The sequence below is a fragment of the Dendrobates tinctorius genome, unplaced genomic scaffold, assembly GCF_039654945.1.
Source record: "Dendrobates tinctorius isolate UK_male_01 unplaced genomic scaffold, ASM3965494v1 ptg000103l, whole genome shotgun sequence".
Classification (NCBI taxonomy): domain Eukaryota; kingdom Metazoa; phylum Chordata; class Amphibia; order Anura; family Dendrobatidae; genus Dendrobates; species Dendrobates tinctorius.
This window is the reverse complement of record NW_027361771.1, coordinates 15,238,812-15,310,900: the sequence shown is the minus strand read 5'-3', so window position 1 is coordinate 15,310,900 and position 72,089 is coordinate 15,238,812.

The following is a 72,089-nucleotide window of genomic DNA, read 5'->3' as shown; positions in this document are numbered from 1 at the left end:
ATAGAGCCAGTGCGCGTGTCCTGAGTACAGAAGCAGTGCTGAAAGTTACCTGTGGAGCAGGGCAGCAGAGGTGACAATGCGTGCTTCAGGCTAATAGTGTCAGGGTCCAGTCAGCGCTGGAAAGTAAAGAGGCATAGGACCTGCGGACACTGAAACTGAATAGTCTGCACGGGACCTATGGTCATGTGACTGCAAGGGGGCGGGGCTTAGCGTCCTGTATTCAGATAGGACAGGGCACCATACAACAACTCAGAGTCAGGCAAAACAGAGGTCACAGCAGTACGGGCAAACGAGGTACAGGAGGGACAAACAGACGGGTAGTCAGACAGAGCCAAAGGTCATACACAAGAGGGCGACGTGGTACCAAGGGGACGAGCAGAGAGAAATCGGGTCACAAGCAGAGAGTCATACACGAGAGGTAGCGCAGTACAAGAGGGTCAGGCAGAACTCGTAACAGGGACAGAACCAGATTACAACCGAACAAGCAAGCAAGATATCAGGCACAAGGCACACGTATACAAGAGGTCACTTAACTCAGCCGAGGGCAGGAGTATAACTGACACCGGACCCAGGTCCAGTTAGCACTAAATAGCCTCCTGCTGCCAGAGAGAGGCAGCACAATTAACCCATAGTCTAACCAGGACGGGTCAAAGCGAAATCCCGTCCTGGATCATGACACTGTCCCTACCTGGCAGCAGAGGTTGGCACCCTATGGATTTTTGAATTGGCAACCCTGCTCAAGGGTGACTTACCCTCGCTGCCCTAAATTTGTCCTCTAAGAAGGGATATTTTTCAATACTAGAATGATGTCTTCTGCCCAGATGAAAGGTCTATTAATAAAATGATGTCTTATGCCCAGTAAAAGGGATATTAATCAATATTGAGGTAGAATACTTGTCCTAGTTTGGGCAGAGTAAATTTATTGTCAGTTTTGAGATCCCCAAATTGTCCACCCTTATCCGAACAATCTCTGCCCAAAGCTACAGAATACTATTCACTTGGGCGAGTCACTCTAGGGGGCACAATGAATTTATGCTGGCTCTAATGAATTTTATATTAACACACAATTATTACATTCAATTATTATTTTCTCCATGGCTGGTGGGAGGAAACGGTTGTATTCAGGGATGACATATCTTGGTGGCAGGACAAAATAGCTCTCTGGGCAAGATTTATTGATGATATCCTTGACCTTTGGACAGGGTCACAGGAGGACTTTGAGACATTTGTAGTTGACCAAAATGTCAATGCACTTGACCTAAGATTTATATCTGAGATACAACTTCATAAACTTCCATTCATGGATGTGCCAAAACAAAAGACAAGTAGGGGATATCAGAAAACAGATATCTATAGAAAACCAACAGCCACAAATAAAAACTTACGGTGAGAGATCCACCACAGAATACCCCTGAAGACAGTAATTACCAAGGGGCAATTCCTAAGACTAAGAATAAATTGATCTGATAATGAACCTTTAGGACACAAGCTTATAACTTAGGGTGGTTTCACATTAGCGCTTTTTAAGCGCACGCACGGCCGGGGGTAGCTCCGCCCCCGAGCCGGCTCTCTGCCCGGCGTGCCCGCCCCTTGCTTGTAGCGCCGCCTCCTAGCGCACAGCGGCGCCTGCGATCGGCGCACCCTATCTTTAGCATAGGGTGCGCAGATCGTGCGCAGGCCGTGCGCTAGTTGCGCTTTGACCTGCGCTGCGCACTTTTGACGGTGCGCCGTGCGCGCCAAAATCCGAAAAGTTTGATTTTGGCGCGCACGGCGCACCGTCAAAAGTGCGCAGCGCAGGTCAAAGCGCAACTAGCGCACGGCCTGCCCACGATCTGCGCACCCTATGCTAAAGATAGGGTGCGCCGATCGCAGGCGCCGCTGTGCGCTAGGAGGCGGCGCTACAAGCAAAGGGCGGGCACGCCGGGCAGAGAGCCGGCTCGGGGGCGGAGCTACCCCCGGCCATGCGTGCGCTTAAAAAGCGCTAATGTGAAACCACCCTTACGGAGTAGATTTCGATAGAGGGGGTATCCGGATGAAACCCTTAATACAGCATATAGACACGCCCTAAGTACGGACAGACAGTCTTTGTTTTGCCCTAAGATAAAAGAAAATGATGAATAGGTAACAAGAATGATAGGGACATATGGCCAAACCAGGCATATGGAATCCTGAAAAGATCTTGGGGTATTTTAAGAATTGACCCGGAATTCCAAGGGATAATCCCCAGACAACCGAGAGTAACGTATAGAAAATAGGTAGTAATGGCAGACACTATAAAAACTTTTAAAAAAGGGCCGGACGATTTCCTCAATACACTTAACATTGCAGTTTATAGTTAATTTAGCAAAAAAAAAAACAATTGGAGGAGAAACATTGAACTTGATGGACCTAGGTCTTTTTTCAACCTATGTAACTATGTAACTATGGAAACGCCAGTCAATACGCAACCGACTAGCCCATAGTCATTATTCAGCTCCAAAAAAGGGGAAACCTGGTTAGAGAGGAAACACTAAGGTACCTTCAATTGAATGTACCTTCAACGTTTGCAAATGGGTGACATCAATGGGCAGCACGGTGGCTCACTGGTCAGCACTGCAGCCTTGCAGTACTGGGGTCCTGGGTTCAAATCCCCCCAAGGACGACATCTGCAAGGTGTTTGTATGTTCTCCCCGTGTTTGCGTGGGTTTCCTCTGGGTACTCCGGTTTCCTCCCACATTCCAAAGACATACTGATAGGGAATTTAGATTGTGAGCCCCATCGGGGACAGTGCCGATAATGTGTGCAAACTGTAAAGCGCTGTGGAATATGTTTGTTCTATATAAAAATAAAGATTATTATTATCAAGCAAAAGCTTTACAAGTGCCTTAACAGGGGCACCATACACAATGAGGGACTTTGTAAACTGCAAAACCATGGGAGTTGGCCACATGTGGCTGCCCCTTAAACCAAAAAAGGGAAAACCAGAAGGGAATTCAGGAGAAGAATCAATGAGAGCATAGGGGACATTAAAATTAAAAGGGACACCCTATCATAGAACACCATGGGGGTGACCCTAAAACTTTAACCTTCTGTGTACTGGAAGTGGTTAGGCAGCATGAGAAAAGGGGTCTGGGACAGGCTAATTCATCAAAAAGAAACCCAGTGGATCTTCAAGATGGAACCAGTGCCCCCAAAAGGAATAAACGGGAAATTAACATTTGGTTGCTTTATTTAAGGCATTCTTATGGTGTTTGGCCCTGCAAAAAGGAATTTATGTAAATATGGTTGTATGAGATTGACCATAGATTCTTTTTTCTCATTGATTAATAAGATGCGATATCTATACACATGATTTATATTTTTAGACTGGGTGTACCACACTGCCATTAAATCTCACATTAAGCATGCCTCTTCAGGGACATCGTTTCCTTCAACTTAAGAAGGTTCAATAAGAATCCATTGTTATAACATAACTGGGTATGTTTGCCAGCCCCCAAAGTAAAAACATCCCAAGGTATTAACATCTACACACTGTAAAAAGATTGTATTAAAAATGAGGGGTGAGGCTATGGGGCTGATATTGATCAGGCTGTGAAGTTTATATTCAAATATTTTTTACAGACACAGACGCCCATGTAGACATAGTCCTATACAATAATAAGAGTATCAGTACCAGGAGAAAAAGTAAATGGACCTTTATAACAAGCATTGTTTGCACCTATACAGTATATTTAAAAATGCGCTGCTAGGACCTGCGTAGCATGGTGAATGATAACGCGATGCTTGCATCACATGCATGTGCAACAGGGTCCCTTGTGAAGTGTCCACGCATGCGCACTGTAATATCTAGAGAGCGCCGATATGGTACACTTTTAAACATATGACAAGAACCTGTATAACAAACAATCATGTGATAGTGACGTTACAAGCATGCGCAATAGGGTCCTTTTCATGTCGCCAACATAGGAGGGAAGTGTGAGTTTCTAAGTAAATAGTAAATTTATCACACATATAAGCTAAGAGACCAGTAAGGTGGAGTCTGCATATTAACATCATGAGCATGCGCAACAGCACAATGTGGGATAGATGGAGCCCAGGCAAGAGGGGTCCTCTTTCTCTCTAGCAACATTTTGGTTTTGATAACATGAAATAAGAAGTACTATAAAAACGAGGCAAACTTAAGTGTTAGAGGAACATCATGGAAGAGTAATGGAGATCTGGGTACATCAGAGAGTGCAGACCTAATAACAGTAAAGCCTCCTGAGGAATCTCTGGAATGAGGGGAAACACATAGAGGAAGGAGTATACACCCTACTAACATTTGAGATAAGTAACATCATGGTGATAGAATTGTATACTCTATATATTTGGATGGTTGCTATTAGAAACTATATTACTTATTAATTATGCTAATAATGCATGTCATCACTTTTGCTATCTTTCTCCTAGTTTCCATACATGGTCTATTTCACTGGTCATCTCATTTAAACTTAGTTGGGATATTTATATCTTTCCTTTCATCAACATACCCCTACCGCATTTAGCCTTCCCCCTTCCATAAGGGCATATTAGGGAAAGTGAAGGGAGAGTGTTGTGAGTTCATTTTCCCCTTCACTACTGAGGCCCGGGGAACTCCCTCTTCTGGTGAGGAAAGGTAGTGAGCCTGATTATCAAACACCTGAGGCTGATGATGATGACTGGCTGAGTGGAGTTACTGACTGGATATAAGGCTGCCGACGCCCTTCTGCCCTGCGGGTGATTTCTCTGTGGGATCCTTGGAGACCAGTCTGAATTCCTGCTCCTCTAAAGTTAAGTTTGCTGCTCGGCTTTTTGCATTTGTGCTTTGACTTTGTGTTGCTTTGTTTTTCTTGATTTCTGCCATTCCCTGCTGGAGTGTGCTGAATTCCTTTAGCTCTGTCTTCTGAAAATACCTGAGTGCTGATTTAGTTTTTGAAGCCTAGCTGCTTCAGGGCATTTTTCATATCAGCTTGTTGGCTTATGTCTTTGATAGGGTTTTGACAGATTGCAGACAGCAGCCTTCCTGTCCTTTCCTATCTAGGTAGTTTTTGGGCCCCGTCTTTGCTCAGTCTGTCTTTCTGTCTGTGTTAGAGTTTTCATCTTGCTTCACCGTCATTATATGTTGGGGGCTGCCTATTGCTTTTGGGTCTGCTCTGTTTAGATTTCCCCTTTCTTTCTTTAGGCCTATTTAATTCTCCGGCTGTGATCGAGGGGTCTAGGGCATCGTAGGAACCCCTCACGGCTACTGCTAGTTGTGTTGATAGGTTCAGGGGTCTGCAATCTGATAGTTGCCAACTTCTCTGGTTTTCTGGGCTTAGCTTGTATTTCTGTTTTTGCCTCCTACGGTGACTCATTCATAACAGAATCACCCGCCATATCGCAGATCCTAGGGTACTCTATAGCAGGAAAGAATTGTTAAAAAAAAAAAAAGTGTGTATATTTTTTCCTCTATATCTCTGAGGCTGTAGGGGGAATTTTTTTTTCTCTCAATGGAGATAAAGCAATTGTCTGATCGTGTGGAGCAGCTCGCTGCGGAAGTGCGGGGAATTTCCGCCTATCTTGCTCATTCACATGCTGCTGAACCAAAGATTCCTACACCTGATGTATTTTTTGGTGATCGGTCTAAATTTTTGAATTTCAAAAATAATTGTAAATTATTTTTTGCCTTGAAGCCTAACTCGTCAGGGAGCTCCGCGCAGCAGGTTAAAATTGTCATCTCTTTGCTGCGTGGCGATCCCCAGGATTGGGTGTTATCTTTGAAACCAGATGATCCTATTCTGACTAATGTGAATGCATTTTTTCAGGCCTTGGGGTTGTTGTATGACGAACCTAATGCCATTGATCAGGCTGAAAAGACCCTGCTGGCATTGAACCAGGGTCGTGATTCTGCAGAATTGTACTGTCAAAAATTCCGAAAGTGGGCAGTACTTACTACCTGGAATGATAATGCCTTGGCTGCTCTCTTTCGGAAGGGGTTGTCAGAAGCCGTAAACGATACTATGGTGGGATTTCCTGTTCCCTCTGGTCTTGACGATTCTATGTCATTAGCCATTCAGGTTGATCGGCGTTTGCGCGAACGCAAAGCTGCACGAGAGGTGTTGCCACCTGTTGAACAAATGTCTGAACCTATGCAATGTGATAGAGTTTTTTCCAGAGAGCAGCATCAGGAGTTCAGAAGGCGTAATAAGTTGTGTTTTTTCTGTGGAGATGCCTCGCATATTATTTCTGTCTGTCCTAAACGAGAGAAACGCTTTGCACACACGTTTTCTGTTGGGGGTGTTCAACCTAAGTTTCTTCTGGCTATTACTCTGATCTGCTCCCTGTCCACATTTTCCACCAAGGCTTTTGTGGATTCGGGAGCAGCCCTAAACCTAATGGACTTGGATTTTGCTAAACGTTGTGGATTTCCGATGACACCCCTGCAGACGCCTATCCCTTTGAGGGGGATTGATGCTACTCCTTTGGCTAAAAATAAACCTCAGTTTTGGACCCAGGTGGTGATGCGGGTCGCCCCAGACCATCAAGAAAATTGCAGATTTTTGGTGTTGCATAATCTGCATGATACTATTGTTCTGGGGTTTCCCTGGTTACAAATTCATAATCCAGTTTTGGATTGGAAATCTGTGTCTGTGGTGAGTTGGGGTTGTCGGTGTGCCTTTAGTGAGGCTCCGGTGTTTTCCACCTCTCCTCAGTCGCATGATGTTCCTGATTATTTGGCGGACTTTTATGATGTATTTAGTGAGAATGAGTCTGCGTCTCTGCCTCCTCATAGGAGCTATGACTGTGCAATTGAACTTAGCCCGGGGTGTAAATTTCCCAAGGGTCGGCTTTTCAATTTATCTGTACCCGAGCACGAGGCTATGCAATCCTATATTAAGGAGGCGTTGGAGAAGGGTCATATTAGACCATCCTGATCACCCTTAGGTGCCGGGTTTTTTTTTGTAGCCAAAAAGGATGGATCATTAAGACCTTGTATTGATTATCGTGCCCTCAACAAAATTACTGTTAAATATCAGTATCCGTTACCCCTGATTTCTGATCTATTCTCCAGAGTTAAAGGTGCTTGCTGGTTTACCAAGCTTGACCTCAGGGGGGCGTATAATCTTATTCGCATTAAGCATGGGGATGAATGGAAGACGGCGTTTAATACTCCGGAGGGACATTTTGAGTACCTGGTGATGCCTTTTGGGCTCACTAATGCCCCTTCTGTCTTCCAGTGCTTCATAAACGATATTTTCCGAGATTTTGTCGATAAATTTCTGATTATCTATCTGGATGATATTTTGATCTTCTCCGAGGATTAGGATTCTCATGTGGAGCATATTCGGACTGTGTTCCGGATCTTGAGGGAGAATTCCCGGTATGTCAAAGGATCGAAATGCCTTTTTGGAGTACAGAGGATTTCTTTTTTGGGATTTATTTTGTCCCCGTCAACTATTGAAATGGACCCGGCCAAGGTACAGGCCATTTACGATTGGGTTCAGCCCACCTCTTTGAAGGCCCTCCAGAAGTTTTTGGGTTTTGCTAATTTTTATCGGAAATTTATAGCAAAATTTTCTAGTATTGCCAAGCCATTGACTGATTTGACTAAGAAGGGTGCTGATGTGTTAAATTGGTCTCCGGAGGCTGTTTCTTCCTTTCAGGAGCTGAAGCGAAGATTCACCTCCGCCCCGGTTTTGCGGCAACCTGATGTCTCACTTCCATTCCAGGTAGAGGTGGATGCTTCTGAGATTGGTGCAGGAGCTGTTTTGTCCCAAAAGGATCCTGTAACATCTAAAATGAATCCCTGTGCTTTCTTTTCCCGAAAGTTCTCTCCATCTGAACGTAACTATGATGTGGGGAATAGGGAACTGTTGGCCATGAAATGGGCATTTGAGGAGTGGAGACATTGGTTGGAGGGAGCTAAGCATCAAGTCGTGGTCCTCACTGACCACAAGAATTTGATTTACCTAGAGTCGGCTAAGCGCTTGAACCCTAGACAGGCTAGGTGGGCCTTGTTTTTTACACGTTTTGATTTTGTGGTTTCTTTTCTTCCTGGAACGAAGAATGTCAAGGCAGACACCCTCTCTAGGAGCTTCTTTGCTGATTCTCCTGTGGTGACCAAGCCTGCTACCATCTTAGGCGAAGGGGTAGTTCTTTCTGCCATCTCGCCCGATTTGAGACGTGCTCTGGAAAAGTTCCAGGAGGACAAACCTGAGCGTTGTCCCAGTGGAAAGTTGTATGTTCCTGACCAGTGGAAGAAGAGAGTGATGTCTGAAGTTCATTGCTCTGCTTTGGCTGGTCATCCAGGTATTTTTGGTACTAGAGATCTGGTGAGTCGGTTTTTTTGGTGGCCCTCCTTGTCCCGTGATGTCAGGAATTTTGTGCAGTCCTGTGGGATGTGCTCCCGGTCTAAATCGTGTTCTCGCTCTAGTGGGTTGTTGATGCCTTTGCCTGTCCCCAAGAGGCCATGGACCCATATTTCAATGGATTTCATCTCTGATATGCATGTCTCTCAAAGGATGACTGTTATTTGGGTGATTTGTGATAGGTTCTCTAAGATGGTTCATCTTGTACCACTCCCTAAGTTGCCGTCTTCCTCTGAGTTGGTGCCCCTGTTTTTACAACAGGTGGTTCGTTTGCACGGGATTCCTGAGAACATTGTATCTGACAGAGGAGTCCAGTTTGTGTCTAGATTTTGGAGAACTTTCTGTTCCAGGCTGGGAATTCAGTTGTCCTTCTCCTCTGCTTTTCACCCTCAGACCAATGGGCAGACAGAGAGAACAAACCAGACCTTGGAGTCATATTTGAGATGTTTTATTTCTGCTGATCAGGATGATTGGGTTTCATTTTTGCCCTTGGCCGAATTTGCTTTAAATAATAGAGCTAGTTCTGCCACTTTGATGTCACCTTTTTTTTTTGTAACTTTGGGTTTCATCCTCGTTTTTCTTCAGGGCAGGTGGAGCCCTCTGCCTGCCCAGGTGTTGACACTGTGGTGGAGAGAATGCACCAGATCTGGGACCAAGTGGTGGATAAGTTATCTCTCTCCCAGGAAAAGGCCCAGCGGTTTTCCAACCGAAATAGGACCATTGGTCCCCAGTTTAAGGTTGGTGATATGGTGTGGTTATCATCAAAAAATATTGCTATGAAGGTGGCTTCTCCTAAGTTTAAGCCTAGATTTATTGGACCTTACAAGATTGTGGAGATTATTAATCCTGTCTCTTTTCGTTTGGCTCTTCCTGTCACATTTAAAATCCATAATGTGTTCCATAAATCTTTGTTGAAGAGGTTTGTTGAACCTGTTGTTCCGGGGGTGGCACCTCCAGACCCTGTATTGGTTGAAGGTAACATGGAATATGAGGTAGAGAAAGTACTGGATTCCCGTCTAGCTAGACGGAGACTCCAGTATTTGGTTAAGTGGAAGGGTTATGGTCAGGAGGATAATTCCTGGGTCTCTGCCTCTGATATTCATGCCAAAAGATTGGTGCATGCCTTTCATCGGGCTCACCCTGATCGCCCTGGTGGCGTAGTTGAGGGTTCGGTGACCCCTCCTCAAGGGGGAGGCACTGTTGTGAGTTCATTTTCCCCTTCACTACTGAGGCCCGGGGAACTCCCTCTTCTGGTGAGGAAAGGTAGTGAGCCTGATTATCAAACACATGAGGCTGATGATGATGACTGGCTGAGTGGAGTTACTGACTGGATATAAGGCTGCCGACGCCCTTCTGCCCTGTGGGTGATTTCTCTGTGGGATCCTTGGAGACCAGTCTGAATTCCTGCTCCTCTAAAGTTAAGTTTGCTGCTCGGCTTTTTGCATTTGTGCTTTGACTTTGTGTTGCTTTGTTTTTCTGGATTTCTGCCATTCCCTGCTGGAGTGTGCTGAATTCCTTTAGCTCTGTCTTCTGAAAATACCTGAGTGCTTATTTAGTTTTTGAAGCCTAGCTGCTTCAGGGCCTTTTTCACATCAGCTTGTTGGCTTATGTCTTTGATAGGGTTTTGGCAGATTGCAGACAGCAGCCTTCCTGTCCTTTCCTATCTAGGTAGTTTTTGGGCCCCGTCTTTGCTCAGTCTGTCTTTCTGTCTGTGTTAGTGTTTTCATCTTGCTTCACCGTCATTATATGTTGGGGGCTGCCTATTGCTTTGGGGTCTGCTCTGGGGCAGTTTAGATTTCCCCTTTCTTTCTTTAGGCCTATTTAATTCTCTGGCTGTGATCGAGGGGTCTAGGGCATCGTAGGAACCCCCCATGGCTACTGCTAGTTGTGTTGATAGGTTCAGGGGTCTGCAATCTGATAGTTGCCAACTTCTCTGGTTTTCTGGGCTTAGCTTGTATTTCTGTTTTTGCCTCCTACAGTGACTCATTCATAACAGGAGAGCCACCGTAGAGCGGGGGCGCCATATCGTGTCCCCCTAGGGTGCAAACCTCCGCTGGCAGGTAGGTAAAGTATATGTTAGATGTTTATAGGGAAAATATCCCCTTATATTGATCTACTGTATTTAGGATGACCAGGAGTGATAATATTAAACAATCAATATAACCTCTGCTGACATGACTGTCCCATCTAGACTTATTTGTTCCTCTGGGCAGAGATTGGTCGGATAAGGGTGGACAATCTTGTGACCTCAAACTGGCAATTAATTTACTATGCCCAAACTAGGACAAATATTCTACATCCATATTGATTAATAACTAGAGTTGAGCGACTTTTGGTTTTTTAGGGTCGCGTTTCGTTTCGTGAAACCCGACTTTTCCAAAAGTCGGGTCGAGCAAGATCGTCCGATTATAGGGAAAAGTCGGGGTCGTCCCGAAACACGAAACCCAATGTAAGTCAATGGGGAATAAAAGTCGGCAGTGAGAGGAGGACAGGAAACACACCTACAGTGCCCATTTGAATGCCAAAAGCATCAATTCTTCTTACTTAAGCTTGTCAACCTTAATTAACTTCATAATACAAGTTACGCACTGAAAAATGGGGGTTATTTGGCTAAATTTGTGGGGGGGAGGGCTGGCTGCAGGTTTTCATGTGCCCTGGGCGAAAGAGCGCCCCTTTAACACATACCACAACTCATCATGCTCCGATACGGCAGAGAAATAGCGGTATAGTACAATGAAAAATACCTCACTTTTTACATCTCAAGACGAGGCCCATCTATTTCTCCATACAAAATCATTGGTCCCATATAATGTTTGAAACAGTATATGATGAGCTCCACATAATGCTACAGTATATGCTGGTCCCCATGGATGAAGCTCCACTGTCTTATGGGCCCAAATAATGCTCCAAACATAATGGGCCCCATTTCTAATGCTCTAGTGTATAATGGGCCCTGTAAATGCTGCTCCAGTGTCTGGTGTCCACCTTTGGAATGTTCCAGTGTATGGTGGGCCCCATCTATCATTCTACAGAGTATAGTGCTCCCCAAAAATTGCTGTCCCAACATTGAAAACAATCAAATAAGTCTCCTCGCTAGGGAATCCCTGTACTTGTCTGGACTCCTCGTCGTCCCCATCTTCCATCTCACTGCACAGTATTTCAACTTTGCAAGTGCTGTGATCCTGAGCAAGCAGGGGGGGCCCACTCGTTGGCGATGGCACTGGCACAGGGCCCCTGATAGTACGGTGGTGTGTCTGATGGCGGGTGGGCCGAACCTGCACTTTCATCTGCAGCTTCCTCATTGTCACCGTGTAAGATGGAACTGTATATGGGAAGGGTAACCTGAGTTTCATCAGGGTCAGATTCAGGTCGTGTAGCGTGCGAGGGGAATGTAGTGGTCTGGGTCAATGTACCAGCAGATTCATCGAGCAGTGGCTGGGCATCAGTGCACTTGTGTCGCCCCCAGGAGTACGGTCGCCACAGTGGCATTACCTTCTTCCTAGGGAGTGTGATGTCATGCTTGGGAGCAACGAACGATCTCTCTAGCAGGTTAACTGATTGGGCAGCGTTATTCTCACGAGTCATGACCCTCCAAACAGCGTTCATGAAGGCAAAGTGTTTGTTTTACGTGGGCAGTATGGTTGCAAAGCTGAACCTTAAAGGAATGTCCAGAAGGGCACCACCAGGAGTGGAGCCTACGGTTAAATTCGACTCCACCTGGGAAACCTCAACCATGCCAGCTACAGAACAGATGCACACATTGCAAGCTTAATTCCGTTAACGAACGAGACTCCGTCATGCCCCGCGGTCCGAGTCCGGCTTACTAGAGGGACACGTGAGGCTCTGGCACATGAGATTGGCCAATAACTGGTGTGTCATGCCCTTACATGTCCGTGGCTGCATGTGCGCTACACTGAAAAGGCCAGCATTTGTCGCTTACAGGTGCAGATAACCCGCTGAACAACGTTAGTGATGGGGATCACTGATTACAATTATTACCCGCGAACAATGATTTCCTAGTAAGTGCAGGTCAACCGCAGTTCCGGAATTAGGCCTAACTGTCATTCCTGAAAAAATGAAAAACTTACGTGTGCAAACCACAGGTGCTGCAGCTTGCTTAACAGCTCGCCAGCCGTTCTCACGCCCAGTATGGATTACACATGATTGCACAAAGGTGAGAAAGGGTACTGTATCCCCAGATAACATGTATGGATAGCGTACACATTCAAAATATGTCTATACATCAGGAGGCAGGCTCAGACGGTGTTAGGCCCAGTATGGATTGCACGTGATTGCACAAAGGTTAGAAAGGGTACCGTATCCCCGGATAACATGTATGGATAGCGTACACATTCAAAATATATGTCTATACATCAGGAGGCAGGCTCAGACGGTGTAAGGCCCAGTATGGCTTGCAAGTGATTGCACAAAGGTTAGAAAGGGTACCGTTTCCCCAGATAACATGTATGGATAGCGTACACATTCAAAATATATGTCTATACATCAGGAGGCAGGCTCAGATGGTGTTAGGCCCAGTATGGATTGCACGTGATTGCACAAAGGTTAGAAAGGGTACCGTTTCCCCGGATAACATGTATGGATAGCGTACACATTCAAAATATATATCATAAACCACGAAAATAAGTATAAATTGCCAAAATTACAAATTTTATTAAATACAAAGGCATGACAAATGAATGGACAAAAATTACAAAGGGTCACTGCTATCCAAGAAAGGAGGGAGCCATATTGCAAACGTGCCCAAATGAACATGTATAAGAAAATGCAAATCAAATATAGTAATTGATCATGGAATAACATACAATATGCTGCACTCAAAGTGGTAACTATTAACAAAATAAGAACAGCGCAAATACATCTGAACTCACAGTGCTTTCCACAGTGGGAATAAACATAGCCAATCCATGATTACATATCAATTACTGGGAGCGCCACAAAGCAAAAGGCGCTATAAAATATAAATGCATACGAACAGTCCAGTAAAGGGCACTTACAAGATGTGAGTAATGGCGCTGGCTTCCCCTTCGCCTCAACGCGCGTTTCGCTTCTTCGTCAGGAGGCGTGTCTAAGGGCCAGGTGGGTGGGTATTAAATATAGTGGACGGCCAATCAAAAGTTGAAAAAATGTGCACGTCACTAAATTATCATACGGCCCATCCCCACTACATATTACCGCTTCCTGCCTTCATGGCGCATGTGCCGCTGACGTCACACTCCCTGAAACAAGACCACAGGTTAACGGACTAGGAGCAGAAGCGGCGGCGCGTCGTCAAGACGACCGCGCAGGCGCACTGCTTACCAAATGTCCGTCTGCCAGAGGTCGGAGTTAGACCAAGCCGGACATGCGCACTAGACAAAGCGGTTTAAACAATACATTGTATCATCCGCTGGAGGAGATATAGGGAAAACTAAATCATAATAATGAGTGAAAGTGCAAAAAACGAAAAATAAAATGACAATGTGATGCATAAATGTAACAGAAAATAATAATGAATAAGAAAATAATATAATGTGATTATAAATAGCTTATAATAAACTTGTGATAATATCATTAGTGAACTAGTATACATTTAAATAGCATAACAAGCCTACTATGGATGAAAACCAATTAAGGGCAAAATAACTGGTATTCAAACACGCAACACTCTACATAATTAAAACACAATTCTTGTGTAATGCATAGAATTCTTCAAAAGATCCCTGTTCCACGTATCTCGTTTCAAAAGAATGATTCAATGGAAGAAAAATCAGTCAGACGGACAGCTGTTCAACTGAATCGAATCTAAAATAAATGAGTAAGTAAAATTAAAATCAATAATAACAAACAGAATAAAACAAAATCCCAACCACAAAAGGCCCACAAAACTATATTATAAAAACGAGCTGAACCCGAAACTTTCATTTAACCCAAAAGGAGTGATGGAATGTAATCTATATATCCACTTACTTTTTACCTGGGACAAAATTTTGAATAGATCACCACCCCTGGGACCCAAAGACACTTGATCAATAGCTTTAACAATCAGCTTACTTGAGTCAGACTTATGATGAACTTTAAAATGTTTCGCTAAAGTCTTCAACGTATCCATGGAATCCGTGTTATTTGCCTTTTCAATATCACGTACGTGTTCACGGACACGAATTTTAAGTTCTCGAGTGGTCATTCCTACATAAATCAATCCACAAGGACATTGAGCGTGGTAAATGACCCCTGAGGATGAATAGGTGAGACGATGCAAAATTTTAAATGTACGGGATCCATCAAAATTGGAAAACTCCTTGCATTTGACTAAATTCTTACAGGCTTTGCACAGTCCACAAGGGAAAAAGCCCTTGATAGACTGGCAAGTCATTTTATTCTTAGAGCCCTCATAGTGACTTCGCACAAGCAAATCACGCAGATTTTTAGATCTTTTAGCAGTGACTAAAGGTGACGCTGGAATGAAATTTTTAATAATGGGATCCATTTTCAATACATCCCAATGTTTTTGAAAAATTCCTTTAAGAGAGTCCCACTGATTGTTAAATGGGGTAATCAATCTAAGTGATGGATTAACATTGATCTCCCTATTGGTTGATTTGTACAATAATTCATTCCTTGTAACATTACATGCTCTATGATAACCCCGCCGAATGGTCCTATGGCTATACCCACGTTCACGGAACCTTGAGTATAAATCTTTAGCTTGATGATCAAAAGTTTCTTTCGTCGACCATATTCTCTTAATTCTAAGATGCTGCCCAATTGGGATACTGTTGATGGTTGAGCGCGGATGCGAAGAGCCAGCATGTAATAGAGCATTAGTTGACGTGGGTTTGCGGTATACATCAGTGGCCAAATGGCCATCTTCCATGCATTGAATATCTACATCCAGGAAATTAACTCTACGACCATGAGAATAGGTCAACCTAATATTTAAGCAATTGTCATTGAGTTCCAACATTAGGCAATCCAACTGTTCCACCGAGCCCTCCCAAATGAACCAAATGTCATCAATATAATGAATCCATTTATGGATTCTAACCATCTGGCTCACTGGGTTACTCTGAAATATGTCACGCTCCCATGCCCCAAGGAACAAGTTGGCATACGAGGGGGCACAGCAAGCCCCCATAGCTGTCCCCTGGAGCTGTAGGAAAACCTGACCATTGAAGGTGAAACAGTTGTGCTTCAATATGAACTCAAGAAGAAGAATTAGGATCTCAACCAGAGATTTCTCTAAATTACTGGAATGTAAATACCACGACACCGCACGTAAACCATCCTCATGACGTATCGAAGTGTAAAGGCTCTCCACATCCGCGGTCACCATCAGCATGTTATCCTGCAAATCTAACCCATCAAAGTGACCCAGGGCAGATGTTGTGTCTTTAATAAAGGAGGGCAAAGTAAAGACTAATGGTTTTAAATAATGGTCAATAAATTGACACACAATCTCACAGAGTCCTCCATTCCCAGAAACTATGGGTCTCCCTGGTGGGTCAATCGGATTTTTGTGTATTTTGGGAATTAAATAAAATGTTGGAAGGCGTGGTTTAATACCAACAATAGTATCCTTCATTTTTTTAGAAATTATGTTCATATCAAATGCCTTGATGATTATTTCACTGAGTTTCTCCTGAAAGGATGTTAATGGATTATGTGTTAATTTTTTGTAACACTTTTTGTCCGACAGCAATTTCATGGCCTGTTTCTCATAAAGTGTATTTGGCCAGATTACCAAATTGCCACCTTTGTCGGCAGATTTAAATGTAACATCTGACCAAGATTTTAACTCCTTAATAGCAGCTTCAACTGACTGCCTGTTCTTAATTGGAGAGGAAACAATCCTCAATTTCTCAATATCAGCTGAGAGCAATTTGACAAAAATATCAACTGCCGGGCAAATATTAAGACTAGGGAATTTTTTTGATTTATTAAAAAGGTAATGAGGGAAATCACTAACCTCAGAAACACCATTCTCATCCGCCAAAGATTCCAAGATCTCCAAAGCCTCCCTCTCTTCCCTAGTATCAAATCCTGTGTTCGTATTAGACTTTTCATGAAATCGTTTGAGAATCAATTTTCTGGCAAACAAGTGCACATCCTTTATTGCCGTAAATGGGTCTAAAGGAGTACCAGGAGAAAAAGTTAAACCCTTCTCAAGTAGATCAATCTGAGTATCAGAAAGACAATGTTCCGAAAGGTTTATTACCTTAGGATGATCATTGCATCTATAATTATCTTGTCTTGTTTTATAATCCCGATTCATCCTTTTTCCACCAAACCTTGTTCTACTATTGGCATACCCACCGGGTTCTGATTCCGAGTTCGAAGATATACTACTTGCATGTGATGATAAAGATACATTGGAGGAACTCCTAGTCAAGGACTTTTCCAATTTACGCATTTTAAATTGCCAACGATACACTTTTTTATTTTCATAGTCACCAACGTCTCTTTGATATTTCTTTGTTTTAATAGTACTAATATCCTGTTCCCATTTACTTAAATCACGCTCAAGGTCCCTGTAGAAAGAATTCAAATCCTCACTCTGAAACTTCTGACTCATCGAGTTCTGTGATTGCTCAATCTGCAAATCGATCTCTGCAAGCAATTTGACGTTCTTTTCATTAATGATTTGCATAAAAGACAAGGAACAATTAGTTGCACATTCCTCCCATTTCTTAAGCAGCAACTCATCATCCAATTCCAAAGACGGAAACAATTGGACACGTAAACCCCTTGGAATTATTTTCAACCTCAAATAGTTGTCCAATGAGATCTTGGTCCACCATAACCGGGTCTTTTTATGAACAAGATTCTTATGGTTCCGGGTCAGGTCCTTAAAATCACACAAAGTATCATTAAAATTGGAAGCAGTCCCTTGAACAAATATGTTAGACGCTTTTTGAAGCCAGGTCAATTCCCTAGCTTTTAGGTCCATAGTGACCAAATTTGGGTATAATCTGTTAAAAAACAGAAAAAATGATAACCAACACAAACCCAGTAAATGACTATAACGGCAAAAACTCAAATATAAATCATAAACCACGAAAATAAGTATAAATTGCCAAAATTACAAATTTTATTAAATACAAAGGCATGACAAATGAATGGATAAAAATTACAAAGGGTCACTGCTATCCAAGAAAGGAGGGAGCCATATTATTGACCCGGAACCATAAGAATCTTGTTCATAAAAAGACCCGGTTATGGTGGACCAAGATCTCATTGGACAACTATTTGAGGTTGAAAATAATTCCAAGGGGTTTACGTGTCCAATTGTTTCCGTCTTTTGAATTGGATGATGAGTTGCTGCTTAAGAAATGGGAGGAATGTGCAACTAATTGTTCCTTGTCTTTTATGCAAATCATTAATGAAAAGAACGTCAAATTGCTTGCAGAGATCGATTTGCAGATTGAGCAATCACAGAACTCGATGAGTCAGAAGTTTCAGAGTGAGGATTTGAATTCTTTCTACAGGGACCTTGAGTGTGATTTAAGTAAATGGGAACAGGATATTAGTACTATTTAAACAAAGAAATATCAAAGAGACGTTGGTGACTATGAAAATAAAAAAGTGTATCGTTGGCAATTTAAAATGCGTAAATTGGAAAAGTCCTTGACTAGGAGTTCCTCCAATGTATCTTTATCATCACATTCAAGTAGTATATCTTCGAACTCGGAATCAGAACCCGGTGGGTATGCCAATAGTAGAACAAGGTTTGGTGGAAAAAGGATGAATCGGGATTATAAAACAAGACAAGATAATTATTGACGCAATGATCATCCTAAGGTAATAAACCTTTCGGAACATTGTCTTTCTGATACTCAGATTGATCTACTTGAGAAGGGTTTAACTTTTTCTCCTGGTACTCCTTTAGACCCATTTACGGCAATAAAGGATGTGCACTTGTTTGCCAGAAAATTGATTCTCAAACGATTTCATGAAAAGTCTAATATGAACACAAGATTTGATACTAGGGAAGAGAGGGAGGCTTTGGAGATCTTGGAATCTTTGGCGGATGAGAATGGTGTTTCTAAGGTTAGTGATTTCCCTCATTACCTTTTTAATAAATCAAAAAAATTCCCTAGTATTAATATTTGCCCGGCAGTTGATATTTTTGTCAAATTGGTCTCAGCTGATATTGAGAAATTGAGGATTGTTTCCTCTCCAATTAAGAACAGGCAGTCAGTTGAAGCTGCTATTAAGGAGTTAAAATCTTGGTCAGATGTTACATTTAAATCTGCCGACAAAGGTGGCAATTTGGTAATCTGGCCAAATACACTTTATGAGAAACAGGCCATGAAATTGCTGTCGGACAAAAAGTGTTACAAAAAATTAACATATAATCCATTAACATCCTTTCAGGAGAAACTCAGTGAAATAATCATCAAGGCATTTGATATGAACATAATTTCTAAAAAAATGAAGGATACTATTGTTGGTATTAAACCACTCCTTCCAACATTTTATTTAATTCCCAAAATACACAAAAATCCGATTGACCCACCAGGGAGACCCATAGTTTCTGGGAATGGAGGACTCTGTGAGATTGTGTGTCAATTTATTGACCATTATTTAAAACCATTAGTCTCTACTTTGCCCTCCTTAATTAAAGACACAACATCTGCCCTGGGTCACTTTGATGGGTTAGATTTGCAGGATAACATGCTGATGGTGACCGCGGATGTGGAGAGCCTTTACACTTCGATACGTCATGAGGATGGTTTACGTGCGGTGTCGTGGTATTTACATTCCAGTAATTTAGAGAAATCTCTGGTTGAGATCCTAATTCTTCTTCTTGAGTTCATATTGAAGCACAACTGTTTCACCTTCAATGGTCAGGTTTTCCTACAGCTCCAGGGGACAGCTATGGGGGCTTGCTGTGCCCCCTCGTATGCCAACTTGGTCCTTGGGGCTTGGGAGCGTGACATATTTCAGAGTAACCCAGTGAGCCAGATGGTTAGAATCCATAAATGGATTCGTTATATTGATGACATTTGGTTCATTTGGGAGGGCTCGGTGGAACAGTTGGATTGCCTAATGTTGGAACTCAATGACAATTGCTTAAATATTAGGTTGACCTATTCTCATGGTCGTAGAGTTAATTTCCTGGATGTAGATATTCAATGCATGGAAGATGGCCATTTGGCCACTGATGTATACCGCAAACCCACGTCAACTAATGCTCTATTACATGCTGGCTCTTCGCATCCGCGCTCAACCATCAACAGTATCCCAATTGGGCAGCATCTTAGAATTAAGAGAATATGTTCGACGAAAGAAACTTTTGATCATCAAGCTAAAGATTTATACTCAAGGTTCCGTGAACGTGGGTATAGCCATAGGACCATTCGGCGGGGTTATCATAGAGCATGTAACGTTACAAGGAATGAATTATTGTACAAATCAACCAATAGGGAGATCAATGTTAATCCATCACTTAGATTGATTACCCCATTTAACAATCAGTGGGACTCTCTTAAAGGAATTTTTCAAAAACATTGGGATGTATTGAAAATGGATCCCATTATTAAAAATTTCATTCCAGCGTCACCTTTAGTCACTGCTAAAAGATCTAAAAATCTGCGTGATTTGCTTGTGCGAAGTCACTATGAGGGCTCTAAGAATAAAATGACTTGCCAGTCTATCAAGGGCTTTTTCCCTTGTGGACTGTGCAAAGCCTGTAAGAATTTAGTCAAATGCAAGGAGTTTTCCAATTTTGATGGATCCCGTACATTTAAAATTTTGCATCGTCTCACCTGTTCATCCTCAGGGGTCATTTACCACGCTCAATGTCCTTGTGGATTGATTTATGTAGGAATGACCACTCGAGAACTTAAAATTCGTGTCCGTGAACACGTACGTGATATTGAAAAGGCAAAGAACACGGATTCCATGGATACTTTGAAGACTTTAGCGAAACATTTTAAAGTTCATCATAAGTCTGACTCAAGTAAGCTGATTGTTAAAGCTATTGATCAAGTGTCTTTGGGTCCCAGGGGTGGTGATCTATTCAAAATTTTGTCCCAGGTAAAAAGTAAGTGGATATATAGATTACATTCCATCATTCCTTTTGGGTTAAATGAAAGTTTCGGGTTCAGCTCGTTTTTATAATATAGTTTTGTGGGCCTTTTGTGGTTGGGATTTTGTTTTATTCTGTTTGTTATCATTGATTTTAATTTTACTTACTCATTTATTTTAGATTCGATTCAGTTGAACAGCTGTCCGTCTGACTGATTTTTCTTCCATTGAATCATTCTTTTGAAACGAGATACGTGGAACAGGGATCTTTTGAAGAATTCTATGCATTACACAAGAATTGTGTTTTAATTATGCAGAGTGTTGCGTGTTTGAATACCAGTTATGTTGCCCTTAATTGGTTTTCATCCATAGTAGGCTTGTTATGCTATTTAAATGTATACTAGTTCACTAATGATATTATCACAAGTTTATTATAAGCTATTTATAATCACATTATATTATTTTCTTATTCATTATTATTTTCTGTTACATTTATGCATCACATTGTCATTTTATTTTTCGTTTTTTGCACTTTCACTCATTATTATGATTTAGTTTTCCCTATATCTCCTCCAGCGGATGATACAATGTATTGTTTAAACCGCTTTGTCTAGTGCGCATGTCCGGCTTGGTCTAACTCCGACCTCTGGCAGACGGACATTTGGTAAGCAGTACGCCTGCGCGGTCGTCTTGACGACGCGCCGCCGCTTCTGCTCCTAGTCCGTTAACCTGTGGTCTTGTTTCAGGGAGTGTGACGTCAGCGGCACATGCGCCATGAAGGCAGGAAGCGGTAATATGTAGTGGGGATGGGCCGTATGATAATTTAGTGACGTGCACATTTTTTCAACTTTTGATTGGCCGTCCACTATATTTAATACCCACCCACCTGGCCCTTAGACACGCCTCCTGATGAAGAAGCGAAACGCGCGTTGAGGCGAGGGGGAAGCCAGCGCCATTACTCACATCTTGTAAGTGCCCTTTACTGGACTGTTCGTATGCATTTATATTTTATAGCGCCTTTTGCTTTGTGGCGCTCCCAGTAATTGATATGTAATCATGGATTGGCTATGTTTATTCCCACTGTGGAAAGCACTGTGAGTTCAGATGTATTTGCGCTGTTCTTATTTTGTTAATAGTTACCACTTTGAGTGCAGCATATTGTATGTTATTCCATGATCAATTACTATATTTGATTTGCATTTTCTTATACAAGTTCATTTGGGCACGTTTGCAATATGGCTCCCTCCTTTCTTGGATAGCAGTGACCCTTTGTAATTTTTATCCATTCATTTGTCATGCCTTTGTATTTAATAAAATTTGTAATTTTGGCAATTTATACTTATTTTCGTGGTTTATGATTTATATTTGGAGTTTTTGCCGTTATAGTCATTTACTGGGTTTGTGTTGGTTAACATTCAAAATATATGTCTATACATCAGGAGGCAGGCTCAGACGGTGTCAGGCACAGTATGGATTTGACGGCCCAGACTACACAGCGGAGGAGCAGGGAGAGGTAAAGATTGCAAATGCTGGGGCCCTGCCCAAGCAAGGGGGGCCCACTCGTGGGCGTCGGTACTGGCACTGGGCCCCTCATAGTACGGCGGTGTGTCTGACGGCGGGTGTGCACCACCACCGTCAGAGACACTTGATTGCACTATGAAGGACCCTGTGCCAGTGCCCGTGCCCAAGAGTCGGCCTACCCACCTGTCCAGGGCAATGGCACTCGCACGGTGTCGTGCGCTAGGTGGTGACCCCGGCCATGGGGGGGGAGGCAGCACAGTTAGGGAGTTTTAGAAAGTGGCATATTTTGATGTTGGACATTCAGCTGATGCAAAAGGTGAAATAGGTCAAGTCCCAGGAAGAGGTGGACCAAAGCAAGCCATTTTTCTGTCACCCTATGTGTCATCAGGGGAAGGTGGGACAAAATCCTTGGAAACCCATGCATGGTTCATTTTAATGAAGGTTAGACCATCCATATTTTGGATTGACAGACAGGTCCTTTTTTCTGTCAGGATTGATCCAGCTGCACTGAAGACTCTTTCCGATAGCACACTTGCAGCTGGGCAAGCGAGCTCCTGTAAGGCATATTGTGCCAATTCAGGCCAGGTGTCCAGTTTAGCGGCCCAATAGTCAAAGGGGAATGACCTGTGTGGGAGAACATCGATATGGGAGGAAAAGTAGTTTGTAACCATAGTTGACAACTGCTGTCTCCTGTCACTTTCCATCGATGCAGTATTACCAGTTGTGTGAGCGGTACTTGAAAAATCAGTCCACAACATTGTCATGAAACCCCTGTCTCCAACGCCACTTCTGCTGTGTGCACCACGAACACCTCTGCCAAGCTGCCCCCGGCCCGTACGGCTCGTGTGAGAACCATCACCGCTGCTGTGTGCTGGGAATGCCTCAAGCAACCGATTTACCAGAGTTGCTTGTTTATTAGCCAATATTAGGTCAAGGTTCTCCTGTGGCATGATGTTTTGTAATTTGCCTTTATAGCGTGGATCCAGGATGCTGGCCAACCAGTAGTCGTCATCGTTCATCATTTTGGCATTGCGTGGGTCCCTTTTTAGGATCTGCAAGGCATAATCTGACATGTGGGCCAATGTTCCCGGTGTCAATGATGCACTGCGAGTGCTGGTTGGAGGAGCACTTTCTGGCAAATCCACATCCCTCCAGTCATGCACAAACCCTGTACCAGACCTTGCCACGCCAACATTTTCACTTGCCCCACGAGATGCATCCTCCTCCCCTAAGTAATCATCCCCATCATCCTCCTCCTCCTCCTCTTCTTCCTCCACCTCGTCCAGGAGAGGTCCCTGAGCAGACAATGGCTGAATGTCATCAAGGATTCCCTCCTCCTCTTCCTCCTCATCAACATTGGCTGCAGACGCCTGCTCCTTAAGGTGCGTCAAAGTTTGCATGAGCAGACGCATAAGTGGGATGCTCATGCTTAGGATGGCGTCGTCTGCGCTTACCAGCCGTGTGCATTCCTCAAAACACTGAAGGACTTTACAGAGGTCTTTCAGCTTCGACCACTGCACACCTGTCAACTCCATGTCTGCTCTCAAAGTGCCTGGCCGTGTATCCTCCCACAAATGCATTATGGCCTGCCTCTGCTCGCACAGCTGCTCCACCATGTGCAGGGTGGAGTTCCACCTTGTTGCAATGTCGATAATGAGGCGGTGGTTGGGAAGGTGGCGCAATCGCTGCAGCTTCTGCATACGAACGGAGTGTACAGGCGACCGGCGGATGTGCGCGCACAGTCTTCGCACCTTCTGGAGCAGGGCTGTTAACTCCGGATAATTTTTGAGGAAGCACTGCACCACCAGGTTCAAGGTGTGAGCCAAGCAAGGTATATGGCTGAGTTTTGAAAGGGCTATGGCTGCCACAAAATTACGGCCGTTATCACCAACTACCTTGCCTGCCTCAAGATGTACACTGCCCAGCCATGACTCAGTTTGTCGCTTCAAGTATTCGGCCAGCACCTCGGCGGTGTGTCTGTTGCCCAAACACATCATCTGTAACACAGCCTGCTGACGCTTTCCACTAGCTGCTCGATAGGGGGACACACCGTGTGCAACAGTGGCAGCTGCAGATGGAGTGCTCATACGACTGCGCTCTGTGGACGAGCTTTCGCTTCTGGAGGAGGAGGAGGAGGAGGGTTGAACGCCTACAGCCAACTGTTTCCTATACCGTGGGCTAGGCAGCACTGTCCCACCACCGCTGTCCCCTGTGGACCCTGCATCCACCACATTAAACCAGTGCGCAGTGATGGACACGTAACGGCCCTGGCCATGCCGACTGGACCATGCATCAGTTGTGAGGTGCACCTTTCCGCTCACTGACTGCTTGAGTGCATGGACAATGCGGTCTTTCACATGATGGTGGAGGGCTGGGATGGCTTTGCGAGAGAAGAAGTGGTGACTGGGTAGGTCATAGCGTGGTACTGCATAGGCCATGAGTTCGCGTAAAGCTGTGCTTTCCACCAACCGAAAGGGCATCATTTCAAACGAGATTAGTTTGGCAATGTGGGCGTTCAAACCCAGTGTACGCGGATGAGAGACTGAGTACTTTCTTGACCTACTCATAGTGTCTGGGAGGGTGAGCTGAACTTGAGAGCTGCATATGGTGGAAGTAGCGGTGGACAGGGCGGACTGAGAGAGGGTTGATGATGGTGATGGAGTTGGTGTTCTTTCTGATGGCCTAGAATCAGTCTTTCATTGATATAACAGTGGGATTCCCTGACTGCTGTGGCTTTGCAACGACACCTCAACATTTGCTGCTGTGCTAACCGGTGGGCTTACAGTGGGGGAAACAATGTAGCATTGCTGACTACCTTTGTTGTGATCAGTTGCACATGTGGCACTTGAGGTTTGGTGTTGTGTCCACGCTTGCAAGTGCATGCTGGTTAAATGTCTAAGCATGCAACTGGTATTCAAATTTTTCAGATTTATGCCTCGGCTAAAGGTCTTTGCGCACTTCTTACAGATAACCTTGGCCTGATCATGAGGATTTTGGTAAAAAAAGTGCCACACTGCACTCTTCCTACTTTGGCAGACATTTTGCGGCCTAGCACGCTGTGATCTTTTGACCCTCTGGACAAGCTGTCCAGCAACTCTTTTGATGTTTGGAACCTGTCTTTGGAGTGCTCCGGGCCTGCCAGATAACAGCTGTTGCGATGTCGATGTCTGCTGTGGATGCTCCTCATCTGAGCTATTGGAAGCAGCACCCTCTTCCCCCAATGGATGCCAATCTGGGTCAACAACTGGGTCATCCATCACCTCCTCTTCTATGTCATGTGCACCTTCCTCTGTGTCACCGTGAATGGTGGTATAGTGTGCGGGAAGGGGCACCTGAGTCTCATCAGGGTCAGAATCTGGCTCTGTACACTGCGAGGACAATGTAGTGCTCTGAGTGAATGTACCAGCAGAATCATCCATCAGCGGCTGTGCATCAGTGCACTCCATGTCAGATTCATCTTGGCCTGGGTAATTCACCATTTGACTTGATAATCCAGGCATGGTATGTGAAAACAGCTCCATGGAGTAATCAGTAGTATGGCCTGCGTCATCCTTCAATCTTGGTTGGGGTGAAGGACACAAGGAAAGGTGTGGTTCATGAACATGAGCCTCCAATGACGACTCAGTGCTTTTACTTTTTACAACTGAAGAAGAGGAGGCGATAGAGCTGGAGGCTGAGTCAGCAATGTAAGACAAAACTTTTTCCTGATGCTCTGGCGTTAAAAGCGGTTTGCCAACTCCTAGAAAACTAAGCGTTCGAGGCCTTATGTAGCCAGACGATGAAGCAGGCTCAACACCTCCTGCATTCAGTCCTATTTTGCTCTTGCCACTACCATCAGATCCACCACCAACACCATCATTACCAGCTGCCAACCCCCGCCCAATTCCACGGCCTCTTCCACCAGCCTTCCTCATTTTTGGTAGAAATGTAGACAAAATCCAACAAACTATATAGTAATGTAAAACAAGGTACAAGGTGTCTATAGGACAGGGGAGATTTTGATTTTGAATTTCTGCAGACACTTGTGGACACTGGACACTTTTGGATTGTGTGAGGCCCACTGATATCTGAGCGCTATGTCACAGGCTCGATGGCACAGCTGTGACAAAAGTGACGAGAGTATAAGGGAGATTTTGAATTTCTGCAGACACTTGTGGACACTGGACACTTTTGGATTGTGTGAGGGCCACTGATATCTGAGCGCTATGTCACAGGCTCGATGGCACAGCTGTGACAAAAGTGACGAGAGGATAAGGGAGATTTTGAATTTCTGCAGACACTTGTGGACACTGGACACTTTTGGATTGTGTGAGGCCCACTGATATCTGAGTGCTATGTCACAGGCTCGATGGCACAGCTGTGACAAAAGTGACGAGAGGATAAGGGAGATTTTGAATTTCTGCAGACACTTGTGGACACTGGACACTTTTGGATTGTGTGAGGGCCACTGATATCTGAGCGCTATGTCACAGGCTCGATGGCACAGCTGTGACAAAAGTGACGAGAGGATAAGGGAGATTTTGAATTTCTGCACACACTTGTGGACAATGGACACTTTTGGATTATGTGAGACCCAATGAATATCTGAGCGCTATGTGACAGGCTCGATGGCACAGCTGTGACCAAAGTGACTAGAGGATAAGGGAGATTTTGAATTTCTGCACACACTTGTGGACACTGGACACTTTTGGACTGTGTGAGGCCCAATGAATATCTGAGCGCTATGTGACAGGCTCGATGGCACAGCTGTGACCAAAGTGACTAGAGGATAAGGGAGATTTTGAATTTCTGCACACACTTGTGGACACTGGACACTTTTGGATTGTGTGAGGCCCAATGAATATCTGAGCGCTATGTGACAGGCTCGATGGCACAGCTGTGACCAAAGTGACTAGAGGATAAGGGAGATTTTGAATTTCTGCAGACACATGTGGACACTGGACACTTTTGGATTGTGTGAAGCCCACTGATATCTGAGCGCTATGTCACAGGCTCGATGGCACAGCTGTGACAAAAGTGACGAGAGGATAAGGGAGATTTTGAATTTCTGCACACACTTGTGGACACTGAACACTTTTGGATTGTGTGAGACCCAATGAATATCTGAGCGCTATGTGACAGGCTCTATGGCACAGCTGTGACCAAAGTGACTAGAGGATAAGGGAGATTTTGAATTTCTGCACACACTTGTGGACACTGGACACTTTTGGATTGTGTGAGGCCCAATGAATATCTGAGCGCTATGTGACAGGCTCGATGGCACAGCTGTGACCAAAGTGACTAGAGGATAAGGGAGATTTTGAATTTCTGCACACACTTGTGGACACTGGACACTTTTGGATTGTGTGAGGGCCACTGATATCTGAGCGCTATGTCACAGGCTCGATGGCACAGCTGTGACAAAAGTGACGAGAGGATAAGGGAGATTTTGAATTTCTGCAGACACTTGTGGACACTGGACACTTTTGGATTGTGTGAGGCCCACTGATATCTGAGCGCTATGTCACAGGCTCGATGGCACAGCTGTGACAAAAGTGACTAGAGGATAAGGGAGATTGGATTGCTTTTAAAAAAGCAGTTTGCAGAGCAGTGGGTAAACAGCAATGCCAGCCTGTCAGGAAGCCTTAAAAGGCAGCCCAACAACCAACACCACTGATACACCACAATATAGCATCCCCTTGCACTGCACACACAGTGACTGGTGTGTTGTGCAGGCCAAATCGCTAGCAGCAGAAGCAGGTTTTTTTTCTTCTCAGCAGGACAAAAAAAAAAAATTGGGATTGCTTTTAAAAAAGCAGTTTGCGGAGCAGTGGGTAAACAGCAATGCAGGAATGTCAGGAAGCCTTAGAAGGCAGCCCAACAACCAACACCACTGATACACCACTATATAGCCTCCCCTTGCACTGCACACACAGTGACTGGTGTGTTGTACAGGCCAAATCACTAGCAGCAGAAGCAGTTTTTTTTTCTTCTCAGCAGGACAAAAAAAAAAAATTGGGATTGCTTTTAAAAAAGCAGTTTGCGGAGCAGTGGGTAAACAGCAATGCAGGAATGTCAGGAAGCCTTAGAATGCAGCCCAACAACCAACACCACTGATACACCACTATATAGCCTCCCCTTGCACTGCACACACAGTGACTGGTGTGTTGTGCAGGCCAAATCACTAGCAGCAGAAGCAGTTTTTTTGTCTTCTTCCCTGCCTAACGCTCTCCCTACAGAATCAGCAGCATCCTCTCCCTATACTGAGATCGGCAGAAGTAAGATGGCGGTCGGCGTGCACGCCCTTTTATACCCCCTGTGACGCCCACCAAAGCAAGCCAATCACTTGCATGCCCTTCTGAAAGATGGTGGTGACCCCTGCCTATGTCATCACATTGCCCACAGTGTCCGTGGATCCTGATTGGCTGAAAAAGAGCGCAAAACAAACTTTTGAAACGCGACTTTGGCGCGTAAGTCGCCGACCTCGTGGCCGACCTCATCCTAGGGTCGGGTTTCGTTTCATGAAACCCGACTTTGCCAAAAGTCGGCGACTTTTGAAATTTTTCGACCCGTTTCGCTCAACTCTATTAATAACCCTTTTATCTGGGTATAAGGCATCATTTTATTAATAGCCCTTTCATCTTGACAAAAGACATCATTCTAGTATTGAAAAATAGCCCCTCTTACAAGGCGAATTTAGGGCAGCAAGAGTAAGCTGCCGTTAAGCGGGGACGCCAATTCAAAAATCCCTAGGGTGCCAACCTCCGCTGCTAGATAGGCAAAGATTCATAGTCTAGAACAGGGAAAATATCCCATTATCTGCTTGCATATTAATGTATGGTAAGTTTCTTTAATTCACGTGTTGTACACAAATGGTTTTGGAAAATTTTAATCTATATCAATAAAATTTACATTTTTAAGATGTTGAAAATAGGTATTAGACCTACCAGTAATTATGTTTCCAGGAGTCCATCCTGACAGCACGAGAAAAACACATGAGAGGTTAAAAGGGCCCCCCACCCACCTCCATCAGTATTTTAGCAAGTACCACACCAGGATTGATGCAACTTAACACATTTATTTCAACCGATATCATATTAAGACATCATGAAACAATAGAAACAGGGAGGGAACTTACCGTGCTGTCAGGATGGACTTCTGGAAACAAAATTACCGGTAGGTCAAATACCTGTTTTTAGGGTTGTCCCTCCTGACAGCGCCCTTGAGAATACCAAAGTACCTCCTCAGGGTGTGACTACTGCTTGGACAATCTTTCTCCCAAAGGCAGTTTGTTGACTAGATAACATGTCTAATTTATAATGTTTGCAAAAGGTATACAGCCTAGCCCAGGTTTTGACTTTACAAATTTCCTTGACTGATGCCGCCGCCCTCTCAGCCCAGGAGGTGGCAACTGCTCTAGTTGAGTGGGCTCTTAAGGACTCGTTACACATAGCGGTGTCCCAGCGATCCCACCAACGGTCTGACGTGGATGGGATCGCTGGGACATTGTTAGGCTGATCGCTGGTGAGCTGTCACATAGACAGCCCCTCCAGCGATCAGGACCAGCGAGCAAGCTGGTTTCTAATGTAAACATCGGGTATCCAGGAGCCGCGACTCTTGGATACCCGCTGTTTACCTTGGAAACCGGCGTACACGCTGGTTTCCAAGGTAAACTTTGGGTATCTAAGAGCCGCGCGGCTCCTGGATACCCGATGTTTACATTAGAAACTAGCGTCCAGCGTCGCTGATTAGTGCAAATGCATTTAGGCCTGTCTGGTTTGTATCTGAATTTTTTGGAGAATTTTTTCCTCTTTTTGAGGTTTTCATAAAACTGAAAGTGGCAGGTTCGATTCTGGATCTTTACTGCAAATCTCAAAAATTTTTGGGATGCCGGGTGTATCGGAACCTGGTAATCTCCACTTTTTAGATCCAGGGTGCACATAAATGCATCCCTGTCTATAATGAGAGCCGTAGATTTTTATGATTCGATCCTGAACCTTTTGTACTTTACCTAGAGGTTTAAGGGCTTCAGATTTATTAAAGTGCGGGATTCTCTTGATGGTATTATGATGGTGAACAATGCAGAATAGTGACCCTTGCCCTCCTCTGCCTGGAAGTCCGGGATTATCACAACAGTGTCGACCAGCTCTCTGGAAGACAACAACATAAGGGGAACAATAAACATTTCAGTGGGAGGTGCAGTAAACTCTATTGCATAACCCTCTGCTATGGTTCTGAGAGCCCACTGATTCTGGGTAAAGTGGCGTCAACTTGCTGCAAACTACCTGAGTCGCCCCCCCCGACCATGATGGCGTTATTATCTCCTAGATCTCGAACTTGACCCAAATAAGGATCCCTTACTCTTCTCTCCTTTGTGGTAGATTCCTCTATTGGACTTCCTTGGCCCTTGTAATCAGACTTCCTCTGAGACGGCACTGGTTTGCAAAAGGACTGGGTCCTTCTAAACATATCCTCGGGAAACCTTTTCATTTTTTCCGATGCTTTCTCTAAGATGTCATCTAATTCTGGCCCAAACACCCTTAACCCTGAGAAGGGAATGGAGCACAAAATATTTTTAGAGGTGTTGTCTCCGACCAGGTTTTCATCCAGATAACTCAACGAGCTGCATTACACAACAAACCTGGTGTAGAACAACATTCCTGGTGGAGAACCTCACAGATTCGGCAGATCTGCCATTAAAACTGTATCCGACTTTATCAATAGGAGGGAGACTATAATATCTTCTCTGCGAGTTTTGTTATTCAAGTGCTCCTCCAGTTTCCCCATCCATAGAAACACAGACCTGGCAACTGAAGTGGTGGCTATATTGGTTTTGATCAAAGCCACAGATGCCTCTCCAGCCTCTTTCAGTAGGTTATCCACTTTCCTGTCCATAGGATCCATTAGACATGAGTCCTCAAAGGAAATAGATGTCTTCGTAGTGACCTTGGCGACCGGTACATCTATCTTAATGTACTCAGGATCAAATAACAAATGATTTTTAAAGTCCCACGCGATCACCAAGCGTTTCTCTACATCCTCCCATTCCTCCAGGACCATAGCCCGGATATGGTCATTCACTGGGAACCCATGCTGTTTCTAAGCTCTGAGACCCCCAAACATCTCATCCTGTCTGGACTGCAGTTTTAGGACCTCCTCCACCTGCATTATAGCTCTGATAGCCTGGACTAGGCCATTGGTATCCTGCAAGGCAAATAAGTATCTCCTGCCCCGTTCTGGATTTTCCATTACCACTTCACCCTCTTCTTCCTGGTCTGAACCCAGGAGCTGGGATTCCTAGTCTGAATTTAGTTCCATCTCCCACTGAGGTTTCTTAGCTCTTGGACCAGGACTAGCATGTTGCACATGGGTAAAGCCAGATATAGAGGCCTGGATTTCTTCGTAGATTAGAGACCTCATCTCAGACAATAGGGATGGTTGTTCTTCTCTTACATCTCTGGTGGCGCAGGTGTCACAGAGTGTTCTGCCATATGCCTCTGGTAATTTTATATTGCATATAGGGCACCGTCTAGATTTTGCAGAGGCTTTGCAATCACCGGAAGTGCAACGGATCTCTCCACTGTGCGACTTCCGGCACAAGCAGCGCCCTGCCAGCCGGCAATGGAGCCGAGAGCAGCCCATCAGGAGGAAGCGGCTCTACCCAGGAGCACCACTAATCTGGTCTCTGTGGCTGAGGGATTCCCAACCAGAGTGTCGGCCTCAGGCTTTCTTGACAGGGGAAGGATTAGCTGTGACGCACGATTCCCCTAAGCCCATCTGGTAAGCTCCTGCGCTTCTCTCTTGTGCATCCCTCCATGAAGGGACAGGTGGGTGGGTGGGAAGGGGACTTTTAACCTCTCATGTGTTCTCCTGTCCCTGTAAGGAGGAGGAGGATGACCTCCACGGTGCTGTTAGGAGGGACGTCCTGGAAAGTTAGATTGCATGGCTGAGTGCCTCCAGTTCCTTTGCATTATCTTCCACCAAGTCCATTGCAGAAATTGCAAAGTTGGCACCTGAAGACCATGGTTGTCCAGCTTGCACCTCACCCCGTTGTAAATCAGCCAAGCAATCTGAGCCCCAAGCTATGCAGCAGTCTCTTCTGCTTTTTGATGAATCCGCTGGATGGGGTTTTGTGACCCATCCACCTGGCCCTGCCCCAGAAGTGGAAGAGACTGAGTGCATTTGGATCGCCCCCAGGGCTGTGGGGTCACTCAGTACTGGGTCAGTGTCTCAGAGGGATGTGTCACGGTGGTGGTGACCCGGTCCGTGGCACTGGGCGTCCATGCAAAAGGGGTGAAACGTAGCTGGATAGAGTTTATAGGTAGATGATACGTGACGCCACCTGTGGTGCTCAGCAATGAAGGGGTTAAGCCGACGCTGAGGTGCAGATCCTCTGGGACAGATGGTATAAGGCAGCAAGATGTAATAGCTCCCCACAGGTAGAGCTGTAATCCCAGGGCAGTAGTAATAGGTGTTGAGGAAAAGGGAGTAGTGTTAGGCACAGAGATGTAGCAGTGCTGAAGGGGTTGCAGGAAGAAGGCAATGACACAACAGGGTGCAGTTTCCTTTACCTTTACTTTGCTTTGTAAGTGCAGTCCAGGATCCAGATTATAGATGGAACAGGAGTTAATCAGCCTTGAAGCAACTTATGAATCTCTCTATGCAGATGTGTTGTGTAGTCTCCTTTCTAGTGCTTATCTGAGGCACTTGCAGTTTTGAGTTACACTGAAGTTCCTCTTGCTTGCTCTCTTTTAGAACTCCCCTCGTATGGCAGGCAGCCGTAGCCTCCTTTTTCTTGTTCACACAAGTTGCTGCAGTGTCTCCGAGTCTTAGTTGGGAACAGAGCATTTACAGCCTCTTGTTCCTCCGGTTTTTGCTGCAGGATCATCAGCATCCATACAACCTCGGATACCGGACTCTGGACGATGCACTTCAGCTAGGAGTGAGCCCGACTTTGGCTCAATCCTCCCACCTCACCTCTCCGCATCTACACTCTTTTCCCTCTCAACACGAACTCCACTAACTTCCCTTTCCTGGCCACAGAGAGCAGCTTCTCAGCAGTTTGGGTTCAGAACTCCCTCTGCTGGCCTGGAGTGGGAACTGTGCTGTGTGCTGGATTTACCTGATAGATCCTTCATTGCTTCCAAGCATGACATCAGCCTCCCTAGGAGGAAGGTAATGCCACTGTGGTGACCATACTCCTGGGAGCGCCACACATTGATGCCCAATCACTTTGTTATATTGGATGATGAGTACATGAAAGGGCTAGTACACATGGTCTGTGGACCACCACAGCACATGTCAGAGAATGATGAAATACACTTGCCTACTGCAGTGTCTTTCTGCAGTGTGCAAGGAGGGCAGGGGTGAGAAGTGGCTGAAAGAAGATGCGGGGAATGATAAAGTCCAGATCCCACATGGAGCGGAGGCCATCTTAGTGACATGCGCAGTTTGGAGGAAGAGAAGATGGCAACACTGCCACAGCAGCATAGCAAAGGAGTGAGCAGGGTCCAAATGCACAAGGGCAGCTACTAGCCAGTAGGTTGGCTGCTACTGCTCACCACGCCATTTAAATCAGCACATCAAAGCCAGCTCAAAAGATATCCTTTGCGTGGCATTTCTTCAGGGAATGTGCTGATAACAAGCGAGTGGAGATTTGCTTGCTGTGTAGTCAGACCCTGAAGAAAGGTATAAATGTTCTGAACCTGATCACTACTTGCATGACAATCCATCTGAATTTTAAGCATGAGGTGTAGTGGAGTACACATCTCAAAAAGCATCTACTCCTTGGTTTCTTCCTCCCACTCACTTTCAATAAGGCCACCTGCCTCCCTGCAAAGAGAGGATGTGACAGCATCATCACCACCATCAGTATCATTGATCATCTCCACACTGTCTCATGGACTGTTCAGCTTTCTATGCACCAAATCCTCGAAAGAAAGAGGAGATACCTCCATAGCCACCCACGAGCTATGGTACTGAATGACATTTCCAAATTACTGGACTTTCACCACCAATGGCAGGGTCCACAAAACCACCGATACATGGACAAGTAAGCATGGCCAGAAATGTTATCTTTCTATCTGCCCACTGGGTAAATGTAGTGGTGGCAGGGACATAGGCAGAAGGCGTTCTAGCCCATGTCCTAGCATTACATACTTTAGAATTGCTGGACGTTTTTCTGTCCAGGTTGCCTCCTCCTCCTTCTCAGTATTCATCCACTGTCTCCTCATCTGATCACAGTAATACCTGCACCACCAACTTGAGCACAGCCCTGGGGAAAATGACAGGAAGCTGTTCTTTACCTCCTCTGTTTGAGGGACAAATCTCACACTGCGCTGGAGCTATGGACAGGGATCAAACAGCAGACAGGTGAGTGGTTGTGCCCGTGAATCTCAAGTCCGGCCTGGTAGTGTGTAATGGACAAATTCTTAAAGAAGTCCTGGGCCTAGTCGGTTTGACGCACATCCTTTGCCTGGCACATATGCTGCATTTGGTGGTGCAGAGTTTCCAGAAAAATTACTCACACATTTCAGAACTGCTGTTGAAAGTGTGGCAGTGTCTGTACTTTCGGTGTTCTCACCCTGCTGCTGCTCACCTGTCTGTGCTGCAGCATAACTTCTGCCCTCCTGCTAACAGCCTGAGGCTGTGTTCACACGTAGCCTTTTTGGCGTTTTCGCTGTGATTTTAAACACGCGATTTGCCACGAAAACGCAAAAAAAAAGCATCCCATGCAATCCTATGGCATTCCGCACATGCTGCACTAATGCTGCGGATTTTTCCGTGGCGGAATTGCATTGCGGAAAAATACGCAGCATGCTCATTCTTTGTGCGGAATCGCGGGAAACACATAGGTATGCATTGTTCTGCTTACTTTCCGCATGTGGCTGTGCCCACCATGCGAAAAGTAAGCAGAACATTTGCGGATGGTACCCACGGGCTGGAGGAGAGGAGATTCTCCTCCAGGCTTTGGGTACCATATCCCTGTAAAAAATAGAATTAAAATAAAAAAATCATATTAAAAATCGTCTTTTTCTCACCTTCCGATGTCCCTCGCAGCATCACCAGGCCTCAGCGATGCTCCCAGCAGGTCCAGTTCCCAGTGATGCATTGCGATAATGACCTTTGATGACATCACGGTCTCGCAATATCGTAGCGGTCTCGCGAGACCACGACGTCATCAAAGGTCATTGTCGCAATGCATCACTGGGAATGGGACCTGCCGGGAGCATCGCGATGATCGGGAACGCTGTGCGGGACATCGGAAGGTGAGAAAAGCACGATTTTTTTTTTTTTATTATTTTTAACATTAGATCTTTTTACTACTGGTGCTGCATAGGCAGCCTCAATAGTAAAAAGTTGGTCACACTCGTCAAACACTATGTTTGACGAGTGTGACCAACCTGTCAATCAGTTTTCCAAGCGATGCTACAGATCGCTTGGAAAACACTAGCATTCTGCAAGCTAATTACGCTTGCAAATTGCCAGTTTTTCCACGGGAAATAGGCGGGAATAAAAAATGTGTTTTTCTCGCATATTTCCCGCGGAATGGAATTCCAGAATTCCCGTGTACAGCCAGGGGTCAGTTGTCCATATTTTTACAAGTGCAGATTACTGGCTGGATCCCGGCTACAAGGACAATATACCATAATTATATCTGACAATGGAGCAACATCACAAAATGTGTGAATACAAGCACATTGTGGTAGAGAAACTGATGGCTTTCCCACCTGACAGTGGGGACTCAGTGGAAGAACAAGGCAGAGTCGGTGAAGGAAATCAGCAACATAGTCGTCATCACCTCAGAAGGCAGGGTTAGCATGGCCGAAATGTGGCAAAACTTTATAAGCGCATCACAACATCCGGCAGCACCATCTAATATGGTCCATATCAGGATGTAGCATTACAACAACATGGTGTGAGTACATGCCCTGGGACCCGGCTTCACCGCAGCCACCACCCCTGGTAAGCAATAAGACTCATGGATTATAAGAAGCAGCACCATTTTATTAAAAAAAAGTTTATTTTCCTATTTTTCTCCTCAAAATTTGTGATGCGTCTTATAATCCAGTGCGTCTTATAATTCGCAAAATACGATATGTCAGCTTGTCATGGGATTTTTCAATCAGCTTATCTCAGATGGAAGTCATAAAATCTGACATTTATTTATTGACAAAGTTTTACTTCAAGAAGACGAGGTTCACACTACTGTTTCTAGGAATAGGAAAATCTAACTCATGCATATTGCAGACACAAAGGGAATCCAACAGATCCCATTTTCTCTAGTAGAGTCAATTGAGTTCAGATAGGTTCTCTGTTATTCCAACAAAAATAAAAAATAAAAAGGTTTGCTGTGCTTTATCTGTTAACCCCATAATGACCAAGATGAACATTAGCCTAGCACCATTGTAAATTTATGGTGTGGGATTAAAGCTCCAACTCTTGCAATCTAGAGGAGGAAGGTCGGGTCTCCAGCTGTCAAAGATAGCCGAGGACCTTGGGGAGAAGACGGAAGCAATTTACTCTCATATCTGTCCTGTATTTTGACAGCTACTAGCATTAAATGAATGTTATGTAGTGTATATCTCCATCACCAGTGGAAATTCTTCTATAGGACCTGGCAATAACATGATCACCTATTGTCTGCCGGCATAGCAGTGCTGATGAATATCAGGTATCCACACAACCATGTTAATCAGGGCAATTTAGTCAACAGGGTATTTGGTGTGAAATTTAAATATTACAAAGTATTTAAAAGAAAACACCAAAATTCACTTTTTTTCTATGAAAAAAACTTGTAAATTACAAAGTAATATACAGTATATGCAGCCTAAATCAGAGCTAAAAAAACAATGCAATTTGTGGCATATAAACAGATCAGCATAAAGTCACGTCAGTGAAAAAATAAAACAGTTACACTGCTGAAAAATGAATTTTTTTCTCTTGATTTCTTCCTTTGGGTAAAACCATGACCCAATGGAGAAAGATACATGAGTAGCCACATCTCAATTACTTCTCTGTATATGGCCATAATTTGACATTTAATTTGTTTTCAGGGGACTAAAATAGTGAAGAGCTTACCTTAGCCTAGGCTTTCATTGCATGATTACTGGAGGTGTTCCCCAAGAAATCCCATCATTCGTCACTATAAAGGGGCTAGAAACCCCAGAAGACCCTTTTGACTGTTTGGTTCTGTATTTGTGCACTCTGATGTTTCTGAAACTAAAGATAATTGCTATGGGATTCCCTCCATTTTTACATCAAATCAAATTATCACATTATATTGTGCAATATGACAGACTCAGCTGTATAAAATTGAAATTTCATTATGTGCAATGTATGCTAAATTTCTTTATTTACCAGAACAAAACCTTTTCATATTATTTAAACCTTACTTTCAAATTGGCATTGCCATTTTAAATCTTTTTTCTGCCAAAAAAAGTTACTTTTGTTGGAAGTCTGAAAAACTAACTACGATAATCAGGAACAATTTAATCACATCCAACAAAGTTCCTTTGAGATCTTAAGATAGTAAATGATGTAAAAGGAAAAATATTTCTATCTTTTTTAGATAGATTTTCCATGCTTTGAGCCTTATAGGAGAAACCCCTATTGTTTTCTCTGCTTTATTTCATTTTTATTTTGGCTTATGGTGTCATTAGAAAGAGCAGCTTAACTCCTTTGTTTCCATGTATTCAAATGACAGTGCAACTAAATACATTGATAAAACAAAAGGATATATTGTTACCATTTGTTAAGTAATCTGTATACATGTAATAATGACCTCTAAATCTGAAGTAAATAAAATGATCTCTTTATATTTTATAATTTATAATTGCGAGATGACAATTACAAAGTTTTCTATTAAACCATCATCTTTTATCGGGAGACAAAACTGTGTCTCTATTTTGAATGTGAAGAAGTTGTCACTGGTGATTAGCGAGCATGCTCACCACTACTCGGTACTCACTCAAGCATCTCACTGCTCGAGATGCTTGGAGCTCACCGAGTATTTCCGGGGTTGCTCGGCGGAAGCTTGGGTCCCCGCCCTGCATGTTTGGTGCTCTTTAGAGAGCCAATGAGCATGCAGGGATTGTCTGCCACACACTGTAATGCCGCAGACATGTTGGTTGTGGCATTGCAATGATTAGCTGGCAGCACAGCGTCATCAGGTTTATATCAGACCTGGCGCCGCCCTGCTCGTCACAGTCACCTCCAGAATCAGGCAGTGTAGGGAGAGTTGTTGCTGAGCTAGGGAGAGATTTCCTTGGTTCTTACTTAGTGTGGGTATACCATATATTATACACATATCCATCTCAACTAACAGTCCTTCTGAGGACTAATAAAGCTGGATAAATGTAAAGGCACTAGAGTGAGGTTCGTGGGATGCAATAAAGAGCCGGAGGCAGAGAAGGGGTTAACAGAATTTACTTATACAGGTTATTGACATACAAGGTATACTCCGCACAGGGAGATAAGATCAACAATGAAATGTCACAGGAACACTAAGCGCAACAACAGAATTTGAACAAAAACACAATATTTGGGGGAAAAGAGTGTATGAAAGAGGTAACTTATCGCTTGAAGTTCTTGTTGGGGAGAGGCTGGAATATCTCCCACCAGCATAGTAGATCGTGAACAATGTCTCTGGCTCTGTTAGGTAGAAAGGAAATGCACTGCCTCCCAACCGTGCTGATGTATCTGGACTCGCTTGGCTTGAGTACGTTGGAATGTAGAAACAGTCTCTTTCATTGATTCCTCTGGGATGGTGCAGAACATGAACAGAATGCAGGCCCGCAGACCACGGCAGCGTGTGAACCTTGGATGTGCTCACTATGAGCAGAGGGAGAAAAACTATCTTTCAACAGGGGCAGGAAGGATCTGATTTGTATGGGAACGTCCAGGGGCAGCTTAGTCAGGACACAGTCCATTGGAAAGTCAATCCACAGGGGACTAAAGGATGAGGCATTAGCAGTCGGAGCAGTGGGGAGGGAGACAACCAACCTTCTCCTTGTTCTCCTGTAGCCTTCCCGCCAAATCGCCCTCGTTCCAGCGCTCAGCCCCTTTTATCTCCCCCATGCCCCCTGCTGTCCAGTGCAAAGGTCCTCCCCACTCAGAATAATCATCCTCTGGCAACAGTGGTGACAGTCCCGATCACTTTTTTTGCAATTTCACCGCACTTGGAATTTTTTTTCCGATTTCTGTTACATGACATGGTAAAGCCAATGGTGGTGTTCAAAAGTAGAACTCATCCTGCAAAAAACAAGCCCTCACATGGGCATTTTGACCAAAAAATAAAAAAGTTATGGCTATGGGAAGAAGGGGAGAAAAAAATGAAAATGCAAAACCAAAAATATCCCTGGTCGTTAAAGGGAATCTGTCACCCCATTTTTGGCCTGTAAGATGCGGCCACAGCCATCAGGGGCTTATCTGCAGCATTCTGTAATGCTGTAGATAAGCCCTGTTGTAACCTGAAAGATAAGAAAAACTAGTTAGATTTTACTCACCCGGGGACCCGGTCCGGTCTAATGGGTGTCGCGGTCCGGTCCGGGGCCTCCCATCTTCTAGACATGACGTCCTCCTTCTTATTTCTGCCACGGCTCCTGTGCAGGCATACTTTCTCTGCCCTATTGTAATGTTTTGTAATGTTTAAAAAAAATGAACATTTAACATTTTTTCACAAAAAAAATAATTCAGGTCCAATTTCCTAATGGTAACAGGAGAAATTGGACCCCAAAAGTAATTGTGCAATTTTTCCTGAGTACGCTGATACTCAATGTGTGGGGATAAACCACTGTTTGGGCACATGGCAGAGCTTGGAAGTGAAGGAGCGCCGTTTGACATTTTCAACGCAAAATTGGCTGGAATTAGGATCGGATGCCATGTCGCCTTTGGAGACCCCCTGATGTGCCTAAACAGTGGAAACCCCCCACAAGTGGCTCCATTTTGGAAACTAGACCCCCCAAGGAAATCATCTAGATATGTAGTGAGAACGCTGAACCCCTAAGTGCTTCAAAGAAGTTTATAACATAGAACCATAAAAATGAAAAAATCATATTTTTTCCACAAAAATGATATTTTCACCCCAAAATTTTTATTTTCTTCAGGGTAACAGAAGAAATTGGACCCCAAGAGTTATTGTGAAATTTCTCCTGAGTATGCTGATACCCCATATGTGGGGGTAAACCACTGTTTTGGCGCATGTCAGAGCTCGGAAGGGAAGGAGCACCATTTTGACTTTTTCAACACAGAATTGGCTAGATTTGAGATCAGAGGCCATGTCGTGTTTGGAGAGCCCCTGATGTGACTGAACAGTGGAAACTCCCCTATTATAACTCCAACCCTAACCCCAACACACCACTAAGCCTAATCCCAACCTTAACCATAACCCTAACCACAAACCTAACCCTAATACCAACCCTAGCCCTAGCCCTAACCCTAATAGGAAAATGGAAATAAATACTTTTATTATTATTTTATTTTTCCCTAACTAAGGGGGTGATAATGGGGGGTTTGATTTACTATTTATAGCGGGTTTTTATGTTTGGCCGCTGTCACACGCTAAAAGACGCTATTTATTGCAAAAAATATTTTTTGCATCACCATATTTTGAAAGCAATATTTTTTCCATATTTTGACCAACAGAGTCATGTGAGGTCTTTTTTTGTGGGACGAGTTGACATTTTTATTGGTACCATTTTCGGGCACATGACATTTTTTGATTGCATTTTATTCTGATTTTTGGGACGCAGAATGAACAAAAAACAGCATTTCATGAATTTCTTTGGGGGAGCATTTGCACTGTTGCACGTGTGATAAAATTGATAAAGCGGTTTTATTCTTTGGGTCAGTACGATTACAGTGATACCTCATTTATATCACTTTTTTATGTTTTGGCGCTTTTATACAATAAAAACAATTTTATATAAAAAATAATTATTTTTGCATCGCTTTATTCTGCGAGCTATAACTTTTTTATTTTTTTGCTGATGATGATGTATTGTGGCTCGTTTTTTGTTGGACAAGATGATGTTTTCAGCTGTACCAAGTTTATTTATATACATCTTTTTGATCTCGTGTTATTGCACTTTTTGCTTGGCGGTATGATGATAAAGCATTGTTTTTTGCTTTTTTTTAAGGGGTTCACTATAGGGGTTAACTAGTGGGACAGTTTTATATGGCGGGTCATTACGGACGTATCGATACTAAGTATGTGTATTTTTATTGTTTTTCTTTATTTACAAAAAAAAGAATTTATTAGGGAATTTTTTAAATTTATTTAGGATTTTATAAAAAATTATTTTTACACATGATTTTTTTTTACTTTATTATATTGTCTCAGGTGGGGACGTCACAGTATAGTGTCATATCGTTGATCTGACACTTTGCAGTGCACTGTCTCAGATCAGCGATCTGACAGGCACTGCAGGAGGCTTTTTCAGCGCCTGCTCTCAGTTGGCACTGAGAAAACCACCTCCCTGCAGGACCCCGAAGGCCCCCGTGGCCATATTGGATACGGGGGCCTGCAGGGAGGAAGCCCTCGGAGCAACACGAGCACATCGCAATGCTCTGAGGGTCTCATGGAAGCACGCAGGGAGCCACCTCCCTGCGCGATTCTTCCCTATTCCCCCGGTACACTGCGATCATGTTTGATCGCAGTGTGCCAGGGTTTAAAGTGCCGGAAACGGTCCGTGACCACTCCTGGCACATAGTGCCGGGTGTCAGCTGTGATAATCAACACACCATCAACTTGTACCTAATGCATTTGCATTTGCCTGACACATGAGCGACTTCTTGCTGGACTATCTGCAACATGATGCCATGATTGTTAGGTTTAGAAATAGTGCTGACTACTGGACTGACACAGCATGTATTGCAGTTATAGACTTCCAGCCACGTTGAGTCAAAAACATTAACAGCAGCAGGAATGTAAGTTGCAGGAGTAATCTCTGTAAGTCGTTTCACGCAATTTTTAGACCATCTAGGGCACCAGCAGAAAAGAGTAGAAGTCTGACACATAGAGAATGACTGGTGAGGATGGTGCAAAAATATCTCAAGTTCAACATCGATAACATCAGGCGAGGGGTTTAATTTTGGTATTCAAAAATGGAAGAGTGGCCTGAGCTCGTCTGTCACACCTTGGAGGTTTTGTCATATTCAGCAGCAAGCATTCTCTCAGAATGAGTCTTCAACACTGCTGGTGGTGTCCTGATGGATAAAAACATCCATCTGTCCCCTGAAAGTGTAGACTGCCTAACATTCATCGAGATGAATAAGTCATGGAATTCCAATGACTTTTGCACCCCAGTCGTAGAGTGGGCAGACTAGGCGATTGCGTCATTTTTAGTGTCATGCATTGATCTTACATTATTGCAGTCTATGACATATTTGACATGACTTCTTTGCCTTCTGTTGTTATTGTTGCTAATGTTACAAACAATTTTATGAAATTTGGAGTCTTGTCTATAGTAGAAGGGGTCTCAGAACCCCATTATACTATTTCTACTCTTGGGAAATTGATGACACCTTAGTGGTGTCTGTCCCTATTTTTTTTTAAATTTTTGGACTCCAAGTTGGGTCTACATCTGGTAGCGTGTCTGTAGTAGAAGGAGTCTCAGAGCCCCATTGTAATATTTCTACTCTAGGAAAATTGATGACACTTTAGTAGTGTCTGGGCCTATTATTTTTAAATGTTTGGACTCCAAGTTGGGTCTCATTCATCTGTGTTGCCTGAATTTAGCAGGGCTCTCAGAGTACCAGGCTCCACACCTGTCACTCATCCACCAGTAACTTATCAATGTTTCAGCTAGAAATGCTGGTCCAAGCACTGTTCCAGGCCCTGCCTCATGCATCCATGCTGAGCAATTATACAGTTTGTACTCTGGGTCAGTTGAGTGGTTGAAAGTTGTGACGCCGGGGGAAACAAGGGTAATTGAGGTGCTACCTCTGAGGACTGTAATGTGTGTGATGTTAAGGTGGAGTAAGAGGAGGAGAGGCCATCCACTGTGCGGATGCCAAAGAAAGGGAGTCAAGTAGCACGTCCAGTAACACAAGTTGTCAGTTGTCTTTGGATAGGACGAGACGGTGTTTGTTCAGTACAGCTTTTAGTAACATTACCACCTATCCCTTGTAGACCTCGAACACCAAGCCTATTCCCCCTTCCACTACAACCTTGCTTTTTCCCACTCATGTTAGATGTTCCCTTCCCCTTTTAAACAGCTGTTTCAGAACCCCAGCCTCGACCTCTCAGTCACCTTTAACTAAATTAATAATAAGTATTTATTGGCTGATATAGTTTGGCTAGCTCACAGAATTAACACAAAAGATTTAGTTGCTGAAATGTTAATTGGTGGCAGTACCACAGAGTTAGCACAAAATATTTTGATTATGAAATGAAGCCTGGTTCCTGCACCAGGGTATTATCCCAAATTATTTGTATTATTCCAAACTATTTGGATTAGGAAATGGGGCCTGGTGACTGCACTCCATTATTAGTCCAAACTATTTTGATTAGTAAATGTGACCTCAGGACTCCTGACTGCAACACAGTGTTAGTCCAAACTATTTGGAATAGGAAATGAAGACTGGTGCCTGCACCCCAATATTAGCCCAAACAATTTTGATTACTACATGTGACCTCCTGAGCAGTGATAGCAACACAGTTTTAGCCCAAACAATTTTGATTAGGAAATGGGGCTTCCTGGCTGCATCCCAATATTAGCCCTATCGAATTTGATTAGGAAATTAGTCTAGATACCTGCACCCCAATATTAGCCCTAACGATTAGCAAAATGGGGGCCTGGTGCCTGCACCCCAATATTAGTCTAAATAATTTTGATTACTAAATGTGACCTCTTGAGTTGTGATCGCAACACAGTATTAGCCCAAACAATTTTGATTAGGAAATGGGGCCATCAGGCTACACTCCAATATTAGCCCTAACAATTTTGATTAGGAAACTGGGACTGGTACATGCACCTCAATATTAGTCCTAACATTCTTGATTAGCAAATGAGGCTTGATGCCAGCACCCCAATATTAGTCCTAACAATTTTAATTAGGAAATGAGGCTGGATGCCTGCATCCCAATATTAGCCCTAACGATTTTGATTAGCAAAATGGGGACCTGTTGCATGCACCCCATTATTAGCCATAACGATTTTGATTAGAAATGGGGTCTGGTGCCTGCATCCCAATTTTAGCCCTAACGATTTAGGCCTAACAATTTTTAAATGGAAATCTGGCCTGATTTGCCATTGAAATACAAATTAGGCCTAAATATTTTTAAGTGGAAATCTAGCCTCGTGAATCCAACACAGTATTAGTTCAAATGATTTTGAGTTGGAAATGTAACTCCTGTCTGCACATCAAAATTAGCACAAATTAGTTACATGCTGGATGTTTGATTTCACACAGGACTGGATCCTACTGAACTATATGACAACTTGCAGCAGCAGCAGGATCAGCCTCTCTGCGCTGATACATTGAGAAAATGTTGCCAGCAAAACATGTCCTCTTTTTATATGGAGAGAGACATGTGGCTTCGGGAGCCAATGACGAAAGCCGTTGTGTCTGGACTGTGGATGGTTTCTGTGCCCTGATTGGCTGCCAAAATTTACACACATTAAGTTAATTTTAAAAAAAATTACACTTTTCAGCTCCTGTGACCTATATGCCTCCCCTTATAAAACGCGTCCTCCCTCTCATCATACAGAACCACTATCCTAGCCAAAGTCCTAACAAAAGCATTAGTGGAAATGCATTCGAACTGTGACCAAATTCTGCAGACTTTGAAGAAAAATGCTCAGGAAAGGGAACATCTGATCGTGCTGTGATCATACCAAATTTGAGATTAGCAAACGTTTTCCGAACAAGTTTGCTAATCTCTAATTAGGACTGAGCAGGCAATGAGATACTAGAGAGCTTAGTGGCAGCAAAGGCAACCCCGGTACCAGTAGTACAGTCCAGCACTATGAAGGACAGTTGGCAGTCAGGGGTTATTTGGCTGGCATGGTAATGCAGTGGCTGCGGTCAAACCAGATGGTAGACAATCATGATGGGGCAGCAACAAGATGTGTGACAGGAACAGCAACGGCACCCCCATCAGCAGCAGTATGACAGTATAGATGACTTTATAATACAGGGAGTAGATGTCTATCTAAGCATGAGCCACAGGTGTAATGCAGTTGACTGAATGCAAAGCATGGAAGACACACGGAACAGAAACAGTCAATGAACTATTTACTTCCTTCCTATATAGCGGGAAGTGGTCAGGAAACTGTTAATAATGCAAAACAATACAAACAACAGTAAACCATACAACAGTAAACATACAATAGTGTTCAAGTAGTTTTTACAAGAGTTGTACATCAATTCCTGATGAGCTACTATTAGCTCTTTCTGCAGAAATGGGTTTTCCCGCTAGGTTGAAAGTCCTTCTTACAAAGTCTATCCCAGGTCGACCCCTGTACCATACGTTATGGCTGGAAGTGATGGCCTGGCTTACTCATGTCATCCTTCTGTAACTGAAGATGTCCTCTTGTGTGCAGAGTCTCCTTTGGGGTCTTCGGGGCTTCACCGACAATGGTTGTTTACAGGATCATGGAAGCAGAAGGCTGGGCTCCGGATCTTGACAGGTGTCATCAAGGTACGGTGTCTTGACTGGCGCAGGTCTGGAATTTGGGCCTTAATTTGCACAGTCTGGATTTGGAGTCTTGACTAGCGTAGATGGAGTCCACGGAGTCTTGACTAGTATCGTCACAGTTCTACATCTGATTTGGTGTCATCTGGGTTACATCCACAAGCAGATAGCACACTGCTGCCACATGGGTCCTGCTGTGGCCTGTCACTTTGGCAGCAACATCTTCTTCTATGCACGTCACCAAAGCCGCCTGTGATTTGGCATGCAGGGTTTTTATATTCAGAACTATATCATCCAAGGCACCTGACCTGGTCCAGCTGTTTAACTTGTTCCCCCTGCAATTCTTCTGGTGCAAATTGGTTCTGCATGGTCTCTTCCAGCCAGTAGATGTTAGACTTTCAAAACTAATGACACATCATGCAGCAGCTTTTGCAGAAGATACAGAAGTACAATCGTCCCCTCTTAAACATGCACTGGCGGCAGCCGAACAGTGCAGAAGACAGACAATGGACAGTCAGGCACCCAGATGATATTGATGCAATAATTGAGATCAACCATAGGTGAATGAAACTCACCATTGATCCATGCCTGATAGAGATGAGTGACTTTTCCTTCTTTTGAGTTGAGTCGGGTTTCACGAAACCTGACTTTCTTAAAAGTTTGGTCGAACGAAATCGGCCGACTATAGGGAAAAGACGGGGTCCGACTGAAGCATGAAACCCAATGCAAGTCAATGGGCATGCCCACATGTTATCTTGCCCCCCTGAGAAGCATCTTCCTCCCCAAAATATAATCATCCCCATCATTCTCCTCCTCCTCCTCTTCTTCCTCCACCTCGTCCATGCCAGTTCCCTGACCAGACAATGGATGACTGTCATCAAGGCTTCCCTCCTCCTCCTCCTCCTCCTGTTGCTCCTCAGCTGCAGACGCCTGATCCTTAATATGCATCAAAGTTTGCATGAGCAGACGCATAAGTGGTATGCTCATGCTTATGATGGCGTCGTCTGCGCTTACCAGCCATGTGCATTCCTCAAAACACTTAAGTACTTTGCAGAGGTCTTTCAGCTTTGAGCACTGCACACCCGACAAATCCATGTCTGCCCTCAAACTGCCTGCCCATGTATCCTCCCACAAATGCATTACAGCCTGCCTCTGATCGCACAGCCTCTCAGACATGTGCATGGTGGAGTTCCATCTTGTAGTAGCGTCTATGATTAGGCGGTGCTTGGGGAGGTTGGGTGATTGCTGCAGCTTCTGCACACAACTGGAGTGGCCGTTTGAGTTACGGATGTGCAAACACAGTATTCGCACCTTATGGAGCAGGGCTGTTAACTCTGGATAATTATTTAGGAAGCACTGCACCACCAGGTTCAAGGTGTGAGCCAGGCAAGGTATGTGTGTGAGTTTTGAAAGAGCTATGGTTGCTACAAAATTCTGCCAATTATCACTGACTACCTTGCCTGGCTCAAGATGTAGACTGCCCAGCCATGACTCAGTTTGTCGATGCAAGTTGTCGGCCAGTACCTCCGCGGTGTGTCTACTGTCGCCCAAAGACATCATTTTTAAAACAGCCTGCTGCCACTTACCACTAGCTGTTCGATAGTGGGACACCTCATGTGCAGCACTGATAGATGTGGATGGAGTGCTCGTGCGACTATGCTCTCTCAACGAGCTTTCGCTTCTGGAGGAGGAGGAGCAGGGTCGAACGCCTACAGCCAACTGTTTCCTATACCGTGGGCTAGTCAGCACTGTTCCACCGCCGCTGTCCCCTGTGGAGCCTGCATCCACCACATTAACCCACTACGCAGTGATGGACACGTAATGGCCCTGGCCATGCCTATTGGTCCATGCATCTGTTGTGAGGTGCATCTTTCCACTCACTGACTGTTTTAGTGCATGGACAATGTGGTCTTTCACATGCCGGTGGAGGGCAGGGATGGCTTTTCGAGAAAAGAAGTGCCGACTGGGTAGGTCATAGCGTGGGACAGCGTAGGCCATGAGCTCTCAGAAAGCTTCGCTTTCTACCAAACGGAAGGGCATCATCTCTAATGAGATCAGTTTGGCAATGTAGGCGTTCAAAGCCAGTGTATGCAGATGAGAGGATGAGTACTTTCTTTCCTACTCAGATTGTCTGATAGGGTGAGCTGGACTTGAGAGCTGCATATGGGGGAACTTGCATTGGACATGACGGACTGAGAAGGGGTTGGTGATGGTGAGGGTGTTGATGGCCTAGATTCAGTGTTTCCTCGTGAAAATATTGTGATTGCCTGACGGCTTTGGCCTAGTGACGACACCTCAACATTTCTTGATGGTGGTGTGTTCAGCGGTGGCCTTACAGTGGAGGAAGCGATGGAGCGTTGCCGGCTAACTTCAGTCGAAGCAGGTGCACATGTGTTACCTGAGGTTTTGTAGTCCATCCACGCTTGCAAGTGCATGTTGGTTAAATGTCTAAGCATGCAACTGGTATTCAAATTTCTTAGATTTTTCCCTCTGCTAAAGGTCCTTCAGCACTTCTTACAGATAACCTTTGCGTCATCAGTAGGATTTTGTTCAAAAAAGTGCCACACTGCACTCTTCCTACTATGGTACAAATTTTCAGAGCTTGCACTCTGTGCTAATTTGACCACCTGGCCAAGCTGTCCTACAACTTTTTTAGTTTTGTTGCCAAGTTTTTTGACAACTACGGGCCTGCCGGATAACCGCTCCTGCGATGACAATGCCTGCTGCGGATTCTTCTCCTGTTCTGACCTATTGTCACCAGCACCCTCTTTCCCCAATGGAAGCCAATCTGGGTCAACAACTGGGTCATCCATGACCTCGTCTTCCTTCAATGTCATCTGCACCTTCCTCTTTACCTTCCTCTGTGTCACCATGTAAGGTGGTATAGTATGCGGGAAGGGGCACCTGAGTTTCATCAGGGTCAGATTCTGGCTCAGTAGACTGCGAGGGCAATGTAATGCTGTGGGTGTATGTACCAGCAGAATCATCTAGCAGTTGCTGCGCATCAGTGCACTCCATGTCAGATTCATCTTGGACTGGGGAATTCAGGATTTGACTTGATAACCCAGGAATGGTATGTGAAAAGAGCTCCATGGAGTAATCTGAAGTGTGTGCTGCAGCATCCTTCACTTTTGGTGTGGGTGAAGGACACAAGGAAAGGTGCTGTTCCTGACCAGAGGCCTGCACTGATGACTCTGTGCTTGCAATTTTTGTAACTTCAAAAGAGGAGGCAATAGAGCTGGAGGCTGTTTAGGCAATGTAAGCCAAAACCTGTTCCTAATGCTCCGGCTTTAAAAGCGGTTTACCTACTCCCAGAAAAGGGAACCTTAAAGGCCTTCTTGTGCCAGATGATGACGCAGGCTCAACACCTCCTGCTTTAGCTGCTATTGTGTTTTTGCCAGAACCAGCTGATGCACCACCACCACCACCATGATTACCAGCTGCATCCCCCCGCCCACGTCTGCGGCCTCTTCCACCAGACTTCCTCATGTTTGGGAAAATGTACCAAAAATGCCAGCAGAGAAATGGTACTGTATGAGTACCGTACAGCTGTGTAAGGGGTATGTAAGAAGTGAAATCTCCGTATATATTTTGTGAGTCACAGACGCTTACCCAGTATGTATTTCACCATAATCCAACAAGCAGATATATGGTACTGTATCAGAGGTGTACAGCTGTATACGTTGTTGGTGAAACTGTCAATCTCCGTATATGTATTTACGGAATGTCACACACACATGCTGACTCTGTGTAGATGTGACCGTAATAAGAACACCAGATATCAGATACTGTTTAATAATCGGATAGCTCAATACGGTGTATAGAGAAATGGAAATGTCCGCATATGTATTTATGGAGTGTCACACACACACGCTGACTCTGTGTAGATGTGACCGTAATAAGAACACCTGATATCAGATACTGTTTGATAATCGGACAGCTCATTAAGTCGTATAGAGAAATGGAAATGTCCGTATATGTATTTATGGAGTGTCACACACACACACACTGACTCTGTGTAGATGTGACAGTCATAAGAACACCAGATATCCGATACTGTTTGACAATCGGACTGCTCAATATGGTGTATAAAGAAATGGAAATGTTCGTGTTTGTATTTATGGAGTGTCACACACACACACGCTGATTCTATGTAGATGTGACCGTAATAAGAACACCAGATATCAGATACTGTTTGATAATCGGACAGCTCAATACGGTGTATAGAGAAATGGAAATGTCCGTATATGTATTTATGGAGTGTCACACACACACACGCTGACTGTGTAGATGTGACCGTAATAAGAACACCAGATATCAGATACTGTTTGATAATCGGACAGCTCAATACGGTATATAGAGAAATGGAAATGTTCGTATATGTATTTATGGAGTGTCACACACACACACACGCTGACTCTGTGTAGATATGACCATAATAAGAACACCAGATATCCGATACGGTTTGAGAATCGGACAGCTCAATATGGTGTATAGAGAAATGGAAATTTCGCATATGTATGTATAGAGTGTCACACACACACGCTGACTGCGTAGATGTGACAGTAATAAAAAAACCAGATATCCGATACTGTTTGAGAATCGGACACCTCTATACGGTGTATGTATGGAAAAATGTTAATCTCCGTATATTTTTTTACGGAGTCACACACATATAGCATGTATTTGTCCGTGATACCAGCCAGTACACGGTAGTGTGTGAGGAGCGTACACCTCTATACGGTCTGAAAAAATTTACATTCAGTATCTGCTTTGCAGAAAAAAAGGTATACAAGGATTTTTGCTTTTAAAAAAGCAGTCTGCACAGCAGTGTGCAAACAGCAATGCAGCTATCAGGGAGCCTTATAAGGCAGCCTAATAACCACCAGAGCTGCTGCACAAAAAAGTGTGAAAAAATGAAGGATTGGTAACTGCAGAAAAAAAGGAATAAAAATATTTTTGCTTTTAAAAAAGCAGTCTGCACAGCAGTGTGAAAACAGCAATGCAGCTATCAGGGAGCCTTATAAGGCAGCCTAATCACCAACAGAGCTGCTGCACACAAATATATCCTCCCCTGTCACTGCACACTATACAGTTGTTTTGTACAGTGACATTTGCTATCAGTAGAAGCTATTTTTTTGTTTTTTTGGCCTGCCTAAACACTCTCCCTATTGAGAACGAGCAGCAGCAACCTCTCCCTATGCTAAGATCGGCAGAAGTAAGATGGCGGTCGGCGGTCACGGCCTTTTATAGGCACTATGATGCCACACAAAGCCAGCCAATCACTTCAATGCCCTTCTCTAGCATGGTGGGGGCCGCTGTGTATGTAATCGCATTGACCACAGTGCGAGTCCTTGATGATTGGATGAGAAAAGCCACTGAAAGCATTGTGGGTAAAGCGACTTTGGCGCTCAAGTCGGCGACCCCATGGCCGACCTCACGCTATGGTCGGGTTTCGATCTGCGAAACCCAACTTTAGCAAAAGTCGGCTAAGTCTGAATTTGGCCGACCCGTTTCGCTCAACTCTAATGCCTGATTAATTTTCACTTTTTCCCACTCGTCCTAATTGTTGATCCAGAAGTTCATAAGGACATAAGGATCAGAGCTAAGGGTTTCTGCTTGAAAAACGACTCAGTGCAGTTATGACTACAGCTTGCTATTCAAGCAGTCCAACTGATTTCTGATGTGCCCAGTTTGTTGCACTAGCAGATAAACCATCTGGTACATTATGTAATATGTAGTATAATTGGTTCTGACACTCATTGGTTATTGGTATTTTTCATATTTTTGTCAAAGTAAATTGAAAATATGGAATTAAAAGAATTTTGATTTGATAATTGTAAACAATTTAGCCCTTTGTGACAATTTTTCTGACAACATTGCACAGTTCAGAGACAGTTCTGGTTTGAGGGAGAGAGTAGTTGTCCAAGCCTGGACAACTCCAGGGTGATATATTGCTAAAGTATCATACTTAAAGTCCTTCTAAGGGCTAAGGCCGGTTTCACATTAGCGCTTTTTAAGCGCACGCACGGCCGGGAGTAGCTCCGCCCCCGAGCCGGCTCTCTGCCCGGCGTGCCCGCCCCTTGCTTGTAGCGCCGCCTCCTAGTGGACAGCGGCGCCTGCGATCGGCGCACCCTATCTTTAGCATAGGGTGCGCAGATCGTGCGCAGGCCGTGCGCTAGTTGCGCTTTGACCTGCGGTGCGCACCTTTGACGGTGCGCCGTGCGCGCCAAAATCCGAAAAGTTTGATTTTGGCGCGCACGGCGCACCGTCAAAAGTGCGCAGCGCAGGTCAAAGCGCAACTAGCACACGGCCTGCGCACGATCTGTGCACCCTATGCTAAAGATAGGGTGCGCCGATCGCAGGCGCCGCTGTCCACTAGTAGGCGGCGCTACAAGCAAGGGGCGGGCACGCCGGGCAGAGAGCCGGCTCGGGGGCGGAGCTACCCCCGGCCGTGCGTGCGCTTAAAAAGCGCTAATGTGAAACCGGCCTGATCTTGTGTTTTGCTGTTTCTATGTCATACAGTGGGTACAGAAAGTATTCAGACCCCTTTAAAATTTTCACTCTTTGTTTCATTTGATTCATTTGGTAAATTCAAAAACATTCATTTATTTCTTATTAATGTACACTCTGCACCCCATCTAGACCGAAAAAAACTTTTTGCAAATTTATTAAAAAGGAAAAACTGAAATATCATATGGTCATAAGTGGTCAGACCCTTTGCTCAGTATTGAGTAAAAGCACCAAGTTTTTCACACCTGGATTTGGGGATCCTCTGCCATTCTTCCTTGCAGATCCTCTCCATTTCTGTCAGGTTGTATGTGAATGTTGGTGGATAGCCATTTTCAGGTCTCTCCTGAGATGCTCAATTGGGTTTTAGGTCAGGGCTCTGGCTAGGCCTGTCAAGAATGGTCACAGAGTTGTTCTGAAACCACTTCTTTGTTATATTAGCTGAGTGCTTAGGGTCATTGTCTTGTTGGAAGGTGAACCTTCGGCCAAGTCTGAGGTCCAGAGCTGTCTGGAAGAGTGGAAGAGTTTTTCATCCAGGATATCTCTGTACTTGGCCGCATTCATGTTTCCTTCAGCCAGTCGTCCCTGCAGTTGAAAAACACCCCCATATTAAGAAGCTGCCACCACCATGTTTCACTGCTGGGATTGTATTGGGCAGGTGATGAGCAGTGCCTGGTTTTCTCCACACATACTTCTTAGAATTATCACCAAAAAGTTCTATCTTCATCTCATCAGACCACAGAATCATAATTCTCATAGTCTAGGAGTCCTTCATGTGTTATTTTAGCAAACTCTATGCGGGCTTTCATATGTCTGGCTGGCACTGAGGAAAGGCTTCCGTCCGGCCACTCTGCCATAAAGGCCTGACTGGTGGAGGGCTGCAGTGATGGTTGACTTTGTGGAACTTTCTCCCATTTCCCTACTGCATCTGTGGAGCTCAGCCACAATAATCTTGGGATTCTTCTTTACGTCTCTCACCAAGGCTCTTCTCCCACGATTGCTCAGGTTGGCTGGACAGCAAGGTCTAGGAAGACTTCTGGTGGTCCCAAACTTTTTTCATTTAAGGATTATGGAGGCCACTGTACTCTGAGGACACTTGTGTACTGCAGAAATTCTTTTGTAACCTTGGCCAGATCTGTGCCTTGCCACAATTCTGTCTCTGAGCTCCTTGGCCAGTTCCTTTGACCTCATGATTTTCATTTGGTCTGACATGCACTGTTAGCTGTGAGGTCTTATAGACAGGTGTGTGCCTTTACAAATCAAGTCCTATCAGTTTAATTAAACACAGCTGGACACCAATGAAGGAGTAGAACCATCTCAAGGAGGATCACAAGGAAATGGACAGCATGTGGCTTAAATATGAGTGTCTGAGCAAAGGATCTGAATACTTATGACCATGTGATATTTCAGTTGTTCTTTTTTAATAAATGTGAAAGTATTTCTACATTTCTGTTTTTTTCAGTCAAGATGGGGTGCAGAGTGCACATTAATGCGAAAAAATGCACTTTTTGAATTTACCAAATAGCTGCAATGAAACAAAGAGTGAAAAATGTAAAGGAGTCTGAATGCTTTACGTACCTACTGTACATTCTGCATTTAGACTATGGATAGCTGTTGGAGCTGAATACAGCCCCTAGACTGGGCTTAGGGCAGTCCATTGCTAAATATATACAGGTGCTTCTCACAAAATTAGAATATCATCAAAAAGTTAATTTATTTCAGTTCTTCAATACAAAAAGTGAAACTCATATATTATATAGAGTCTTTACAGAGATATCTATTTCAAGTGTTTATTTCTGTTAATATTGATGATTATGGCTTACAGCCAATGAAAACTCAAAAGTCGTTATCTCTGTAAATTAGAGTAATTTACAAAAGACACCTGCAAAGGCTTTGTAAGTGTTTATAAAAAGGTCCCTTAGTCTGTTACAGTAGGCTCCACACTCATGGGGAAGACTGCTTACTTGACAGATGTCCAGAAGACAGTCAATGACACACTCCACAAGGAGGATAAGCCACAAAAGGCCATTGCTAAAGAAGATGGCTATTCACAGAGTGTTAAATCACCGGACCCTTGTCTGGGGGTTTCATGCCAACATTGACCCGCTAATGGGATGATTTTATTAGATTCAATGTGCTGTCTATGTTTATTCTTTCAGGAATCCTAATACTGAGTTAATAGCTCATTGTGGCTGTGTGTGGAGATGAGGAAATCATATTACCATGGTTACAAAGCAGGCTGGTGATTTTCTACTTGCTGCTGTGGCTTAGCAACTGCATATGATTGGCCAGCTGGAATGTGCGGGAAAAAGAAAATTTATAAAGACTGGTCTCGCTGGGAGTGGTCAGTACCTGCCCTGTCAGGAGAAGAAGATGCCCAGCCGCCCCTCCCCCTTTTTTATTCATGCTTCCTTCTTGTATTCTATCTGTTTCTTGTCATGAAGCTTTATTAGCGTGGGCAAGATTGCTCTTGTCATGAGTGAATGAAGGGTTTTATGTTAAAAGAGATTGGTTGGTATTTATTATTTATTAAAGAAATGTTATTATATGGTATTTATATATGAATGGAAATAAATAAAGTTACCCTTAATAAAGCTCCATGGCTATTTGCTTCCACAAACGTCTGATTGTTTTATTTACTTAATATATAGAGTAGTTTGTTGGGTTCTATGTTGCCATGCTGCATCCAAGCATATTAATGAAAGGTTGAGTGGAAGGAAAAAGTGTGGTAGAAAAAGGTGCACAAGCAACAGGTATAGCCGCAGCCTCCAAAGGATAGATAAGAAAAGGCCATTCAAAAATTTGGGGGAGATTTACAAGGAGTGGACTGCTGCTGGAGTCATTGCTTCAAAAGCCACCACACACAGACGTATCCAGGACATGGGCTACAAGTGTTAGATTCCTTGTGTCAAACCACTCATGACCAATAGACAATGCCAGAAGCGTCTCACCTGGGCTAAGAAGAAAAAGAACTGGATGTCATGTCGGACGCTATTCACACCACTGCGTCCGGCAGCTGGTATCGCGCCGCTTCTGGTGGCCAAAGATCTGGCAGGACGTGGACTCGTACGTGGCAGCTTGCATCACGTGCGCCAGGGCCAAGTCGCCCAGATCCCATCCTGCTGGCACTCTACAGCCTCTGGGGGTACCTAGTAGGCCATGGACAGAAATCTCCATGGACTTTATCACAGACTTGCCTGCCTCCGCGGGGAACACGGTCATCCTGGTGGTGGTTGATCGATTTTCGAAGATGGCGCATTTTGTGTCGTTGCCTTCCTTGCCCAACGCGAAGACGTTGGCTCAGGTTTTTGTGCAGGAGGTGGTCAGATTACACGGAGTTCCGTCGGACATAGTGTCTGATAGGGGTACCCAGTTTGTGGCGAAGTTTTGGAAAGCTTTTTGCTCACAATTGGGGATCAAGTTGTCTCATTCGTCGGCGTTTCATCCGCAGTCAAATGGTTAAACTGAGCGCATGAACCAAAATCTGGAGTAGTATTTGCGATGTTTTGTGTCTGACAACCAAGAGGAGTGGTCGACATTCCTTCCCTTGGCCGAGTTCGCGTTAAATAATCACCGCCAAGAATCATCGGGAGAGACTCCGTTCTTTTGTGTTTACGGGCACCATCCTCAATTTTGTACCTTGCGTCAGGGTGGCTCTGGGGGCGTCCCGGAGGAGGACCAGCTAGGAGTTCAACTATCATCGGTCTGGAGGAGTGTGAAACAGCGATTGCTGAGCATGAGTGCAAGGTACAAACGAGTGGCTGACGCTAGACGCGTGCCAGGTCCGGACCTGTGTGTGGGTGATTGGGTGTGGTTAGCTACTAAAAACATAAAACTCAAAATTCCATCATTGAAATTGGGTCCAAGGTTTATTGGCCCTTTTAAGATTGCTGCCATCATTAACCCGGTTGCTTATTGGTTGGAACTTCCTGCGGTATACAAGATACACAATGTGTTTCACAGGTCTTTATTGAAAAAGGTGGTAGGCTCTGTGGACACGATGCCGATGCCACCTCCAGTCATGGTGGATGGCGATTTAGAGTTTGAAGTCTCCAAGGTGGTGGACTCTCGAGTACTGCGCCGTACTCTTCAGTATTTGGTACACTGGCGGGGGTATGATCCGGAGGAGAGGTCTTGGGTACCAGCCACGGACACACATGCGGATCGGCTGGTCAGTTCGTTTCACCGCCGTCATCCAGACAAGCCTGGTCTTATGAGTCTTGAGGGCCCTGGGGTCCCTCGTAGAAGACGGGGTACTGTCATGTCGGACGCTATTCACACCACAGCGTCTGGCAGGCAGCGGTAGTTCCATCTCCGTCCACTATAGCCTCAGTGGCGCCGGCTTGATTTTACTCAGGTTATCGGGGGTTAATCTAGCTGGAAATCAGGTGGGATGGTTGGTCACGCCCACGGTCTTTAAATAGTCGTGCTGGCCTATGTACGTCGCCTATTATAGCTTGTGTTTTATGCCAAGTGGTTCCGGTCTGGAGAGGAGGTGTTGGAGAGAGAAATTCGTAGCTGGTGGCGTATGATCCGTTGTTACCTTTTCGCCTTCCTATATTTGTGTTTTGTTTTGCCCTGTTCACATTACGGTATTGTCCTGTGTGTATGCGGCGCGGTGCGGTTTAAGTTCTCCCTGTCTGTCATTACTGTGTGGGCTTTGGTGGTTTGACGACTCACGGGGTGGAGGGTTCAGCTTAGGGCTGAGCAGGAGATAAGGAAAGTTTGGAGGCTCAGGTATTTGCACCATTAGCAAAAACCCTGGGTTGAGGGTCAGAAAGGGTTTTCCCTAGTTGGAGGGACTCCGCAGGGGCCCCGGGTATTTCAGCCTTCTTTGACCTAAGTCCCGCGTAACACTTGACTGTTGCTCAGTGGTCCAAGGTGTTGTTTTCAGATAAAGTAAATTTTGCATTTCATTTGATAATCAAGGTCCCAGAGTCTCTGTAGGAAGAGTGGAGAGGCACACAATCCAAGATGCTTGAGGTCTAGTGTGAAGTTTCCACAATGATGGTTTGGGGAGCCATGTTATCTACTGGTGTAGGTCCACCGTGTTTTATCAAGACCAAAGTCAGTGCAGCCGTCTACCAGGAAATTTTAGAGCACTTCATGCTTCCCTCTACCGACAAGCTTTTTGGAGATGGAAATTTAATTCTCTAGCAGGACTTGGCACCTGTCCACAATGCCAAAAGTACCAATACCTGGTTTAAAAACAACAGTATCACTGAACTTGATTGGTCAGCAAACTCACTTGACCTTAACTCCATAGAGAATCTATGGGGTATTGTCAAGAGGAAGAGGAGAGACACCAGACCCAACAACACAGACAAGCTGAAGGCTGCTATCAAAGCAACCTGGGCTTCCATAACACCTCAGCAGTGCCACAGGCTGATCGCCTCCATGCCATGCCGCACTGATGCAGAAATTGATGCAAATGGAGCCCCAACCAAGTATTGAGTGCATTTACTGAACATACATTTCAGTAGACCAACATTTCGGATTTTAAAATAATTTTTCAAGCTAGTGTTATAAAGTATTCTAATTTACTGAGATAATGACTTTTGGGATTTCATTGGCTGTAAGCCGTAATCATCAACATTAACAGAAATAAACACTTGAAATAGATCACTCTGTTTGTAATGACTCTATATTATACTGAATATGAGTTGCACTTTTTGCATTGAAGAATTGAAATAAATTAACTTTTTGATGATATTCTAATATTGTGAGAAGCACCTGTAGCTGCTGCAGGTGACCAAATTATTTTGGGGTGAAAAAATGTAATGCATTGTCATCCATACAGTTTAATCTGGTTTGTATGAAATATCGGTGGTTTGAAATGAAAAGAAAAAGGTTTTGCATCTACAGGTGACCACATTTTTGGTCCAAAATTTGACTATTGTCATCCATACCATTTAACCTGCTATGCGTGAAATTACGGTGGTTTTAAATAGAAAAAAAAAAGCTTAGCCAGCTGTAGGTGACCAAATTTTTTTAACCAAAAATGGACTAGTGTCATCTAAACAGTTTAACCTGCTTTGCGTAAAATTTACAGTGGTTTGAAATGTAATAAAAACACTTTGCCTGCTACAAGGGACCACATTTGTTTTCTTAAAAAAAATGTATTTTCAACTAATCAAGAAATCTTGTTTTTCAGAGACCTAACAACTAGGAAATGTGTAAGGTGTGTGGTAAGGGAAGGGGAAGTCAAAGTGCTGATGATGCAAGCAGACATTGACTATGTGAGGCAGGTGTGACTGCGCCTGCTGCTGGAGGACTAGCAATATGTCCATCCACAACACAAAGCTTCCTGCGCCACTTTGTAGGGAGGCGCAGGACACCACTTTTGAAGTCACACTAGTGCGAACAGGTGGCCGGTAGGAAAGTAGATAATGCTTCCAGCATGTTTGCCAGCACCATCCAGTGATCCACACTGTCCAGTGTCACCAGCCAAGAGTACTCTGGATCACCTAATCCTCACCCTGATCCTCCTTCTTCCCACCATGCTGAGTCACAGGAGACCAATGATCTCAAACTAGGACACTAGGAGGAGCTCTTTATATCAGCATTTCTTGATTGTGGCCTCTCATCCTGAATGTTCCAAGAGGGACAGGAGAACATGCTATTTAGTGATGCACAAAACTTAGAACAGCCACGGTCACAAGATGATGATGGTGGGGAATGGAAAATTTTGTCTAAGGAGGTAGGTGATGATGAGACACAGATGCTGATAAGTCAGGTTATGGTTAAGTCACCCAGTCAGGAGAACCAGGGTGCAGCAGTTGAAGGTGAGGTGGTGGATGACAAAGTCACTGACTGAACCTGGAAAGCTGGCATGGAGAGCGAGGCCATCAGTGCTGAGGAGGAGGAATTGGCAGCACAGAAACAGGCAGGAAGATGCACTAGGGTGATCAGAGGGAGAAGACTTTCAACTGTTAGGCAGAGCACTAACATTCATGAATTTCTCCATCAAAGAGTAAGGTATTCCCCAGTCTAGAACTTTTTTAAAGAGAGTTCTGAGACAAAAAAACTGGTCATTTGCAACCTGTACCATGCCAAGATTAGCAGGGGACTGACCACTAAGAGCTCAGCCACCACCAACATGATCAGGCACATGTCATCTAAGCACTCAACTCAAGTGGGTCCACAATTGGTGCCTGCAGGTGACACTACTGCCTCTTCCCCGTGTTAGGTGCGTCACAATTTCCTGTACATGACACTGGTGCAGATGCCTCCCATCTTGCACCTGTTCTTGCACATTCTTATGTACCATCGTCAGGCACTTCCAAATCCTTGTCCCAGCACATCATTCAGTTGTCTCTAGCACAGGCCTTGGAAGAAAAAGAAAGTACCATGCTTGGCATACGTGCTCAACATGGTAGTTCAACTTCTAGTCAAAGTACGCCACGTCAGCATTCATTTCTGCAGGTCAGCTACAGCTGCCACAGCTCTAACAGTGCTGCAGTAACACATGCAAATGTCAACTCAGCGACTTGTGTGCAACGTCACCACGCTGCACAAAGCTTTGTGAGCAGCAGAAGCCAGTTGCTGAATACCAGCTCCAACACGCCCCTTGGTATTCTGGTCAGTCTTCGCACATAAATCAAGAATGGGCATGGGTGTGTGACATTTGTGTGACTCTCCAAGACTCCACAAATATGGTGAGTCAAGCTTTACATGAGGACTAGTTGGAGATGGAGGAAGACATGAAACAGGGAGATACTTCCCAGCCTCATCTCCTCTGCTCAGCGTAAATTGGGTAACAATGAGGATGTTGCGGCTGAGGAGGAGGAGATGGTTGCTATTGCAACAGAGGCTAGTGCCTGCACAAGCTTCATCCTGTCTCTTTTACATGGATGGGCAGAGAAGGAGAATAAGGAGGAAGAGTGTGTGTGTGGGTTTCCTCCGGTACTCCGGTTTCCTCTCGCATTCCAAAGACATACAAATAGGGATTCTAGTTTGTGAGCCCCATTGGGGACAGTGCCAATAATGTTTGTAAAGCGCTGTGAAATTAATGGCGCTATATGAATGAGTGAAATAAAAAAATAGAGATCAGGAGGAGGAGATGAAGAGTTGTCGTCATAGAGGAGACAGGGAAGTGTTGGCTGTAGTGAGCTTGGCACAAATGGACAACTTTATGTAGTTCTGCCTTTCCTGTGATGCTCGTGTTATATTCATCTTGGCCAAAAAAAGAGTACTGATTGTTCACCATGCTAGACCCACTCTATAAAGAAAACCTTGTACCTCTTCTTCCTGAGGCAGAGAGGTCTACTAAAATTGTGCTGTACCAGGTCGTCGTTGTGAAAAAAATGTTGAAAAAATTGCCATCAGACAACGGTAGCTGCAGGGTGCAGGATTTCTTGCCCAACCAAGGAGGAGAGGCGAGGGAGACACGCACCAGTTACAGCAGAGGCAGGAGCAGACTGTCAAAAGCCTGGGCCAATTTCATGACACTCTCCCAGCGACCAGGCCCTGATAACTGGCAATTTTTGACAAGGAGGTGTCACGACTCTGTTGTTGGTTGTTCCGAGACCAGGGGATCCTTCCCTGTCCCTAACACTATGGGCGTCCTTGCTTGCCTTGCTCCCTGGATTACGTCTGATGGTGAAGACTTAGGGGCCACGTACCTTGCTCCTGTTTCTGCTCTCAGTCTGTACCCTTCACCCACACATGGAAAAGGGGAGTAGTAGTGTACTGTAACACACCAACCAGACTAACAATATAATACAAACAGGGATAATGGAAAATATCAATTATACAAATATACTCACATAAACAACAGAGTTAAATGCCACCTTCTCAAACAACAAACCACCATCTCTTAAACCATATTAGACACCAAAAAAGAAGGAGCAATAATACCACAATAAATAATATAAAAATAAATATTTTTATTATTATTCAATATTACAAAGTAAAAGTTCATCATATAGACAAAGATAAAAAATGTATAAGAAATACGGACAGTACAACCTGGGGCAACGGAAATATCTATGAGGACCTGGTAAAAAGACACCCACTTATATAAATATATCTCTCAGCCATAAAAAAACATTAAGTCCAAAGATGTATCTATTACATATGGTAACCAGTGCACTTTCTTATGTGAAAAGTCCTACACCCTTATTCATCTGGTAGGTGCCAATAAACAGTCAAACAGTCAGTAAAAATAAACCAAGTAAAAAGACAAAGAGGAAAGGGGTCATACCACAATAAGTCCACCGTGCCGTCAGGTAACGCAGTCCCAATGCGCGTTTTGCGTGGACTTCCTCAGGGGGCTGTAGTCATGTGTGTGTACTCCCATATGTATATATATATATCCCCCCAAGCTGATCAAATCACAGACATAATGAGCGGCGCATGTCCACATAGAATGCGCTCCCGGTATGACATCACATCCGGCCTCCAGTGTAACGCGTGAAGGAAGACGCCGCCACCATGGCAACCCTCACCAACACGCGTCACACAGAGGAAGCCCGACGCGATGCCCCGGAAGTCGCGCGATGCGGACATGCGCACATGTCCATCAGAAAAAGTGCCATGGCAACCAATGACGCGATAACATCCTGGCCAAAAAACCATACCCGCACCGCGGAACGGGATAATCACTCTCACCACATCCCAATAACAGGTTATACAGGCAACATATGGAGATCAAAGGATATAAACCACAATACTGCAGTGAAATATCATAAATGGGAAGAAAGGGGGAAGAAAAAGAAAGAGAAAGAAAAAAGCAAAAATACTCACATAATAAGCCTGCATATAAGCAACGTCAAATGAAAATATTACATTAATTAATAAAGTGACCAGTGCATCCAAATGTAAACATTAATATAAAAAAGTGAAAAAGTGCTATACACAAACATGTATTATATAAATATATATATATATATATATATACCGTCAGTATATATATATATATATATATATATATATACCGTCAGTATACAGTGCAAATATATAAATATTCAGAAAAACCTCAACATTTTGTGAAATTAAATGTATACAGTGTATTTATCCAACCACAGTGTACACAATTATGTATAATAATATGCAGGCAATCTTCTTCATCACAAAGCTTCTTTTCATTCCTTCCCACATACTTCCTTCATTTCTTTCGTTCCATTACTTCACACCATATCAAGTGTTGCAGCCAAATTATTTCCGTCATCATGGCAATGGAAGTATACGTACAAATTCAGAGGGGGTATAAGATCCAAATATCAGAAAGGAAAGATATAAAAAATATAAACTAAAATAAATAAAAAGCATAAAAGGTTAATTAATAAAAGAACAACACACAAATTAAAACCAAATCCAGATTAAAGGAATTGAGCAAAACTTAGTTGCTCATTTAAACCATTAGGAACCATGGTACCAAGGGTTGCAATCCATTTGCATTCTCTCTGAGCCAGAATGCGCTTAGAGTCTCCCCCCATAATACCTAGCCTGATCCTATCAATCCCTATTATATTAAATTCTTTAGGGTTGCATTTATGCTTTTCCCTAAAATGCCTGGGGAGAGTTTTAAGGGAGTCTACATCATCCACGTTCTTTGCTGCCATGATGTCTCTGATGTGTTCACGGACTCTAATCCGAAGTTCCCGTGAGGTTAAACCTACATAGACCAGGGAACATGTACATTTTGCGTAATAAACAACATGAGTAGTACTACATGTAATATGATCCCTGATCTTGTATTCACGAGAACCATCACTGGCAGCAAAAGACGTGGCTCTCACCAAATTATTACAGGCAAGGCAATTCCCACAGGGGAAAAAACCATGCCTGGACTCACCCACCCCAAAATGATCCACAGGTTTTGCAACATAATGACTGGTGACCAATATATCTTTAAGATTTCTAGATCTTCTTGCTGTCATCAAAGGTTGTTGAGGAAAAATACGTGCAAGCACAGGATCCGTCTTTAAAATCGACCAGTGTTTGGACAAAATAGTCCTCATGTTGTCCCATCGATGATTATGGGTGGAGATAAATCTAATCACATCTCTATCTATCTCTTTCTTAGCTTTCCCCCCAGGTTTATGACCCGTGAGAAGGGCACCCCTCTCGGTTTTTTTAGCACGTATATAACCTTGTCTGATGCTCCTCCCACTGTACCCACGCTCCCGGAATCTCTCCCCAAGATCCATAGCTTGTTTTTCAAATGTATCTTTGGAAGTATAAATCCTGCGCATACGCAGGAACTGACCTGTAGGTATGGCTTTAATGGTTGACCCGACATGTGCTGATGACGCATAAAGCAGGGCATTTACCGATGTCTCCTTTCTGTACACGTCAGTAAAAATAGAACCATACATAAATAAATGTAGGTCATCAACTGTACCTTGCCAAATAAAAAGAATATCATCAATATAACAGAACCACCCTACTATTTGGGAGGCGGCATGTGCATCATCTGGGAAGATGGTCCTTTCCCAGTGTCCTAAAAATAAATTTGCATAAGCAGGTGCACATGCCGCCCCCATGGCGGTCCCGTGTCTTTAAAATAAAACCTATCTTTAAACGTAAAAAAATTGTGCATCAGGATGAATCTCAGCAGCTCAAGCACAAAACCCCACACATCAGGATCAGTATTACTGGCCTCCAAGAAAAATTGTGAAGCCAGTAAACTCTCCTCATGTTCTATACACGTGTAAGGAGCCTCAACATCAGCTGTCACCAGCAACATGTCGGGTTCAAGTTGTAAGCCATCCAGTCTCCTTAGGACATCCGTGGTGTCCCTGACATAGGGGGGCAGCGTCTCGTCTTGGGATCTCAAATAATAGTCAATGTATTTACATACTGAGTCACACAGCCCTCCCATGCCATAATAATGCCCCTCTCAAAGGCCATATCTAGAATATTATTTAATTTATTCTGAAATGCTTTCATAGGGTTTTGATCAAGCAGAGTATAGGTATCTTTATTACGTAATTGTTTAAAAGCCTCTTTTTCATACTTTTTTTTGTGGGTTTTTTTCATCTCTTAAACCATGTAGCATGAAGCTACTCTGGCAATGAGTGCTTGCCAGGGCCTAGAATATATACGAGAGGGGAATGACCAACAGTGAACAGCTTGGAGCCTTAGTGCAGGAAAGCTTCCAAGACCTCTTAACAGAGCAGATTAACCTCTGCACTGCTAAAAGACATCTGCACCATTTAATATGATGGTGAATTGCTTCTAAACAGTGCAGGGGTAGGAAAAATCAGACACTGTAATCTTCTGGCTCCTCTCTGTCGTGGTAATCTCATGCCAGGAGGAAAAAGCTTTTCAAAGATGGTCAAGCAATACCTTGCTGACCAAACCAGCATGCTCCCTAGTTCCTCTGTGATCATCAACTATTGAGTCTCAAAACTGGATACCTGGACACCTCTATGCCTTGGAGGTGTTGTGCAGTCCTGCTGGTAGCATCGTGAATAAGCAAGTTTTTAGTGCCGCTGGGGGGTGTCATAATAGAGAGGTGCTTTCTCCTGTCAACAGGAAATGATGACAGATTTACTCTGATAAAAATAAACAAAGCCTGGATTAGCCTTGAATTTTCCACACCATCAGATGACAGAAGAGCATAGTGTTTTTAATCTTCAATATTTGGATGAAGCCCTCCATTTGTTGCCTTCAAGGGTCTATGCCTGAACCTCATTATATTTTTTATCTGACCTTGCGCTATGTGCAGAACCTTTATGACTGTAGAAGTAGCACAGCTAGCTACACTTTCTTAATGTTTGAATGAGACACTATAGTTGTTGTCTTCAAGGGTTATAATTGTTGGCAGACTTTTCACTGTGTGCAGAGCTTTTATGACTGTAGGAGTACCACAACTATACTTTGTTCACAATATTTGAATGAGATGCTACAGTTGGTGCCTTCAAGGGTGTATGCCCCCCAAACTTCCTTATAGGGTCTGCCAGAAAAATGCTCCGATTTCCTATTGACACCCATTATACTCATTACTCGAAACAACCATCCAAGCATTGGGAATTGCTTGGTTCGCGCAAGGAGCATCAGAACATTTTAGTGCTTACTCATCACTTTATTGTTAACTATTTTGCCTTTTCGGACAATTCTTTATGACCTGCCCTGCACACAGGCCCGGATTGGCAATATAACCAACCGGGCATTTTCCCGCTGGGCCGCAGTCACGTGGGCCGCGGGCGGCAGCGCCCGATCATCTGGCCGCTTGCCAGCTGCTGCGGCCACTGTTGCTCCTGCCGCCGGCCCTCTGTGGGCATGGCGGTGATAGTTTCAAATTGCTCCCACACTGCAGGGAGATAAGCCGCCACGCCCCCCCCACGCACCCCAACCTCGCCTTAGCATGAGACCCCCTCCCCCCTGCAGCCAATCACAGCGTCGCACTTGCTTGCCTGCTCGCAGGACCTGTGATGAGGTCACAGGAGGGGAGGAGTCAAGGGGTCACATGATCAGGAGCCTTTGTCCAGACCCCCGATCATGTCACCCCTGACTCTGCCCCTCCTGTGACCTCATCACAGGTCCTGTGCACTCAGCCCTGCCTCTACCGTCTGCAAGACTCTGCTTTGCTGTTGTCATGGTGCTGGTTGAGGTAAGTATGTGTGGGGTCAGGATTTACAGTGTGGATGTAGCAGAGCTGTGTGTACGAGGTGTACGGAGCGGAGCCGTGTGTGTACGAGGTGTACGAAGCAGAGCTGTGTGTGTACGAGGTGTACGGAGCGGAGCCGTGTGTACGAGGTGTACGGAGCGGAGCCGTGGGTGTACGAGGTGTACGGAGCGGAGCCGTGGGTGTACGAGGTGTACGGAGCAGAGCCGTGTGTGTGCGAGGTGTATGGAGCAGAGCCGTGTGTGTGCGAGGTGTACGGAGCGGAGCTGTGTGTGTACGAGGTGTACGGAGCGGAGCCGTGTGTACGAGGTGTACGGAACGGAGCCGCGTATACGAGGTGTACGGAGGGGAGCCGTGTGTGTGCGAGGTGTACGGAGAGGAGCCGTGTGTGTACGAGGTGTACGGAGCGGAGCCGTGTGTACGAGGTGTACGGAGCGGAGCCGTGGGTGTACGAGGTGTACGGAGCGGAGCCGTGTGTGTGCGAGGTGTACGGAGCGGAGCTGTGTGTACGAGGTGTACAGAGCGGAGCCGTGGGTGTACGAGGTGTACGGAGCGGAGCCGTGCGTGTATGAGGTGTATGGAGCGGAGCCGTGGGTGTACGAGGTGTACGGAGCGGAGCCATGTGTACGAGGTGTACGGAGCGGAGCCGTGGGTGTACGAGGTGTACGGAGCGGAGCCGTGTGTGTGCGAGGTGTACGGAGCGGAGCCGTGTATACGAGGTGTACGGAGCGGAGCCGTGTATACGAGGTGTACGGAGCGGAGCCGTGGGTGTACGAGGTGTACGGAGCGGAGCCGTGTGTGTACGAGGTGAATGGAGCGGAGCAGTGTGTATGAGGTGTACGGAGCGGAGCAGTGTGTACGAGGTGTATGGAGCGGAGCCGCGCGTGTACGAGGTGTACGGAGAGGAGCCGCGCGTGTACGAGGTGTACGGAGAGGAGCCGCGCGTGTACGAGGTGTACGGAGAGGAGCCGCGCGTGTACGAGGTGGACGGAGTGGAGCCGTGTGTGTATGGAGTTGAACCATATGTGTACGGGATGTATGGAGCGGAGCCAAGTGTGTACAAAGCATACAAAGCGGGCTTTTCCCACGGACACAGGAGTACACGGCGGAGCCCCGAGGAGCATTTTAAAACACACACATGACGTTCCACCTGAAGTGATGTGCTGGAAGCTGACCGGAAATGAGATAATTTCTTGAGGAGATTGTGACAGAACCAGGAATGCTTCAGATCCATCACCGTGTCCTCCTCCGACAGCGCAGACAGCAGGATCGCCTTGGAATCGGGGATGCCGGCCATGTGAACGGATCATGATAGGTCCTGCACCGGGAGGCTCAGGTGGGCACTACAATGGGAGCCGGGCTGCTATAGTATCTTTGTAGAATCTTTCTTTATTTCTTTCTCTCTTTTTCTTTCTTTCTCTGTTCTTTCATTCTCTGTTCTGTCTTTCCCTCATTTTCTTTCTCTCTCTGTTCTTTCTTTCTCTCTCTGTTCTTTCTTTCTCTCTCTAATCTTTCTTTTTTCTCTCTCTGTTCTTTCTTCCCCTCTTTCTTTCTTTTTCTTTCCTCTCTTTCTCTCTGTTCTTTCTTTCTTTTCTTTACTTCTTTCTCTCTCTGTTCTTTCTCTGTCTCTCTCTGTTCTTTCTTTCTTTCCCCTCTTTCTTTCTCTCTCTGTTCTTTCTCTGTCTCTCACTGTTCTTTCTTTGTCTCTCACTGTTCTTTCTTTCTTTCCCCTTTCTTTCTCGCTCTCTCTGTTTTCTTTTTTCTCTCTCTCTCTGTTTTCTCTCTTCCTTAGTGCCAGTCAGTGTGCCCATAATGCCAGCCACTGTGCCCTCAGTACCAGTCAGTGTGATCAGCAGTGCTAAATGGGTGCGATTAGGTGTGGACATGGGTGTGACTAGTTGTGAAATGGGTGTGGCTGGGCGTGGCCAAAATTTGCAGCGGCGCACTGCGCCCGCCGCAGTCTTTCTCCATCTTTCCCTTCTTCAAAAGTTGGGAGGTATGATAGGGGCGGCTATGACCAGGGGGTCTGGTTGCCCAATAGAGAGCAGTTCTGCCAGGAATTCTGTAATCATGCATACAAAAGGGGACAGAGATTTGGGAGGAGTACTGTACCTAAAAGCAATAAATAGGACTGAGCTGAAATACTGGGCACAGCTGTGACTACATGTTATATAGTCGTGTTAATCTCCTCTCACTTCTTGTAAACTACAAGTGTACAAAGATATTATATAGTCACCATGTGACTAGTGGGTCTGTGTAACTTCAAATGCCAGGGCTGAATTTTAGTCCCAGTCCGGCCCTGCCTGCACAGGAGCCACATATGCATGGAAGTAGAGAAAAGGGGGTTGCACTGGTGCTTAGTACTCAATATCTGCCCAGCAGCCTAGTTTGATTGGCAACTGCCACCTCTTACCTGGGGATAGATATACACACAAGATAAAAGATAATTCAAATGGTGCTAAGGGAGGATAAAAAAGATGTGCACATAAAAGGAAATACAAAATAACAGAGTTTAGATGTTACTTTTGTATTCAGGATGCAATGCTTCTATGGACAACTAAAGTTGTAATGTCCACTGTTATACCATATGAAACATTCACAAAGTCAGAAGAGATGAAAATCAAGATGTATTACTGTCCCATTCATGGTAGTTATAAAGTTTTGTTACCGTGATATAAGGCAGTCTATGCTCTAAGCTGATATTTGTTATGAATGAACAGTGGTTGTAATAAGATCCATGTGGTGGATGAATGCTTGAATGCACTACACCATTAGTAAAATTGTGACAACACAATAATGATTATGCAGGGATGGAAGGGTTATTCAAACCTGCCAATTATGAACAACGATGGTCTTGTGAAGTCCTCAAAAATCTCCAACCCCTCCGGGAGGGGAGAAAGATAAATAGCTTCAATAGGTGTACCTGCTGCCCGGCATGTGCAGGTTGATCGCGATTAAGCAGCACTACCCCATATGGTGGCGTGCGTTGAGAAGAGTTCACTGCTGGTTGGACTTAGCAGTAAGTGATTCGTTGGCTGTTCTTTGTCTGTGGCATCACTCTGGTCCAAATTGAGCCCGATTCCAATTCGACATGTTTCAAAAACTGTGGCTTTTTTCCTCAAGGATGGCTGACTTTTGGTTCAAACATACTTTTATACTGGCAGGATTAAGTGTATTACAGATGTAAATAACTCACATGTCTGGCAGCTTTTTGTACAAGAGACGTTTGGATATGATTCATCTGATTTTTTAGCAAGGTTTTATACTGAAAACAAAAAAGTGTTTAGTGATAGCAGTTCGCTGAATTGCTGATACAACTTATGCATTATGCTGTGTGGTGTAGTAGTGACCACTGTGTCTGCTAGGGGGCGCTGTGTGGATGTCCCAGGAGAGTGGATGAATGGCAAAATACTGAATGACCGCTATGTGTCTCAAGGTGGGTGGCCTTGAGATGGATATTTATGTGTGTGTTGATCAGCAGTGATACTGCTGAGGTGCTGGTTCAATGTGTCAGGGACTAGTTACCTACAAACCCACCCAGGGGGTGTGTTTAAGAACGCTAGTATAAAGTGTGTATGAGTGGTTCAAGGACCTGGGATGATGTCATAGCCATGTGACCCGGTGGGCATGGCTGCGGACCATATAAGGTGGCCTGGGTAGGTCACATGGAAGTGAATGCAGGGACCTGGTTGGTCCGTATTGGAAGGCCCCGTCTTGGGAGAGATGGGGGCTGTCTTCCTGACAGCAAGGAACGCTGTGTTGAGTGGCTGCACATGCCTGATGATTCCCTGGAGGGAATGGATGTCTACAGCATGATGAAGGAACTATGAGGAAACCCTGACGTGGGTGAGATAACTGAGGCTGAAGAGCCTGTGTATGCATAACCTGTGTGACCACAGGGATTACAGAGCTGAACTCTCATGGACGCTATGCTGATATTATGAAGTTTATGTTGCTGCTTTGGGTTTATGATGCTAAATAAACTGCATGGACTATGATTGCTTATGGAAAACCTGTGCCGGATCTGGTTTTGTGGCTGCTAAGCGAGTATCCCCTACTTAAATGACAGCGCTACCTTACAATTGGTGGAGAAAGCTATGGGCATTGTTGTAGCCTTGTTGCTAGGAGCAATGGAAGAGGACTGCAAAATTCGGTTGCTAAGGGCAACGGTTTCCAAAAAAAGCACATGGTGAAGTGCTGGCAATGCTGAGCCGGAAGAGCCGGTCAGTGGAAAAGACTTATAGGATACCTCTGCGGTAGAGGGGTCCGAGAACCTGCGCGGCCGTGTTGTACTGACCGGGGTCAGTGAGAAAGAGACTGGTGATTGCTAGGGTGCCACTGCAGATATGAGGTACCCGAGGACCTGTGTGGCCGACACAGGTAACGGACAGGTGTTCGTGTTGTACTGACCTGGGTCAGTGGGAAAGACTGTGTACCTGGAGGGTTCAGTGAGCAAGGTCCTGGAGGGTCAGTGTTGGGAGGTTCTGGGAGACGAATCGGATCCCTGGAGCACGTGGTATGACCTTGGACCTGGTGAGGCGTGAGTGTTGGGCAGTCTCAGGCGGAGACGGATGTCCTGAAGTGCACCCGCTGAGCCCCAAGACCTGGTGAGGCCGGTGTGTTGGGAAACCTTGGGAGGACGGTCGGCTCCCTGAATAGCACCCAATGCGCCCTGTGTGTTGGACGGTCTCAGGAGGATACAGAATGTCCTGAATAGCACACAGACAGGACACGTGAGTTTTGTGTGGCATGTTTTTTTTCTTTTCTCAACTCAGCCTGCGGTGGTTCAGTTGGAGTCAAGAAGGTGACAAGTGGCTTCCTGTAACTCGGCGGGGTTACAAAGGGGACAAACGGCTTCCTGTAACTCGGCGGGGTTACGAGGGGGACAAGCGGCTTCCGGTAACTTGGCGGGGTTACGAAGGTGACACCAGCAGCTGTGTGTGAACGGCAGAGACACTTTTGCGTACTATGAGGGGCCCTGTGCCAGTGCTGTCGCCCATGAGTATGCCCCCCCACCAGCTCAAAGAACCTGCACTTTCATCTGAACCTTCCTCTTTGTCACCGTGTACGGTGGTATAGTATGCAGGAAGAGGAACCTGAGTTTCCTCTGGGTCAGATTCTGGCTGTGTAGAGTGTGAGGGGAATGTAGTGGTCTGGGTCAATGTACCAGCAGAATCATCTAGCAGTGGCTGGGCATCAGTGCACTTGTGGCGTCCCCAGGAGTACGGTCGCCACAGTGGCATTACCTTCCTCCTAGGGAGTGTGATGTCATGCTTGGGAGCAATGAAGGATCTCTCTAGCAGTTAAACCAACACACAACACATTTCTCATTCCACGCAAACAGCAGGGAGACCTCTGAACATGACTGCTGAGGAGCTGCTCTCTGTGGTCGGGAGGAGGTAAGTTATGCCATTCTGTGCAGGGAAGGGGAAGTGTGTGGATGTGAGAAGGGGAGCTGGAGGATGAGCAGAGTTAAGGCTCACTCCTAGCTGGAGCGCATGGTCCGGATTCCGGTCTCCGAGTTTGTAGGGACACTGACGTTCCTGCAACGAATCCAGAGGAAGTAGCAGCTGTAAATGCTCTGTACCCAACTGAGGCTCGGAGGCCCCAGCATCGACGTGTGTGAGCCAGAAGGAAAAGGCTACGGCTGCCAGCCATATGAGAAAGTTCCAAAAGAGAGTCAACAGGGGGAACTTCATTGAACTCAGCACTGCGAGTAGCTCAGATAAGCGCTAGAACGGAGGCCACACTACCTATCTGCAGAGAAAGAAATCCAAATTGGCTTCCAGGCTGACCAACTCCTTCTCCATCTGTACTCTGGGTCCTGGACAGCATCTACCAAGTTCAGGTAAAGGAACTGCACGACTGTGTCTGTCATCTTTCTCCTGCGCCTGGCGCACGGCTCAGCTACATCCTGCACTGCACACCATCTCCCAACTCTTTCATGTGCCCTGCGACTACGGCCTTACCTGTGCAGGTCTTCTACATCTTAGCGGCACCACAACATCTGTCCCACAGAAGCGACACTGCAGCGCTGGTCAATCTGATCAGAAACCAGAGGTGGAGTCATGTATCATTCACCTATAAACGTAATTCACCCCTTTGCATGGACGCCCAGGGCCACGGAACGGGTCACCACCACCGTGACACATCCCTGTGAGACACCGGCCCGGTACCGATTAACCCCACTGCCCTAGCTGGCCACCCACACTCCATGTCAGATTCATCTTGGACTGGGGAATTCACGATTTGACTTGATAACCCAGGCATGGTGTGATAGAAAGAGCTACATGGACTAATGTGAAGTGTGGCCTGCTGCCTCATTCAGTTTGGGTGGGGGTGCAGGACACAAGGAAAGGGGTTCTTCCTGACCAGTAGCCAGCACTTGACGACTCAGTGCTTGCATTTTTTGAAACTTCAGAAGAGGTGGGCATATTTGATGGAGTCTGTTTCGGCAAAATATAAGCCAAAACCAGTTCCTCATGCT